Source organism: Spea bombifrons, chromosome 2 (assembly GCF_027358695.1).
Source record: "Spea bombifrons isolate aSpeBom1 chromosome 2, aSpeBom1.2.pri, whole genome shotgun sequence".
Taxonomy (NCBI): Eukaryota; Metazoa; Chordata; class Amphibia; order Anura; family Pelobatidae; genus Spea; species Spea bombifrons.
The window spans coordinates 58,459,507-58,531,595 of NC_071088.1; the positions used below are offsets into that span (position 1 = coordinate 58,459,507).

The 72,089-nt window shown below is 41.0% G+C and overlaps 2 protein-coding genes across 2 annotated transcripts; both read right to left on the reverse strand.

The window, feature by feature from the left end:
- Nucleotides 1-15,411: 15,411 nt before the first annotated feature.
- On the reverse strand, nucleotides 15,412-16,770 carry LOC128472495 (hemoglobin subunit alpha-3-like). Its single transcript, XM_053454370.1, has 3 exons — nucleotides 16,610-16,770; nucleotides 15,905-16,109; nucleotides 15,412-15,581 (listed from the first exon to the last, which is right to left on the reverse strand). The coding sequence occupies exons 1-3, from the start codon at nucleotides 16,702-16,704 to the stop codon at nucleotides 15,453-15,455; spliced, it is 429 nt and encodes a 142-aa protein (XP_053310345.1). The 5' UTR covers nucleotides 16,705-16,770; the 3' UTR covers nucleotides 15,412-15,452.
- A 22,891-nt stretch (nucleotides 16,771-39,661) lies between these two features.
- On the reverse strand, nucleotides 39,662-55,473 carry ZC3H11A (zinc finger CCCH-type containing 11A). Its single transcript, XM_053454379.1, has 19 exons — nucleotides 55,400-55,473; nucleotides 52,343-52,372; nucleotides 51,309-51,357; nucleotides 51,016-51,157; nucleotides 50,550-50,669; nucleotides 50,141-50,264; nucleotides 49,528-49,722; nucleotides 49,057-49,173; nucleotides 48,722-48,802; nucleotides 48,102-48,203; nucleotides 47,859-47,933; nucleotides 47,449-47,544; nucleotides 46,737-46,802; nucleotides 45,536-46,162; nucleotides 45,380-45,444; nucleotides 44,670-44,838; nucleotides 42,708-42,877; nucleotides 41,527-41,603; nucleotides 39,662-40,178 (listed from the first exon to the last, which is right to left on the reverse strand). Exons 4-19 carry the CDS (start codon nucleotides 51,067-51,069, stop codon nucleotides 39,947-39,949), a joined length of 2,370 nt encoding a protein of 789 aa, XP_053310354.1. The 5' UTR covers nucleotides 51,070-51,157; nucleotides 51,309-51,357; nucleotides 52,343-52,372; nucleotides 55,400-55,473; the 3' UTR covers nucleotides 39,662-39,946.
- Between the last annotated feature and the right edge of the window lie 16,616 nt (nucleotides 55,474-72,089).

Consider the following 72,089-nt stretch of genomic DNA (forward strand, 5'->3'; position numbering starts at 1 on the left):
GAGCCTCTTTTACCAGCTACACTTGTAAGTGCATATACTCATTACACATATTGATTATTCACAAACGTTATCACACTATCAGATATATTTTTTCTTTTTTCCTATATACACATGCGCCCCGATTGCTGTTTCTGTACGTTTTCTGAACACTGAGAGGATTGTTTAATTAATCCCATCAATAGGATTGCTGCCAGGGGGTTAAAGGTTGGGTTGTCTACATGCACCTATTTATCACTGTTAATGTATGTTAATGCAGTTCTGTGGATATATGAGTCTATGTTTTACAACAATAAACTGTTCATTCCTGCTGTACTCAATTCAAGGTAATTGTGTCTACTTATTGTGTACACATAGCAGAGTTACAAAGTGTACATGCTGGCTGGTGCTGGAAGTTATTCTGGGGACTACAGGAGGATACTGGGTGATCTCTGGGAGTTACTACAGCTCTCTTGGTGAACCCGTTACAGTCAGGTTCTATGTGGGCAGTGTGGACGCCAGGGCTGGCTTTGGGGTGTGCAACATGTGATCTATGCCTGTGACTTAGGGTTTTATCTATACCTTAAATGCTGAGAATTTATGTGAATTCCTATTGATTTATACCTGCAAAGCTGGGTTTGTGTTGATCTATATATGCTATGCTATGGTTCCATACTTTATTCATGTATACCTGCAAATAGAGGGTTTGCATGTCTTATTAAGGTGATCAATACCTGCAGTGCTGTTTCCATGTGTTGTTTGTTTGACCTATACCCTCAGTGCTGAGTTTACATGTGATTTCCAGTTGATCTATACCTGGAATGCTGGGTTTTTGTGTTCTGTTGATCTATACCTACAATGCGATGTTTCCGTGCATTATGATTGTATACCTGCAAATAAAGGGTTTGTATGTCTTATTCAGTTGATCTAAGTGCTGTTTCATGTGTTTATTTGATCTATACCTAAACTACAGGGATTAAGTAAAAGAGGTATGGCATAGTGAATGAGGAGACACTGGGATGATTACGGGCGAGAGGTCCTCTCCATGTCATAGTAGGGTTAGGAGGAGGGAAAACTTCACTGACTCTCACTGTCTTCCCCTAATCTGCAGTCAGTGTGGCAAATATTTATTTTGGCGCGGGAGCGGAGGGTGTGATTGCATGCTAGGGAATGTGGAGCAGGGCCCAAGGAAATGCTTGCCTAGGGTCCAACTTTTTCAATAGAAAATGTGTTGGCAGCAGGGTCTAATATTTATATATATTGACAGTTGGGGCTAATGTTAATAAATATCGTCAGCAGGGTCCAATATTGATGTATATCGGCAGCAGGGGCTAATATAAAAGGAACTGAGCAGGTCAGCTGTGTTATGATCTAGCTGCTTTTCTGCTGCATTGCTGGAGGCTAATACAGCCTGGCTGGGTTGCCATGGCTACTCTCCTGTCACTCCTGTGACCCATTGTCCAGCCCACAGCCAGACCCTTTTGGCTAGTTAAGCAGCTAAACCTCACTTCCTCCTTGCCCTTGTGTTGTTTCTGGCTGCAAGTGCTATTGCTGTGTTACTGTATTCCTGTGCATGACCTGGCTTTCTTTGACGTCCCTCCCGGCTCCCGATTCCTGGCTTGATCCTGACTTCGCTGATCTCCGTATTCCTGACCCCGGCTTGTCTGAGTACCCGTCTTTGTTCCTGACCCTGGCTTGTCTTTTGATATATGCTCTTGGATCACGATTTGGCTTTGTTCACTATTGTAATACAATAAAGGTGATTGCATTTTACGTTTCGTGTCCGTCTGGTTCCTGGTCCCTAACAAGCTGTTATTTTTGAAATCCACAACTACTTGATGTTACGCCTACCTTGTCAGCCGCGGTCCCACACTGGTCTGACACTGTTGGGCGGGGCTCATGTGGTGCCAGCGAGTCCCGTCCAAGGCCATTTGCACGAACCCATGCAAGCCGTCGTGGCACGCCTGACACTTGTTAAATATTTAAGTGTACATTGTGACGATGCTATTTGCGTGCGTCGGTCGCGATGACGTCATAGTGCACTCATTGGTCGTTTGCCGTTGTTTTCCCGCCCCTGGCCCTATTTAAACCTGCCTTTTTCCTTATTTATTGCCCGTTTTAAAGAGTCACGTTGCCTTTGTGCTCTGGGTTCCTGTGTATTGTGTTTCTTTATTCTTGACCTCTGTGTACCGACCTTTGGCTATTGTTATTTCGTCTTGGATCACGTTCTGCCTGCCCCGACCTCAGCTTATCCTGACTACGATTTCCTGCCTCTGGCACCTGCTACCTTGTGAGTCCGCTACCGTCTCTGCATCGTGGGTTCATCCACCGGTGCTATCCTGGGCCACTCATAACACTTGAACCCAGAGCCAGTCCACCTTTGCAATAACTGGGACAAGCACCGTCGGGCCTCCCGAGATGTTCCAGATGGGTCCAGCAGCTCTGCATAGCTCACCCCATTATGTTTCCTGAAGATAGGTCTCGGTGGAAAGACTAGGAAGCAATCCCATTGTCAGTCGGACCGACCATGGACCTCAGGTTGTCCCTCTCCACCAAGAGCAACTTCTCCCACTAGGACGACAAACCACTGCAATCCGTTGGCAATATCCCCAATCAAAGTAAAGAGATATCCGGTACCCAAATAACCAGGCAAGACTAGTCTTTAGGTACAACAAGAGGAGAACTGATTTATTTTAGACACAGACGGATATATCCAGCAAAACACACATTAACATAAAACAAGATACTGGGATACAAACCATCCCCTTAATCTGCATCCCAAAGACAACAGGGGCAGTACAGGGATTAACAATACAAAAGGACACAGACACCACTTAAATAAGGAATACAAGTTGTCTTGATTAGATTATCTCCCAGATCTTGTGTAAACGGTTAGGAAATAAGGCAATAATAAAATACATTTTTTATTAATAACACACAAAATGGCTTCATGTCACTGGATAACATTAACTGATGGGTAGGGTGACTCTAGGAACCGTCACAGTCCCAAAATGCAGGAACCCCAAATCTGTTTCCGAGCTCCACAGTCTTTAGAGTCTCTTATGATTTGGATAACGTGGCACTCCTTACCAGGGCCCATAGTCTGTAGGAAGGAGGCTGGCACTCAGTCCCCTCCAGGAGCCCATGGCACGGAGGCTTCTGTGACAATATATATATAAATGTGTGTATGTGATCTCATGGGCTTCATAGTGTATCCCTGAATGGCAGAAATAAAATGTGGTCACCCTAATATCCCGTGCAAAAAAACCTAAGCAACACAGAAGTGTTGGTGAAAAAAAGTGTAGGAAATAATTTCTGCGACCACCTTTGACAGTGATTGGTGGTCAAATAGCTGCACGAAGAGTGCCCAAATACCCCTGATAAGATAGTCTTGGTTGTCTGCTTTACAGAAATATATACGTTTGTGGGTATTTTTTTGTTTATTTGTTAAAAATTAGAGTAGCAATCCCATTATACCTAATTTGAAAATAGTACGGCTTTGAAAAGCAATAGTAATAGTATGTGCTGGGAAATAGTATCAGTGCTGGGAAAAGTATGTAAATTCTAAATAAATTAGGTATTTCTGAAATTAGGACACTTGAATTGATACATTTGGAGGGGTTTTTCCGTCACTTTTGTAATATATAAAACAAAAATTCACATTTTTCATTAGTTTTCACAAAATTTCTCATCTGAAATTTTCAGCTAATTATCTAACTATGGTGTCAAAAGAAAGCCCTCTCTCTCCTTGAAAAAAAACAATACATTGTTTACATGGGTACACTATTCGCAGAAAAGAGGAATAATGGCTGAACCATCATACCGTAACAACTGCAAAATTGCTACGGGACTTGAGATACAAGACCTGTGGTTCTGAAGGGGCTAAGTAGAGTGATAAAGGATGAGTATGTTGTCAGTTTATAGACAATAGGGGGTAGGTATGTTGTCAGTCTATAGACTAGGAGTATCTAGATATTGTAATATTCGATCAGAGTTATCACAGAATATTGTGGGAGCCAAAATAAGCGGTTTATGAGAGGTAGTGTGAATTTTGAGTTAACATAAAGTTGCATTTACAACTTTCAAATAAAAATCCGTTTTTTCATTGGCTTGCATTAGCTTGACTTTCAGCAGTAATTTTAGTTTTTGTCCTATCTAACCTTTAGTGATTTAAACCAAATGTTGCACAGCTGATATGATGTTGGACTGGATTACATAGAAAAGTATGGTTAAACCTCCAAGTCAATGATTTCTGGTGCATTTGAGGAGGGTGAGAGCAATGGGTACTTGGTCCGTTGATGTCACTGAAATGTGAGCAGTTGTAGTGCTCAGACCATATGCTGCACACTGAATCAAATTGGTCTGCATGGCTGTCGTCCCAGAAGAAAGCCTCTTCTGAAGATGATGCACAAGAAAGCCGGCAAACAGTTTGCTGAAGACAAGCAGACTAAGGACATGGATCACTGGAACCATGTCCTGTGGTTCGATGAGACCAAGATAACTGTATTTGGTTCAGATGGTGTCAAGTGTTTGTGGCGGCAATCAGCTGAGGAGTACAAAGACAAGTGTGTATTGCCTACAGTCAAGCATGGTGGTGGGAGTGTCATGGTCTGGGCCTGCATAAGTGCAGTCAGCACTGTGGAGCTACAGTTCATTGAGGGAACCATGAATGCCAACATGTACTGTGACATACTAAAGCAGAGCATGATCCCCTCCCTTTGGAGACTGGGCCACAGGGCGGTATTCCAACATTATAAAGACCCCAAGCACACCTGCAACATGACCACTGCCTTGCTAAAGAAGCTGAGGGTAAAGGTAATGGACTGGCCAAGCATGTCTCCAGACCTAAACCCTGTTGAGCATCTGTGGGGATGCTCCATGGAAGGTGGGGCAGCACAAGGTCTGTAACATCCACCAGCTTCGTGATGTGGTCATTGAGGAGTGGAAGAGGACTCCAGTGGCAACCTGTAAAGCTCTGGTAAACCCCATGCCCAAGAGGGTTAAGGCAGTGCTGGGAAATATTGGTGGCCACACAAAATATTGTCACTTTGGGCCCAATTTGGACATTTCCACTTAGAGGTGTACTCACTTTTGTTAATGGCTATGTGCTGAGTTATTTTGAGTGGACTGCAAATTTACACTGTTATACAGGCTGTACACTACTTTACTATTTACAGTGTAGTAGAGTGTAATTTCTTCAGTGTTGTCACATGAAAAGATATAATAAAATATTTACAGAAATGTGAGGGGTGTACTCACTTTTGTGAGATACTGTATATGCCAGACTATGATGAATACATTATTTTTTGAGTATATAAATTCAGAAATGTGTAGGGTTCACTTGCTAATGACATACAGATCAATGTGGGTACTCACTAAACCAAATATAATACCACACTAACAATATAGGAAAATAACTCCAAAACATAAGCTTAATATATCAAAAAGTAACACGAAAATACAATACACTCAAAAAAATGGTATTAGACATCGACAACCCACTGAAATGTGATCATTTCAAACACATAGTCCACATTCCTGTGTGTGTGTCACACAGTGCTGTGTAAAATGCATTCCAGTTTAATTGCTAGCTGTTTATATCCTACCAAAACACTTAAAGCAGTCCTAATAGTTAATGGACAGAATAGGTATATTGACTACAATTTTGCTAAATTGGAAAACTCTGTTATATGTAATTTACAGAACGATACAAACATAATTTTAAGGCAAGACAGGAGGCTTCATATTTCTTCCTTTACTCTCACCACAGCAGCAAAGAAAGAGTTAACGTGAAACAATGAACCAACCAATAGAACAACATACACAGGAGGTATATAAACCCCTAAACCTTCCCCCCTCTTCCTCTTTCTTTGCTGCTCACTGTGTTTACAAGGTCAGATCATTTGCTATATTTGCTCTTGATTTCTGATTTTTTTATTTGGTGTCAGTCATTTACTTTGCTTTAGCGATTTAATGTGATTTCTTATTATTCACTTATTGTACCTCGTTTTGTATTTTTGCCTTCTAGTATAAGGTTTTGTTCCTTCCAGGTTTATATTGTGCATTGGCTACCCTCCTGTGGTGGTCTTTTCCTCCTTTTCCTACCCTCTTGGGCTCCGTTCAGGTGGGGGGGGGACTTTGTTTCCTCGGGTCCTCTTTTCCCCGCTCCCTTCCCTCTTCTCTCCTCTACCTACCTGGGTCCGGTTCTCCCGGTACCCTTCCTCCCTCCTCGCTTCTCTCCGGGTCTCGCCCCTCCTTTTGGTCCTTACCTGTTCCCTCGGTCAAGTCTGTCTCAGCTCGCAGCACTTCCTCCTTCTCGGGCGGCGGCCATCTTCACTCTGGGCTTCGTTCGCTGTTCTCTCCCCCTTTGCGGTGGCCATCTTTGTTTTGGGCGGCGAGGTCCCGCATCGCGAGACTTCGCTGCCATCTTGTTTACTTCAGTTTTCTTTGCCGCGGCAGCCATATTTTCTGTACGAGAGTCACGTTTCCTGCGTGATTGTCGGCGGCCATTTTTGTTTAGGCTCCGGATCTCATGCGTCCGGGTTCCGGTCGCCATTTTGATTTGTTTCTCGTGTCCTCCGGCGGTTTTTCTCTCGGCTGACTTGCGTTTTCTCCTGTGGAGTGTCATCTAGGCTGTTTTCTACCGGCTCTTCGCTTAATAGGGTGAGCCCCCGCCACTATCTCATCTGGCATCCTCCTGGGTGTCCCTGGTCTCCATATCCCCAGGTTTAATCAGGCTGTTTGCCGGGGTGAGCCCCAGCTTTACCACACTTGCCACAATCTTATACCTCCGTATTCAATCAGGGTGAGCTCCTGTTATTCTCGTCTCAGGGTGTGCCTCTAGTATAATACTATGTCCCTAGAGAATACACCTTCCCAAGATGCCTTTATGGCCTGGCTGGAGTCGAAATTTTCTACCTCCATGGAGTCCTTCCTAACCAAAATGTCTGCTTCTATGCCTCAAGGGCAGCCTCCTGCCCCTAGTAGACCCTCTGCTGTTCCCTCAGATTCAGATTCTGAAAAGTCAGACGAGGAGGCTCAGGGCTCTAAGCGCCCCTGGAAAGGCAGCAGTGTGTCTGCCGGCAAAGGTAAAACCCCTGCCAAGCGGCCCAAGACCTATGACATGCCTCTCTATACAGGTCTAGCCTGCGATGAGGGCTCTTCCCAAGACCCACTTGCTATAGTGGATGAATGGCGGGCTAACTCCTCCAATGGCTCTGAAGCCTCAGTAAATCTGGTTTCATCCAGAGATTTTGACTCAAGCTTCGTTCGTGAGTGCTTGGTGGATGAGCCCCACCTGGCCGAATCCCAACAGGCTCTGGCAGCCTATACGGCCTCCACATCTACGGACCTCCCGGTCCTAGACCCTTCAGGCTCCGCCTTATTTGATCCTACTAACATGCGCCACCCTAGAGCTACTGAATGGGCCCCGCCTGAGCACATTGCTCTGTATTTGCACAAGTGGCTACGCAAACCCCTGCCTAAGGAGGTACGTAATAAACTCAGGGCTGAATGCCCGCGCCCAAACATTCCAGACAAGGTTGCGGTCACACCTGAATTCGACCCTAACGTGGTCGCACTGCTGGCCCTTAATAAAAGAGACCCCAGGAAGGGTCTAGAACAGGGACTTAAATCGGCCCAAGACAAACTCCTGGACCTAGTGGGTCCCGTCACACAAATTCTCTCCCTGGCCGACAGAGCTTTTCTGCAAGCGACCCCCCCCCCCTTGACCCCAAGCTCGTTCGCGACTGGGCTCTACGCGTGGTGTGTTTACTTGGCAACGCCAATGTGGCCATTGCGACCGAACGCCGCAGAGCGGCCCTATTCCGCATGGATGCACGTTTAGCCAATTTAGGCTCTAGGGATCTGGGGGCAGCCGCTAACGGCCTGCTTTTCAGTGACGCTTTCGTCAAAGAGTTGAATCGTCACGTGTCGCTCATGACGTCCTGGAATAAGGCGAAACTGTTGATGCGAAAAGTTTTTCAGACGGGCCCTCGTTTTTCAGCCAGGGCTGGACGACCGCGGGGCCGGGTCGCCAGCCGCTCATCTTTCAAAGGCTCCCGAGGATTCCCTCAGGCCCAGACATCCTACCGGGCCCAATTCCAGTCCCAACGCTCCTTCATTCCACGAGGTGGCAACAGAGGTCGAGGCGCTTCCGGATTCCCTAGAGGCCGCTCCGGATTCGGTAAGCCCACATGCTTTTTACCCTTCTTTCCCTCCTCGGGTTGGGGGCAGTATCTCTCGTTATTTCCGCAATAGGGCGTGGATTTCGTCAGACCCTTGGATCCTCCAAACGGTCCAGGGTTTTCAAATAGATTTTGTGTCTCCCCCCCTTCAGGTGCGCAGGCCCCCTCCCCCTCGCCGCTCCGCAGTCGATCGCGCTCTAGTGGATGCGGAACTTCGTTCCCTTCGCGACAAAGGAGCCATTCAGTGGGCCTCCAGCCCGATCGGTTTCCTCAGCTCCATCTTCTTGGTCCGGAAAAGGTCCGGGGAGTTTCGCCCGGTCATCAATCTCAGGGCCCTCAACGCCTTTGTGGTGTATCGCCACTTCAAGATGGAGGGCATCTATCTTCTTCGCGACCTTATGTCGGAGGGCGATTGGTTCACCAGACTGGACCTTACAGACGCGTACCTTTCCGTCCCCATTCACCCAGATCACAGGCGATTCCTGCAGTTTCGCTGGGGCAGAGAAATCTGGCAATTCAAGGCCCTGCCTTTCGGCCTCAGTTCTGCTCCCTGGTGCTTTACAAAGCTCCTAAAACCGGTCATGGCCCTCTTCCGCTCCAGGGGTATCAGGTGCATCGTCTACCTAGACGATATCCTGCTTTTTTCAGGTTCCAAGACGACTCTCCGAAGCCATACGGACTTCGTGGTCCAGTCCCTCCATCAGCTCGGTTTCCTGGTCAACTAGGCCAAATCAGAATTGTCCCCGAGTCAGCGGATCATCTTTCTCGGTTTCGAGATAGATTCCCGGGCGGCCATGCTTCGACTCCCGCGGTCCAAAATAGTCGCCATCCGCAAAGAGATCAGAGCCCTTCTTCGCGCGGATTCTTGCTCCCTCCGCCTCCTGCCCCGAGTGGTCTCCTCTCTTCGTCCATTCAGACGAGATTCCTGGGCCCTCTGCACTATCGCGCCGTGCAGCGCCTCAAGGCGCAACACCTCCGCAGGATCCCGTCCTACGACCAACCGGTTCAGTTGACCCCAGAGGTCCGCCAGGAGCTGCTCTGGTGGCTCCGGCATATGGAGGCGTGGAATGGTCGGGCGATCTTCGGATCCCGGCCGGACTTCGTCCTCGAGTCGGACGCCAGCATGCTGGGCTGGGGCCCGGCCTCCACTTCGGAGGCGACCGGGGGCCTCTGGTCCCCAGAGGAGCGCTCCCTCCACATCAATTGCCTGGAGTTGATTGCAGGGTCGTTCGCGATCAAGAGCCTGGCGAAGGACCGCACGGACTGCTGTCTCCTTCTCCGGATGGACAATGTCTCGGCGGTCCGCTACATCAACCGCCTCGGCGGCACGCGCTCAAAGCGGCTCACAGAGGTGACCAAGGACATTTTCGAGTTTTGCCTGGCCCGCAATATCACCCTGCAGGCCGAGTATCTTCCGGGCGCAGAGAACCTCCTGGCAGATTGGTTCTCGAGACATTGGCGGGACGCCAGCGACTGGAGGCTCCATTCCCAGGTCTTTCTAGCCATTCATCACCTGAGGGGTCCTCTGCATCTGGACCTTTTTGCGTCCAGGACGAACCGTCAGACGGAGGACTTCTTCAGCTGGCTTCCGGATCCGGAAGCCCGCGCGACACATGCTTTTTCCCAGGACTGGCCTGCGTCGGGCACTTACGCTTTTCCCCCGTTCGCCCTCATTCCCAGGGTCGTTCATCACCTGCGTCGGGCGGGGGGCTCCCTTGTCCTGGTGACCCCCTTTTGGCATTCTCAACCGTGGTTTCCGGCCCTACTGGAATTATCCTTTCAGGATCCTCTGGCTCTCCCTCTCCTGCCGTCTCTCTTATCCGGCCCAGAGGGTCAGCCTCACCCTCTCGTCCTGGAGGGCCGCCTGTCCCTGGTGGCTTGGACGGTTTCGGGGGATCCCGCCCGCTCCCGGGCCTATCGGAGGACGCTCAGTCGCTTCTCCGAGAGTCGTGGGCTCCAGGCACCAGAAAGTCGTACAGGTCTGCTTGGCGACGCTGGGCTGCTTGGTCCCCATTCGGCCCCTTTAGATTCCGTTCTGAATTTTCCGGCCGACCTTTTTTCTGCCAGCATGTCTTATCAGACGATTAATGTTTTTCGTTCCGCTATCTCGTTTGGGCATGTGGGGGTTGGTAAGGCTCCCTTGGTGTGTCGCCTGTTGCGGGGCATTCGCCTTTCTCGGCCCCCGGCCCCCCGCTACGACTCCCTTTGGGATGTGGAGGTGGTTCTGGATTTCCTCCAGGCCTGGCCCGATAACGATTCTCTTTCCCTTCGTCAGTTGTCGGCTAAGCTTACTTTGCTCCTGTGTCTTCTGTCTTTTCGCAGGATTTCAGATGTGCGGGCTTTCGATGCCTCCGCCATCTCTTTCTCTCCGGAGGGGGTACTATTTCGGGTCTACAGACGGACTAAGTCTCTGTCTTCCTCCGTGTCTTACCCGTACCTTCATGACGACCCTCGGCTTTGTGTAGCTCGGTGCGTTCGTTCCTACCTGTCTCGCTCTGCTGCGTTCCGTCCCCCTTCTGTCTCTCAACTACTTTTTTCCTACGTCAAACCGTTTAAGGCGGTTTCTTCCCCTACGTTAGCCAGGTGGGTCAGGTGGCTCTTGTCCCTGGCGGAGGTTGATGCGTCTTTTGGGGCCCACTCGGTTCGAGGGGCCGCGGCTTCAGGCCGGTGGGGCTCTGGGGGATATTCTCCAGGCGGCTGACTGGTCTCGTGCCTCCACTTTCCGCTCTTTTTATTTTCGCCCGGTTGCTTCGGCGGCGGTGGCTTTGGTTTCCAAGCGTTAAAAAATGCCCAGTAACTACCAAAATAAATACCAGCCATATGAGGTGTTTCCAAAATCAAGGCAAATACCTAAATACACTTTTTTCTTAATTGGCACTGGCTATGTATATTTTGTAATAGAATAAACTGTGCAAAATTGAATTTTCCCTATTTTTAGAATTTTTTTCATATTAAATAATGGTTTATGTATAAAATATTTTTTCAAATGAAGATCCTACTTGTCTTCTTAAAACACAATATATAATTTGTAGGGATGGACTGAATGAGTTGGTAGGAAATCATAGTTGAATAAAGATGGAAATTTTTCTGATATTTTTTTGGAAAGCGTTGAAAAAAAAACAAAAAAAAACCCTGGTCATTAACGAGTTAATCACAGCCTTAAATAAATGTTACCAATTTAATTATGTGTTATGCTGGGCTAATTTGGAAATGTTTTAACAGCAGAATAAGCCTAGTTTGGTCTAGTTTAACACGTCTAAATCAGCATATTGAAATATCCAGCTCTATTCAGTGGCTTAAATTAATCTATCTCAGCTCATTGAATACCAACGGAAATACAACCTATTTAGTCAAAAAAACAATAACTGATTTATCTCACATAATTGGATAGAACCCACTATCTCAGTTTATTTTAGTTAATAAATATCACTTTAAGCCTCATTATAACATTTAAACCATTTATCTAATTTACTAAGGCAATGTTTACTTTATTCGACGTTGCTTCCTATTGCCTGTAAGTATGAGATGGTTTACTTTAGTTAGTGGTGAGCAATGCAGAATTTGCTTTTGCAGCTCAGTTATACTGGCCACATAGTCATATAGCCATGATTGAGTTTGGTATTTACATCAAATCCTTGGGCCAACTGCCTAAACACTCCACACCAAGAGAAGAAGGGCATGAAATGAATGAACTTGTTGCATGGGACGACTTAGCCCCCTGGAACCTGCCACCAACAGATTCAGATAACAAATTGCTAGAAACAGTAAAAGAACAGATTTTGAAAACACTGGATCCTGGACAATGGCTTTGCGATGAAGCTATTGAAGAAGCCATAAGCAACTTCATCTGCCAGAGAAATCTTACAGAAAAGATTTTGATGTGCCCCACCTACATTTACCAAAGTCTGGTGCAAGGAAGAGCAGATATTTTCTACAGCTTCTTGGGGGAAATGCCTTAAACAAAGACATTTTGTTGGTTCCTTTTAACACGGATTCCTGGGGCTCTGGACAGCACTGGTGCCTTGGTGTAGTCCTTTTTAATACCAGGGAGGTGATAGTCATAGATTCCATGAAGGAAAAAGAAAGAGCAAAAGAAAATTGTGACATATTATTGTCTATTGCAGCTGCTTGTTACCAACTGGCAAACTTATGTTTTATCAGAAGAGTGGATGGCATACTTGTGTGAGGACTCAATAAAACAAAGTAACAGTTTTATCAACTTGATAAAGACCTCATTGTGAGGTTGAAACGTTGTTGCTGTCTTCCTTTAATAAATCTGCATGAGCTGGAACCCTTGACTGCCTGGAGCCTTTATTTATTTTGATCTACTGGGGAGCTGGCCCTTCCTGGCACAGTTAAGCACCAGAGTTCCTTTGGTGTGCGTGCATATTCCTCATTCTGGTGACCAACATATTACAAGTGTCACCAGTGTTCAAAATGACAAAAATCTATATGATATGTAGGATGGATTTCTCTGAAAAACAAGTTTGATTTTTCTCCCATTATATCCTATGGGCATTCACTCAATACTGTCATTCACCTGTCATTCCATAGAAAACAGCTATAATCCCACATAGTATGAGTTTTAGACCCTGTGTCTGTACTAGTGCAGTATATCTGCCAAAGATCTATATGATATGTCAGATGGTTTTCTCAAAAAAAAACAAGTTTGATTTTTCTCCCATTATACCCTATGGGCATTCACTCAATACTGTCATTCCATAGAAAACCACTATAATCGCACATAATCTGAGTTTTATATCATGTGTGTGTACTAGGGGGGTATACATGGCAAAGATCTATATGAAATGTCAGAGGGTTTTCTCTAAAAACCAGTTTAATTTTTCTCCTATAATATCCTATGGGCATTCTCTCAAAACTGTCATTCACCTGTCATTCCATAGCAAACAGCAATAATCCCACTTAATATAACTTTTAGAACCTGTGTCTGTACTAGGGGAGTATGTGTACCAAAGATCTATATGATATGTCAGATGGTTTTCTCTAAAAAACAAGATTATTTTTTCTCCCATTATATCCTATGGGCATTCACTCAAAACTGTCATTCACCTGTCATTCCATAGAAAACAGCTATAATCCCACATAATATGAGTTTTAGATCCTGTGTCTGTACTAGGGGAGTATATGTGCCAAAGATCTATATGATATTTCAGAGGGTTTTGTCTGAAAAACAGGTTTGATTTTTCTTCCATTATATCCTATGAGCATTCCATCAATACTGTCATTCACCTGTCATTCCATAGAACACAGCTATAATTCCACTTAATATGAGGTTTAGAACCTATAAATGTACTAGGGGAGTATACATGACAAAGATCTATATGATATTTCAGATGGTTTTGTCTGAAAAACAAGTTTAATTTTTCTCCCATTATATCCTATGGGCATTCCATCAATACTGTCATTCACCTGTCATTCCATAGAAAGCAGCTATAATCTCACATAATATGAGTTTTAGATCCTGTCTCTGTACTAGGCGAGTATATGTGCCAAAGATCTAAATGATATGTCAGATGGTTTTGTCAGAAAAATAGGTTTCATTTTTCTCCCATTATATCCTATGGGCATTCACTCAAAACTGTCATTCACCTGTCATTCCATAGAAAACAGCTATAATCCCACTTAATCTGAGTTTAAGATCACATGTGTGTACTAGGGGAGTATGTGTGTCAACGATCTAAATGCTATTTCTTAAGCTTTTATTTAAAAATCAATTATTCTTTTCCCTTCCATTATAGTCTATGGGCATTCCTCCCCATTATAGTCTATGGACATTCCTGCCCATTAAAGTCTATGGGCATTCCATTTTGTCATTCGTTTTAGTATGTCCCCTAATCCACTCCCTCGTAATCTCCTGTCTAGACTAATGCAACAACCTTCTTACCGGCCTCCCTCTCTCCCGACTATCCCCTCTTCAATCTGTGCTCAATGCATCTGCCAGGCTAATCTATCTCACCCGACGCTCTGCATCTGCCGCACCTCTCTGCGAGTCCCATTTATAGCAGAATTAAATTCAAAATATTCACTCTATCCTACAAAGCTCTCACTAACACCGCTCCCCTCTACCTATCCTCCTTCATCAGCAAACATACTCCAGCCCACCCTCTAAGATCCAACAAAGACCTGCTCCTTGCATCTTCACTCATCACCTCCTCCCATGCCCGCCTACAGGACTTCTCTCGCGCCGCACCAACCCTCTGGAACTCCCTTCCTCGTGCTGTCTGACTCTCACCAACTCTACCCTCCTTGAAACGCTCCCTAAAAACTTTTCTCTTCAGGGAAGCCTACCACTGACATAAACTCCCCCTACATTAACATCATTCACTACCACGCAATTCTCACCTCCTGTGTCTCACCCCTTATCCACCTAGAATGTAAATTCCTGCGGGAACAGGGTCAATTGTATGTCAATTTTGTACTTGCCGTTATCTGTAACATTTTTACCTTGTACAGCGCTGCGGAATCTGTTGACGCTTTATAAATAAAGTATAATAATAATAATAAAGTGATCAGGATTCTTTTCCAATATGCAAGCCTGCTAATGTCAAAATAGATTTTTACAGTTTGGAATTTTTAAAGTTGAATTTACTAGTCACACACATCTTCCTCTAATCATCCTTTAACAGTAAACACATTGTATCCATATTTAAAGCATATTTATGTGTATTCTTCAATATTCAAGACTTCTGCAGGTGGAGCTATAGGAATGCATGCAGTCCCACTATGTTACAGAAAATTGATCTGTTCGGTCCTGGAAAGCAGTGCAGGGCTCGGTGGGGCCATTTAGGAGATTAGGTGTTTGTCAGGCTGAGGCCACTTTACTTGCTATGTATCTCCCACATAACTGGTACTGTAGGGGTTAATACCTTTGCAATAGCTTTGGTATTGGGTGCTGAAAGGTACTATAGGCAAACATTGTATAAAAAGTGAAATATATAGCTTCAAATAGCATGTTGTTCAAAATTCCAGTTTCTATACTACAGGTACATGTGTAATTTTAACAGTAGATTCAGTAGATGAAGTGGTGATAGATGTGCATTGTAGGGTTATAAAGCAAACAATTAAATTATTTTCAGTTATTTTATTTTTCAGAATCACAATGGGACATACATGGAATGCATTATTATTATTATTATTATTATTATTACAATGTTACAGCTATAGTGGGATATTTAGAGTTCCCTAATCAAGGTGACAAATAGTTTCCGATAAACATCTCATATGTTGATTTGGTGTAATTACAGATGTATTCTTGTTTTCTTGGTGTATTTATCTGTACTTGGAGGTCAAGACAGCGGCTACTTCAGCAATAAATTTGTCCCAGGCAGCCTGGACTGAGGGTGTGAAGTCTTCAGGGAAGTGAGCAGCCAGAGTCACTTGGATAGTTTGAGACAGCAACTGTAGAGAGAACACAGTAAATACAATAACCGTTAATTGTATATACCTCACTTTAAATACAGAGTATTGTCTGTATGTCTTGTATAAATACTTCGATTTACTTTTAGTATTCAATGTTTTCATTTTTGTTTACTTTTTAAAGCATAAAAGTCAAAACCATTGAAAACGTTGGATGCACAATTTGACCACCAATCTTTCCTACCACGGTAATGTTAGTTAGATAACAGGTTAAAGCTAATGCTACTCTTTATTAATGGAATATAATTGAACAATATCCAATGATGTTAAGGATGGCGGTGTTAATACAAGATTGCTTGTCTCACCTTGAAGTTTCCTGGATCCACTCTCAGGTTGTAGGCATGCAGGTCACTGAGGGTTGACAGGGAGCCTGAAAGGTTGTCCAGGTGCTTGGCGGCCTCTCCGAGGGCATTGACAACTTTTCCTCCATGGTTAAGGAGGTCAGCAGAGCCATGGGTCAGGTCAAAATGGCTGAAGTATGTCTTGGTCTGAGGGAAGCTCAGGAAAAGTCTAGAAGACAGATGAACACACTATTACTTCCATTAGTTTTGTTTTGTATGTGTTATGATTTTTTTATTCTTTTCATTGTAGCTGCATGTATGTAAAAGTGACAGCCTTGACCTCCTCCCTCCTAGGAATGGATTCTCAATAACAATTCAAACTTTCTGTTTAGCTTTCATTAAAAAGGCTGCTTCACTTCCAAAATATCAGTTACAATATTTAGTACATTAAGCAAATAAATCAGAAAATGTTGTCACATGACAATTAACTTATAAATGGTAGAACGATTTACAGGATTAAAGAAACATTTCGTGGAAGGGCCTGGGCAATCCACAGTAATGCATTATGTTACAAATATCTACATTCAGCAGAGTAGCCCCTTTAAACCAATACCAGTTGATGAGAATCTGAATAAAATGCATCAGTTTATATTTTCACTGTTATATTAGTGTTTTATTTACATTGATAATATATCAGTTATGGGTCTGGTGGCAAATTAATATAATTACCTTTCCAAAGCCTCAGCTCCCAGAGCGCTGGCATTAGGAGCGATCTTGCCCCAAAGGGAAATAATTGCGGATCTCTCGCTGCTGCTCAGAGTCATTTTGGTGATTGGGGAGGTAGTGGGCTTCAGACTGACTTCAAATGGAGAGTGAAGACAAGTGCACACTGAATGAAAGCATCTGACACTCTTTTAAACTGTAAAAGGGACCCAAGGAAAATACTTGCTATTGGCTGAAAGGAAGTTACACCCTTTGGAATTATCTGTGTCTCAACAATATATGCCATTTTGTCTGACTTGGTACAAAAATCTTATCTTTGTTAATTGCAAAGACATCAATCCTTGCTTAGAGCAACTAATTCCGAACTAAAGTATAGGCACCCTCATCAAAAGTACAACCATTTTTTTGGTTAAAGCACCTAAAACTATGAGTATTGTTAAATATGTTTGAAACCATGGGACAAACTGTCTTTGAACTTTAGCAACTAGAACAACTTTTAATATAACCTTAACGCATGTCTTTGTTTTTTATTTTGTTCAGCAACAAGATACTTATTGTGTTATTCAATTCGCAAATTTGTTTAGAAAATTACTCTTATAATCTTTTTATATTTTAAAATTCATCTAATCTATTAAAATTTCTTGTCCTGTTTGGTTCATATTTAGGGTTAAATAACAGTAGCAGTAGTACCAGAATAGGCTCTGCTACACCAACATCCAGACACACACACCAGGACAGACTCTGCCACACCAACACCCAAACACACAGACCAGGACAGGCTCTGCCACACTGATACCCAAACACATACACTAGGGCAGGCTATGCCACACCGACACCCAGACACACACAACAGGACAGGCTCTGCCACACCGACAACCAAACACAAGGAGAGGCTCTGCCACACCAACACCCAAACACACGCACAGGACAGGCTCTGCCACACCAGAATAGGCTCTGCTACACCAACATCCAGACACACACACCAGGACAGACTCTGCCACACCAACACCCAAACACACAGACCAGGACAGGCTCTGCCACACTGATACCCAAACACATACACTAGGGCAGGCTATGCCACACCGACACCCAGACACACACAACAGGACAGGCTCTGCCACACCGACAACCAAACACAAGGAGAGGCTCTGCCACACCAACACCCAAACAAACACACAGGACAGGCACTGCCACACTGACACCCAAACACACAGGAGAGGCTCTGCCACACTGACACCCAAACATACAGGACAGGCTCTGCCACACGACACCCAAACACACAGGACAGGCTCTGCCACACTGACACCCAAACACACACACGCTAGGACAGGCTCTGCCACATGACACCCAAACACACACGCACCAGGACAGGCTCTGCCACACCGACACCCAAACACACAGGACATGCTCTGCCACACTGACACCCAAACACGCAGGACAGGCTCTGCCACACCGACCCCCAAACACACAGGACAGGCTCTGCCACACTGACACCCAAACACACACACACTAGGACAGGCTCTGCCACACTGACACCCAGACACACACACACACACACACACACACACACACACCAGGACAGGCTCTGCCACACCGACACTCAAACACACAGACACCAGGACAGGATCTGCCACACTGACACCCAAACACCTACACGAGGACAGGCGCTGCCACACCAACACCCATACACACACCAGTACAGGCTTTGTTACACTAATAACCAAAAACAAACAAAAAGCTGGACACTATCTATGCCACAGGCATCTACATCAGGATGGATTTTCCACACTGCATTGTTGTTTATACCCCCCTTAGTGTTTTTGCCCCTTGTGTATTGATGCCTCAACCAGCACCCTTTTAGTATTGATTAATGTGGTGCCCCCACACCCTTGTATGATCGCCTCCAGCCACCACTATTTGTATTAATGCCCCCAGCAAGTCGGGCATAACATAACAATTTGGATTTACAGAAAATAAAGGTAAAGAGGACCCTGTATAAATGAGCTTGCAGTCTAGAAGACATTTATTTGTGAGTCTGTGAGTGTCAAATGCCTTACTGAAATCTAGAAATGCTATCACTACTGCTTCTCCCTGGTCTATTTTTTTTTATTAAGTTAGTTAGACGTTCCTGATCTTGGAAACCATTTACATGGAGATTCCATTAATTGTCTTCCCTGCTACCTATTTTGTGAAGTGGTTTTACAACTGCCAATTTCCAACCTTCTGGAACTTCTGTCAATAGTTACTTCCTGGTTAAGTAAGCACAATACATTAGGCTTAAAAAAGAACTGCTGCTCCCTTGAGGTTAGATTGGGTTTCTGCATTTTTCATACTATACCTCCATTGTTTAATTATGCCTCACCGCACATGGAGTAGAGGATGGGGGCTTGTTGATGCCTCTCCCTTATTTTAGGGGTTCTGAAAACTTTTGTTTCTATTTATTGTTTAAATTATGTAATTATTATTTTTGCACCCCCCTAGGGCTTGGAACTTAGTTCCAACCCGCATTTTTAGCAAATAAGAGTTGCTTTTTTCAATTTACATCAACACTTTCCTGCAGTTGAGTGTATGTGAGTTGAGGTACTTTTTTCCTTGCACATTAAAGGGTGAAATGCTCCCACTGCTTGAGGATGAAGTAAATTAAACAGTGTGACTAATAATTCATTTTTCTCAATTACCCCATAACTTGATCCAAAATTAAAAATTCAAAAAAGTATAACAAAAAAAGGAAAAATAAATAATACAAAAAAAGAACATACCAACCGACAGAATAGAAAATGTAGTGATTATACGGTGCTTAGGATAGACCTCACTAATTGATCACCAAAACATGTTTGCAATGAAAGATTTAGGTACTGACTGTAATAAATGATAGTTTGCAGCATCAGTGGTTGTGTACTTTAGATATTATTTTATGTCCTCAGCCCCAAGTCTTTACTTGGTATGGTAGATGTTTTTTGAGGTGAGTGGGCCATTTATTATGTAGGTGCTCAATAAATTGTGACTAGGATACCGTCAGTATGTGCCATACCCTTATTAATGGTACTATGTCATAAGTTATTCCATGTGTAGGTTTATTTGTTGCAGGGTTGACTTTTATATATGTCACTCAGCAACACCTGAATTTTATATGTTCTGAAAAGAATGCCTTATGTGGTCATTCTGGCTGATACTAATTTTCTGTTGCTTAATGATTGCGCTTCATGTTACTCTTATGAATCAGTTGAAAAAGAAAAACATATAACACAACCACTAATTTCTGGTCTAGGAACCCTAGCGTGGATGTGTTCTACAATAACCATTTGTATATGATGCTGTCAGCTCATAAAGGGAATTAAATCCAGCAATAGTAACTTTAAAGGCAGTCCGATTACATTTGGCTGATATTTTTCAGAATATCAGCCTCATTCAGCAAAGATGCTATCAATATACTCATATGAAGTGTTGTACAGTACATGATTTAGTATTTATCAGTATATAGACACAACCTTGTACAGTGCAGCATATTTACTATCAGTATATGAACACAACCTTGTTAAGTACAGCATATTTACTATCAGTATATAGACACACAGCTTCTTGCAGTACATCATAGTTATTATCAGTATATAGATAGGCCTCACACAGCACAGTATAGTTGTTTGTACAGTGTAAACATATAATCGCATCAGTAATTGTTACTGTAAGCATTTACTGACACGACACATAATGTGTACAAATATATAACTGAACTATATATATATATATATATATATATATATATATATATATACCTATATATACACACCCTATACTGATATATATTTTCATTTATTTTACTAAAGTAGTAGTTTAAAAATCTAGAGTAACCCTGTATGTTATAATCAGCAGAAACATATAATCAAAGATATGTGTTTCAAATTAAGCACAAGAATTGATCTAGTTGTTAACGGACTTGGTTCCATTTAATTTTATCTCCATTGGTATAAGTGCAGTGTTGGTCAATATCTATTGTATGTATTATACAAATGATATAATAGTCAGTTTAGAATATACATACATATCTTAAACGCAGCATAGAAAAATGTAAGTGCTGAGTATAAAGTAAAATTATGTGAATATACAGCTGTATATAGTGCTCTTTTGCAGAGGCGTATCTACTGAAAATAGCTCCTATGGCAAGCACTGAAATTGCGCCCCTGTCCAAATATCTAAAACCCATTTACTAGCCCCTGCTGCCCATATATATATATATATATATATATATATATATATATATATATATATATATTAGTCCCTGCTGCCGATAGCACGTATAGATCAACACACAAACCCAGATCAATTGAAATTCACTTGTGATCTCAGCACTGAAGGAATATATACCTTCCCCCCCTACCCACTATATACCCTCTCCCCCCCTACCCACTATATACCCTCTCCCCCCACCCACTATATACCCTCTCCCCCCTACCCACTATATACCCTCTCCCCCCCTACCCACTATATATCCTCTCCCCCCCTACCCACTATATATCCTCTCCCCCCCTACCCGCTATATACCCCCCCCGTAGTTCTCTCACCTTGAAGTCCAGCGACGGGAGCACGATGCTGCTGTCATCCTGCACCGCTCGCTGGTGCCCGCTGCTTCACTGCTGAGCGCTGTAATATGAAATCATATTTCGGCGCCCGGTAGTGAAGCCGAGGGCACCAGCGAGCGGCTTTTAAACGCTGTTTTCTTTTTTTTATGCGGTTGCTAGGCGCCCCTCTCCTCCACATCAAAAAAAAGACAGCATTTAAAAGCCGCTCGCTGGTGCCCGCTGCTTCAATGTTGGGCGCCGAAATATGATGTCATATTACGGCGCTCAGCATGAAATGCCGGCACCGGGACGGAGGTAGAGACCTCGTGGAGGAGAATGAGGGGCGCCGAGCGGTTGCTAGGCGCCCCTCTCTCTCCTCCGCATCAAAAAAAAAAAGACGGCGTTTGAAAGCCGCTCACTGGCGCCCCCTTCAAATGGCGCCTATGGCACGAGCCATAGGTGCCATACCCTAGATACGCCTCTGCTCTTTTGTTCCATAATGAGAGAAGACCAATGTTCAAAACTGTCTACTGTCTGCAATTTCAATAGTGGATGCAAAGCATTACCACCATCGTGCTATATTGCTTTTGTATTTGGATAGTGGTACTTCTATCCCAACTGGAATCACATAACACCAGAAACAAATTGAGCAATACTACAAATACTTGAAAATGTATTATTTCAGAACTTACGGATATACGTTTAATATTGTTTTCTGTAGTAAAGTAAAGTACTCTTTTTCAACTTTATTTTCTTCTTTTGTTTAGAATAAAGAATACCAGTGTCTGTGGTGGGTCTGTAGGGTGTATTGAGCTATTTGCCAGAAGCAGGAGAAAGATTTTATGACTTTGGTATATTGTCATTTGCTTGCATACTGTGTACTTCTTTTACACAGAACACAAAAGATAAGAATATGCAAATTAATTCTCCTCCAGGTACACATACAGATAGCAATATAAACCAAACACATTTTAAAAGTAGTGATGTTTAGGGACGGCTTACCATTTATGTGACATTGCCACATCTCTTCCTATGTAAACTATTTAAAGCACTTGCCAATTAAATACACAATTTAAAAAAACAACAGAATTAGGACCCTTAGACAGAGGAGGCTACATTGTATTTTGAGTGTCTAACCTTTGTTGTAGAAACCTCAGCTTTACGGTTTTTATTTTATTTTACTAAAGTAGTAGCTTATTATAGAGTTTCTATTTGCAATGCACTTTATTTTCAATCTTGCAGGCTAGAGAATGCATTACAGTTTTTTCAGCCCAAAAATCTACCTAGGAGGATGCACTGCGCATACCTTTTGTAAAGGGTCAGGGTGGTTTAATATTTTCTGAATTATGGCAATTATAATAACAAACATTCTAAAAAAGGTTTATGATTCATCAAGGTTTTTAATTAAATGTTATATTTTAGATTGTATTAAATGTTGGAAACAGTTTAACCCTGTATGATGCTTGGAAGAACTAAAGTTGATGCAAGTGACCCACCTACTTTTTAATTAACTTTCAACGATCACAAACGCTGTTCCAAGTGTGCTGTTCAAATATGTAGACATTTATCATTTAAAGTTTATTTATAAAGCATTAATCACATGATGCCTCTGAATTAAATATAAGTCCCTCAAGATTGTAAGCTTGCGGGCAGGGCTCTCTCCACCTAATGTAACGGTTTGTCTTAGAAAGAGAGCGGACAAGATACTAGATGTTTTTCTATGGAGTGTTTGTTAGCAGAAAAAAAGTCTCCTAAATTATTTGTTTTTATCTAAAAAAACTTTTAAAGACATAATTTTCATTTTTTTACATTAAAAGCAAGCAAACTTACTGTGCACTAGTCCACATGCACACTTCATGTCTGCCTTGCAATATTAAACATATCTAGTTCTGAGATCATTAGCAATGATACAGGGAGTGAATTCTTTCTCCAAATTTTCAGTTGTCAGCTCAATATAGCAACAGTCAGCTTACTGAACCATGTCATGTGTGATGATAAGGCTCATTGTTGATAAGGTTCAGCACCGAAGTTTCCTTCACAACTCTTTTTTATAAGAACATGCTGTCCAATCACTCCAATGTCTACAAAGGGTACTTTTAACATAATGGAATTTCAAAAAAATCTCAACATAGTATAAATATATCTATATGTATTGTGAGCTGGGATCATGTAACCACACAGTCTTAAGGTTTGAAATACCACATAAGGCTAAATTATTTTTAGAATTGTAGTCCTTTTTATTAAAAGGTCTGTAAACAAACATAAATAAAACAAACAAAAAGAAAAGCCTTGCTCTCTGAGCACTTACTGACAAACAGCAACTAACTATCGTTGGACGGCTTACCCGCTACCAACAAAAAACATTTAGCACAGACCTTTTTCGTTTAGGAACCGTTCAGCAGATTTGTTCGGAGAAAATGCAGTCTCACTCACTGCTTGTATGTTTCTCACCTGAATAACTCACAGGGCTCCTTTTTGTAGCAGCCCCCTGCTGCTCATTGGTAACAGGTGAGTAACCAGAACTCCTGGACTGGCTTCATCACCTGCTGCAAGTAAACTGTGGAGTGGAGCACTGGCCCTCCCTTCTCTCCAAATGCTCCACCCCAGGGACCCAAACACAACTACAACATTACCATTATTTTGTTGGTAACAAAACATTCTCCCTGGGGTTATCGAATACATTGCACTGCAGTATTTTGTGAGAAATGTACATGTTATCCACCACCATGCCCTGTTCCCTGTCACACATCCTCCCCCCCAGCTCAAACCTTGTGGGGTGAGCGACCACGGTCATAAGTGAATGTTTACGTGAAAGACCATCAGCATTACCCTGTTTAGAGCCTGCCCTGTGCTCTAACGAGAAATGATAGGGTTGTAAACTAAGGAACCAGCGTGTAACTCTGCTATTTTTCTCCTTGTTTTGACTCATCCAAGTTAGTGGTGCGTGATCGGTCACTAGCTTAAACCTTCTGCCCAACAAATAGTATTTCAGAGTTTCAACAGCCCATTTAATAGCTAAACATTCCTTCTCCACTATGGAATAATTCTTTTCTCTGGGTTGAAGTTTCCTACTTAGGTATAAGATTGGGTGCTCTTCATCTTGAGTTACCTGGGAAAGCACTGCTCCCAATCCTACATCAGATGCATCGGTTTGTAGGATGAATTCCTTTGAAAAATTCGGTGTGACCAGTACAGGTTGAATGCAAATAGCTTCCTTGAGACTTTGAAATGCTTGTTCAGCTTCAGGGGACCACTTCACCATGACAGGGGCTTTAGCTTTTGTGAGATCAGTTAAGGGACCAGCAATAGTTGCAAAGTTGGAAATAAATCTCCTGTAATAGCCAATAAGACCAAGGAATGTTCTGACCTGTTTCTTAGTCAATGGCCGTGGCCAATTCCGTATGGCTTCAATTTTAGCAAGTTGTGGCTTGACTAACCCTCGCCCAATGGAATACCCTAGATACTTAGCCTCCTCTAGGCCAATAGTACACTTACTAGGGTTTGCCGTCAGGCCAGCATTTCGTATGGAATTAAGGACGGCCTGCACTTTTGGTAAGTGAGACTCCCAATCTTCACTGTGTATAACCACATCATCCAAGTAAGCCGCTGCGTAAAGGGTATGTGGTTTTAGGATTCGGTCCATCATTCTTTGAAATGTTGCTGGAGCCCCATGTAAACCAAAAGGTAATACTTTATATTGAAAAAGTCCATCTGGAGTAGAAAAAGCAGTTATTTCCTTTGCCCGGTCTGTGAGGGGCACTTGCCAATAGCCTTTGGTTAGATCCAGTGTGGTGAGATACCGGGCTTTCCCAAGTCTTTCCACAAGTTCGTCAACCCTCGGCATGGGATATGCATCAAACTTGGATATTGTGTTAAGTTTCCGGTAATCATTGCAAAATCTGATTGTACCATCAGGCTTTGGTACAAGCACAATTGGGCTACACCAGTCACTTTGGGATTCTTCGATTACCCCAAGGTCCAACATTTTCTTCACCTCTTCTTTGATTGCTTCTCTACGAGCTTCTGGTATTCTATACGGCTTAAGATGAATCCTTTTCCCTGGTTCGGTGACAATATCATGTTTTATTACAGCAGTTCTCCCTGGAACTGTGGAGAAAACATCTTTATTTAATCTAATAAAGTCTTTTACCTCCCTCTTCTGATGTATAGTCAGGGTTTCGGATATAATGACAGCAGGGTCATTATCCTTTGGAGGGTGGTTTGATGCTTCTATGGTCACAAGCACGTCTCTTTCTTTCCATGGCTTAAGTAGATTCACGTGGTAAATTTGTACCTCCTTTCGTCTTCCAGGCTGTCTTACTTTATAATTCACTACTCCCACTTTCTCAATGACTTCATAAGGTCCATGCCACGTTGCTAGGAATTTGTTCTCTACAGTAGGAACCAAAACTAGCACTCTATCTCCTGGTTTAAACGTGCGGACTCTGGCATTTTTATTGTAGCTAGTCTGCTGACGTTGTTGAGCATTCTTCATGTGTTCTCTAACAATGGGCATAATGGCTGTCATCCGTTCCTGCATCTGATTTACATGCTCTATGATGCTCTTGTGTGGTGTAGACTCATGTTCCCAAGTCTCTTTGGCTATATCTAGCAATCCTCTAGGGTGTCTACCATACAAGAGTTCAAAAGGAGAAAACCCAGTAGAGGCTTGAGGGACTTCTCTAATAGCAAACATTAAATAAGGCAAAAGGCAGTCCCAGTTTTTCCCATCTTTATCAATGGCCTTTCTAAGCATAGACTTTAGGGTTTTATTGAATCTTTCCACCAAACCATCAGTTTGTGGGTGATATACTGAAGTTTTCAATTGCTTTATACGAAGGAGATTACATAATTCTTTTGTAACTCGGGACATGAATGGAGTTCCCTGGTCTGTCAGTATTTCCTTGGGAATCCCAACTCGGCTGAACATGAACATTAGTTCCTTAGCAATAGCTTTTGCTGAAGTTGTACGCATAGGTATTGCTTCAGGGTAACGCGTAGCATAGTCTACTATTACCAATATGTACTGGTGTCCTCTGGCAGATTTTACAAGAGGGCCCACAAAGTCCATACCAATGCGTTCAAATGGAACCTCTATAATAGGTAAGGGCACTAATGGACTACGGTACGCTGTAAGAGGGGCAGTTAACTGGCAATCAGGACAGGAGGAACAATAATTTGTAATTGACGCCATTACACCTGGCCAATAAAATCTCCTGAGGATTCTCTCTTTTGTTTTTTCAACCCCTAGGTGCCCTCCCAGAATATGGCTGTGTGCAAGATTTAATACTGTGGGTCGGTATGCCTGGGGTACCAATAGTTGTTTAACCGACTCTAATTTCTCAACTCTATACAGTAAATCATTTTCTACCTCAAAGTATGGATAAGTCAGGGTTTTTCCAGGATTAACAGGGGTCCCATTCCTCATAGTGATCTGGTTTCTTGCCCCAGATAAAGTGGGGTCCTCCCACTGTGCAGCTCTGAAGTTACCCAGGTTACCTTCTAGGTCAGTCAATTCTACATCAGGCTCCGTGATATTAGAAGGACCTGCCTCACTCTGCTCAGTGTTATTCCCCACTAGGGTTTCAATAGGGTTTAAAGGCTTGTTCCTAGCAGCAGCTTCTCTGTCCAAGTCATCCCCCAATAAATCTGAAAAGGGAAAGTCACTAACAGCGCCCTCTACTGGTACTGAGTTAACCCTTTCAGCAGTTGTCCATAAAGTCAAAAAATAAGGAAAATCCCTGCCCACTATCATTTCATGGACTAATCCGTTGACTAGACCAACTCTATGATTTACAGTACCACTTTGCATTTCAATAATCACCTCAGCAGTGGGGTACTGGTGTATGTCCCCATGTATACAGGCAACCTCTAGATTCTGGGAGTCATCTATTGGAGTGTTTTTTAACAGACTCTGGTCTAGAAGTGTAACCATACTCCCCGAATCTAGTAAAGCATTTACTTCTTTTCCCTCTACCTTTAAAGTACACCAGGGATGGCCCTTCAGACACTCATTTTGTGTGACAGTATATACGGAGCGAGAGAAAAGTGAATAAGCACCCCACTGATCACCAACATTACATTCCATTGCAACAACATTCTCAGGACAGTCTTTTGCAATATGTCCATATTCTTTGCACTGAAAACACTTAATTGTATAATTAGGCATTATTCTTGAGGATGGTGTGGTCTCTTCCAGCCTCACAAAATTCCTGCCTTTTGCTGTAGTGTCCCTTGGGTTGTAAAACCCCATCTGCTCCTCCCGAGACCCCCTTTTCCCTGGATCAGTCTTACCAAACTTACTGGGACTCTGGATCTTCGGGGTCCTAAGTCTCTCCTGGTTAGGGAGTTGCAAAAATTCTCCAGCTGTCACATACCGTTCCACCAAGGCAACTAGTTCATCAGCAGTTTTAGGATCACTCTGGCTGACCCACCGCCTTAGGGAAACAGGCAATCCTCTCAGGAACCGGTCCATCACAAGCTGTTCCACGATGTGGCTAGATGAGTTAACCTCTGGCTGTAACCATTTCCTGGCCAGATGTATTAAATCAAACATTTGTGACCGTACCGCTTTGTCTTGATTATAAATCCAGGAGTGAAATCTCTGGGCCCGAACCGCTATCGTGACTCCCAGGCGGGCCAAAATTTCTGCTTTCAGTTTACCGTAGTCACAGGCTTCTGCAGGCTCCAAATCATAATATGCCTTTTGAGGCTCTCCACTCAGGAACGGTGCTAAAAGGCTTGCCCATTCAGATTCAGGCCAACGTTCTCTTTCAGCTGTCCTTTCAAAAGCCGTCAGGTAAGCCTCTACATCATCTGTAGCCACCATCTTTTGCAAATAGTTACTCACTCCCAGAGTCTTAGAACTATGTGGCACTTCTGCAGTATACCTGGCCAGCCTCTCAGATAGGCCCTGGATCTCCTGCTGCATGGCACGAGTAACATTTTGTTGCTCCTCTTTCTGTGCAAGCACCAGTTGCTGCAAGACTGTAATATTTTCTTGCTGGACAGTTGTAGCTTGTTGCTGGGCAGTTGTAGCTTGTTGCTGCGTGGCTGCTGCCTGTAGTAAAGCCTTAATAACATCCTCCATGTTTATGTTTTGTGGTATTGTTTCCTTTTCCAGACTATCAATGTGGTGCCCGCATTCTCCACCATATGTGAGCTGGGATCATGTAACCACACAGTCTTAAGGTTTGAAATACCACATAAGGCTAAATTATTTTTAGAATTGTAGTCCTTTTTATTAAAAGGTCTGTAAACAAACATAAATAAAACAAACAAAAAGAAAAGCCTTGCTCTCTGAGCACTTACTGACAAACAGCAACTAACTATCGTTGGACGGCTTACCCGCTACCAACAAAAAACATTTAGCACAGACCTTTTTCGTTTAGGAACCGTTCAGCAGATTTGTTAGGAGAAAATGCAGTCTCACTCACTGCTTGTATGTTTCTCACCTGAATAACTCACAGGGCTCCTTTTTGTAGCAGCCCCCTGCTGCTCATTGGTAACAGGTGAGTAACCAGAACTCCTGGACTGGCTTCATCACCTGCTGCAAGTAAACTGTGGAGTGGAGCACTGGCCCTCCCTTCTCTCCAAATGCTCCACCCCAGGGACCCAAACACAACTACAACATTACCATTATTTTGTTGGTAACAAAACATTCTCCCTGGGGTTATCGAATACATTGCACTGCAGTATTTTGTGAGAAATGTACATGTTATCCACCACCATGCCCTGTTCCCTGTCACAGTATATACACAAACACAGGCATTTGCTAGTGATTTTGCTATCACGGGTAAGTGTCACATTTACATATAATGGATACATACAACGATCAGCCATAATATTATGACTACTGACAGGTGAAGTGAATAACACTGATTATCTTGTTATCATGGCACCGGTCAGTAGGTGGGGTATATTAGGAAGCAAGTAAACACATTGATGTGTTAGAAGCAGGAAAAATGGGCAAGTTTAAGGATCTGAGTGATTTTCACAAGGGCCAAATTGTGATGGCTAGATGGCTGGGTCAGAACATTTCCAAATCTCTAATCTCCTGGTCTGCAATGGCCAGTACTCATCAAAGGTGGTCCCAGGAAGGAAAAGCAGTGACACAGCGACAGGATTAAGGGTGGCCAAGGTTCATTGATGCACATAGGGGGCGAAGGCTGGGCCATGTGGTCAAATCAACAGACAAGCTACTGTAGCTCCAACTGGTAAAAAGTTAATGATGGTTCTGATAGAAAGGTGTCAGAACACACAGTGCATCACAGTTTGTTGCCTATGGGGCTGCGTAGCCACAGACCAGCCCATGCTGACCCCTGTCCACTGAGCATAAGAACTGGACCACGGAGCAATGGAAGAAGGTGGCCTGGTCTGATGAATCATGTTCTCTTTTACATCTCGTTGATGGCTGGGTGTGTGTGCGTCCCTTACCTGGAGAACGTATTATTATTTATTATCTTTTATTTATATAACGCCAACAATTAACGCAGCGCTTAATACAATATATATATTCAAGGGGTATGACAAGACAAGAATTGACAGATTAAGACAAACCGATACATTAAGTGGAGAGAGCCCTGCTCAAAAGCTTACAATCTTCAGGGAATGGGGTGACAAACATAAGGCACAGAGAAAGGGTGAGAGGTAGTGTGGTGGTTGTATCAATGACAAGGAGGTTCTACCAGCTAAAATGGTATGCTTCTATGAAGAAGTGGGTTTTCAGATGTTTCTTGAATGTTGGGAGGGAGGGTGAATGCTGAAAGTTCGGTGGAAGTAGATTCCAGAGATGAAGATCATGCTGCTTGCAGTGGAGATAGAAGGAGGGAAGATAATGAGTTCATGTTTTAGAATGATTAAGTTTCAGGTAGCGTTGTGACATACGGGACATGAGAGATGGAGAGAGATCAAGAGAAGACAGGTAAATTTGGGTATCATCTGCATATAGATGATACTGGAGGCCAAATGAGTTGATTAGTTTGCCAAGAGATGAAGTATAGAGAGAGAACAGCAGAGGGCCAAAGACTGAACCTTGGGGGACACCAACCGATAGTGGAAGGGGTGATGATGTCTTGCCAGAGAAGCGGACAGAGAAGGAACGGCTAGACAGATATGAGGAGATCCAGGAGAGAGCTGTATCTCGAATGCCTATAGAAGAAAGTGAGTCAAGAAGAAGGTGGTGGTCAACAGTATCAAAAGAAGCAGAGAGATCCAATAGTATTAGAATGGAGAAGTGAAATTTTGCTTTGGCAGAGAGCAAGTTATTGGAGACTTTTTTAGAGCAGTTTCAGTAGAGTAAAGGGGTTTGAAACCAGACTGTAGTGGGTCAAGGAGGGAATTAGAGGAGAGGAAGTTAGTAAGGCGTTCAAGCAGCTTAGAGGTAAAAGGAAGCAGATAGATAGGGCGGTGGTTAGTCAGACAGATGGGATCTGAGGAAGGATTTTTTAGAATGGGTGTGATTGGCGCATGCTTGAAGGCTGTTGGTACAGTTCCAGATGATAGAGAAAGATTAAATAGGTGGGAAAGTGATGGACCAAGAGGTGGACATAGAGACTTTGTGAGATGTGATGGGGTCAAGAGGACAGGTTGTTGGGTGAGAGGAAGAAAGAAGAGTGGCTATCTCTTCTTCAGTTGTAGGGGAAAAGGCAGTTAGTATGGGATGAGTGGAGAGAGTGGTGGTGGGTGGTGTAGGAAGGGGTTGTAAAGAAAAGAGGTCTTGTCTAATAGTCTCGATCTTGTCTTTGAAGTGGGTAGCAAGATCTTGGGCAATGAGAGAGGTTTGTGGTGTGGTTATGGAGGGACAGAGAGGGGAGTTGAAGGAAGAAAAAAGGCATCGCGGGTTGGAAGAAAGGGAGGATATGAGAGTGGAGAAGTAGAGCTGTTTGGCGAGAGAGAGCGCAGAGTTATAGGTGCAAAGCATGAATTTATAGTGAGTAAAGGCATGGCACCAGGATGCATCCATGGAGGCTCCAACTCGCAACTTACAGGACTTAAAGGACCTGGTGCTAACATCTTGGTGCCAGATACCACAGCACACCTTGAGAGGTCTAGTGGAGTCCATGCTTCGACAGGTCCTGTCTCACAACCCTAAACGACTCTTTAATACTTTCAATTCCCTGCTTCAACCGATCCCTACTACCCCTTCAACTAGCCTTAATGCTTCTGACTTTGCCACATTCTTCAATAACAAAATTCAAACTATCAGAGATGACTCTTCTCCCCTCACTACACTAACTCATTTCTCTACTGTCACTGAAGAGGATGTACATGCTCTTCTTCTTTCATCTTGTCCAACCACATACCCCCTTGACCCCCATCCCTTCCCATCTCACCCAGTCTCTTTCATCTACCTTGTCCCTACTCTTGTCATATCTTCAACCTTTCCCTCACTACTGGATCTGTCCCATCGTCCTTCAAGCATGCTACCATTACTCCTATCTTGAAAAAGTCCTCCCTCAACCCGACTGATCTCTCCAATTACCGTCCCATCTCTCTGCTACCTTTCACCTCCAAGCTTCTTGAAATAATTGTTTATATACAATTAACTAAGTTTCTAGACTCCAACTTCCAGCTTGACCCTGTTCAATCCTCGACACTTTACTGAGACCGTCCTTACTAAAGTTACTAATGACTTACTCACTGCTAAATCCAAGGGCCACTACTCAATGCTAATCCTACTGGACCTTTCTGCTGCTTTTGATACTGTGGACCACCCTCTTCTCCTTCAAATGCTTCATGATCTTGGCCTCCGTGATACTGCTCTCTCATGGCTCACTTCCTACCTCTCTGATCGTACCTTCAGCGTCTCTGTTTCCAGTAAGACTTCCCCTCCACTCCCTCTCTCAGTTGGGCTACCCTAAGGCTCAGTTTTAGGACCCCTTCTGTTCTCTCTTTACATTTGGCAAACTGATCTCATCCTTTGGCTTTCAATACCACCTGTACGCTGATGACACCCAGATCTATCTATCCTCCCCTTGATCTCTGCCTTGCATCTGTCTCTACCTGGATGTCTGCACGTTTATTGAAACTTAACCTCTCCAAAACGGAACTCCTCATCTTCCCTCCAATGCTAAGATTCCCCATCTATCTCCCTCAATGTTAATGGTGCTATCATCTCCCCATCTACTCATGCACGCAATCTTGGTGTCACCCTTGACTCCGACCTTTCGTTCACACCCCATATTCAGTCTGTCTCTAAAAACTATTGCCTCCATCTTAAAAACATTGGCTGCATCCGTCCCTTCCTAACACAGAATGCCACTAAGGCTCTTGTCCATGCCCTGATTATCTCCTGTCTTGACTACTGTAACTCTGTCTTAGCCGGTCTCCCTCTTAACCGTCTCACCCCTCTACAATCCACCATGAATGCTACTGCCAGACTTATCTTCCTCTCCCATCGCTTTACTAACGTCTCTCCACTCATCCAATGATCTCCTTCTATCCTCTCCTCTGATTTCTAGCTCTCATACCCGCTTACAAGATTTCTCAAGGGCTGCCCCTATCCTCTGGAATGCTCTCCCCCAGTCTGTCCGTCTCTCCCCCTGCCTTTATTCCTTCAAAAAATCCCTCAAGACCCACTTCTTGAAGGATGCCTACCACATAGCACATTAACGCCCCCCATATTCCTTTAGCTCACCTTTCTTAGTCCCTCTCCTGCAATACTTTTACTAGTGTGGCTGGTCTATCCCTAACAACGGCACTTTTACCTATTGTGTAATACACCCTAAATCCCTCTAGACTGTAAGCTCGTTTGAGCAGGGCCCTCCTCCCCTGTTGTCTCTGTAAGTCAAATTGTTATGTTGCATACTACTTATGTCCTGTCTACAAATTGTACAGGGCAACGGAATTTGATGGCGCTATATAAGACAATAAATAATAATAATAATAATAAATGTAATAATGCACAGATATATGGAGAGCTGTTTCACAGAAACAATAATCAATATGGATTTTTTAGATTACAAATGTTTAGAACATTATAAAGCTTTATACTATTGAACTAAGCAATGGATAAAATAAGAAAAGCAACTTAGCAGAAAAATTAATAAAAGGGAAGAAAACCATTTTTGGAGATGGTGGTAGATAAATGGAACATCAGAAGTGGTAGAGGCTAATACAGTAAGGGAATTTAAACACACGTGAGATAGACATAAAGCTATCCTAAATCTAAGAATAAGACCAATGACTGATTAAGACATAATTCTTAATGACCAGAGTAGATGGACCAAATGTTTCTTATCTGCTGTCAAAGTCTATGTTTTTTGTTACATTTTATGTTATAGCATACTCTTGTCTGAAAATTTGTCATGCAGCTGCAGATTGAGGCATTTTCTTACATAATAGTAAACTATTTGAGGTTTATTTAAAATGGCTGTTTATAATCATTATAGAACAGTTGGTTTATGTACTTAATAGTCCTCCACAGATCTGTTTCAGTGCTCATAAGCCCAGCTGTGATTTGTTCAAGGCAATGAATACTCCTTGAATCGTATGGTCTAACTACCTTAGGAAGAATGCCAACCCCTCATATTTCGTGTGCATAAGCTTAATGCACAATACCGTTTTTATCCTAACATACGTTCCATAGGGTACCCAATTATTAATAATTTTGTTTATATTTATTTAAATAATAAATATTACTCAGACTTTAAAATTAATAGTGATATTCTTCTAAATGTTATTTTAATAAAATAAAACAGGTTTTCGTCACTGGAAATATGAAATATGGTCAAGTGATTCATTTCAAATGCTGGTCGGCATGAGCTATGGTCAAGTGACTGTTATATACCGGATTTTTAAACCTGTGTGCGTAGCCTTCTAAATAAAACTATAATAATTATAAAAATAAATAAAGGTGGCTTACCTACCTAACATCCCTAACTGAACCACTTGTATTCAAGCAGTAATTCCATTGTAAAGTTCAGACGCCATCAAATGAAGTAGTGATTTCAAACACCAGGGTTTTAAGGCCTCAAAAGACCAGGAGTTTTGTATAGCCATATATTGCAACCAGTTTTAATGTGCTTTTTGTACCCAGGCTGGAATATCCAGCACTCCTAGCATGTTTGCAGGAAGGTGACAACATTGTTAATCTTCACCATGGATGCTGGCCTGCTGCCCTGGATGCATACTGCACTTTAGGGTGACCACATTGGCCATGTTTTCCAGGAAATATATAATTTCTACATATTGCTGAACAGCCCAGATACAATACATCAAGTGGGATGAATAGACTTGTGGAAGCGAGCCAATTAGTCAGTTATACATCTCCATACTGAAGGGCAGCACTTTATCTGGGCTGGTCAGCAATATGTAAAAATGATTTGTCTTGGAAAACATGGTGGGTGTGGTCACCCATTCTTACCCATTCCACCCAGCTCCCCCTTATTCCTCTATTCCCATCTCCCATTGCTCTCATGCCTCCTCCAGAAGCATTTTGCTTGGACTGACCCTCTCCGTTCTGACACTGGCCTTCCTTCCCCATCTTCTCTAACTCCCCCCCTTAAAGCACCCCTATACTCTCACCTGCCCCTCCTGTTCCTGTATCCTCTTCTCTGACTTGCCTACTACTTTCTGGGACAGGGTATTTTAGAAATGCACACAGGGCGTTTAAGAAATTCAGACCTTAGATATTAAGTCATGCACTTTTGCCCAAGGAACTGTAAAATCAATGGAAGCCTGTAGCTGTTGAAGCACAAACCTCCATTGTACCCCCCATGTGGCCAACTTGCAACACTCTGTTTAAGCAGGGAGGGTGAGCTCTACTGCCAATGTCGCTTCCATACCCACCTAAGAAGTGTCCCTTCTTAGACACCTGAAATGTTGGGAAGCATGATGTACAACATATTTTTGCCCAGTGCCCAATTACACTTAAAGATGACCCTGACTTTACAGAGAGGTTAGTGGAACAGCCTTTAAGCAGAAGGTTAGTACAAGTTAGTACAATGAAGGAAATTATACATTCATAGGATAGGCATCCTGACCATAAGATAAGGACAATGTGGTAAAAATGGTAAGATTAGAAGTGCTTATTAGTTATCAGTCATCAAAGTTTTATTTGTGTCTAGTTATGAGGGGGTTTTGAAATGATGTGATATAATTATGTCACAGTCTAATTCACACACATAAGCAGGGGTTGGATATTTATATCTTCATGCTGAGAACCAGATCTATAGATTAGCTGCCAGCATGTAGCACTACTTAATTTACAGAATAGATGAGATCAGGCGTATTCAGGGTGGTATGGCCCTTTTTATTGGGATGGAGCTGAGGCACACCATGTTTTGCAGGGTTAACTGAGAAGAGATGCAATAGAGAGGCAGGAGAGACCGGAGAAAAGGAGACGATTGTCCTCGGAAAGGTGTTACTTTCTTCAATGGAGGCGACTGAAGCAAATGGCCGATGGGATCATCTGAAATTAGGGTAGATGAAGGTGAAGCTGAATTCTGTGGATGGCAGAGGTGGCTTTCTGAGGTTGTGAGAACAGCAAGCAGACTGGCAGTTGTAATAAAGGAGTCAGACTATTTACTTAAATAAAAGAAATGGACATACTCAATATGTAGGTGTTGTATACATTTCACATCTTGTTATATAACTGTTAATTGGCTGATGAAGGAATTGTTTCATAGCAATTATGAAATGAAGCAGGAGCGAAGCAATCTAATTGATTTTTTTTAAACTAAACTTAAATCAATTTCTCCACGGTGATTGGTGATTAGGGAGCATGAAAGCTGAGGTCTGAAGTGACAGACCTCACGCTCCCCAACCAGTCCTGCAGTGCCTCTCTCGCCTCACCCTTCCTATGCCCTTGGGCTTAGGCCCAAGAGAGATGGACGAGGCCAGGGGAGTACCTAGAGTATTTGACACCAGCGGCAGACCATGTATATATGTTTTATATTTTATTAATGGTGATTTACATTAGGATATGGATATATAAGGCTTGGTGCCTTACATTTAACACTGTGAAACACCTTTTCACATATAGTTTTCATTTTTATGCTGTATTATATAAGCACCCTTATGAGTCACATTTTATAAAAGAGATCATTCCAAGGATATTATTATTATAGGGGTCAGCTATAGAATACTTGTTGTGAGAGTTGTTATATATATATATATATATATATATAATTTACTCTCTCTTTGTTACTAAAATAATTTGTTTTATCGATAAGTTTTATCTTGGTAATAACCGTTTGTTACAGTAACTGGTACGAGTTATGCCTAAAATTAGGTGTACCTTAACCTGTCTGGAGAGGTGGATTTTTATCATCAAGACAGGATGTACAATTTATGTAATGTGTTTAACCAGTATGGGAAATTTTGATTATTGTATTGTCTGGCTGTCAGGACCGAAAGAATGGTGTTGAGATACACATAGTTTCTTTCAATGTTTGGGAAATAAATAGATCGATCAGCTGGGATTTTCTTTAAAAAAAAAAAAAAAAATTCAAGAAACTTATTGGAAGGAGAGGGATGGAGATCCCATCACAATCTTGTCAATGGATGCTGAAAAGGCTTTTGACAGAGTTGGGAGAGGATTTCTATTTGGAGTATTGAGGAAATTTGGATTTAAAGGCAGGATATTAAATATTGAGGCAATTAAAATTCTCCACTCTTCCCTTTCAGCTCAGGTGATTGGCCCTGGTATTTGTTCTGATTTAATAAATATAATTGAACTAGACAGGGGGGCCCAGTGTCACCCCGATTTATATTTTAACTTTGGAGCCCTTGGGCATTAGAATTCATGAAAATATTATGATAAATCAGTATTTGAGGCAAAATAAGACTCTAAATATCATTAAAGAAGTAGAAATTTTTTTTTGATATGATGTACAAATGAGTATATAAACAACTTATGAATTCAAATACCAATAAAGTTATCTATGCTGATGGTTTTTTTTTGTTTTTTTTTTACCTCTTATGATGACACAAACTAACAAGGATTTAAAAGAATGGAGAAATCTGGGCTTTTCCTGCTGGGGCAGGATAAATATAATTAAGGCCTATGTACTACCAAAATAGTCTTTCTTATTTAGAATGATGCACATATAGCTGGCTTAGCTTATCACGTAATTATTTCACAAATTTTATTTGGTTAGGGAAACCATCTAGAATACATAGAACTATTTCACCATTTTTTTAAATTTATGAAACAATAGAGTAGAGTAGAATTAAGAACTACCTTGGGAAAGAATTAACCATCAGAAAAGAAGAGATACTGAATAAATGTATAAAATTAATTTCTCACAGTTAGTTTAAAAGAAATTATTTGTAGCCTAACAAAGTATGTCCCCCTGGGAAAAATATAAAATATTAAAATAAAAATATATCCTCAAATGTGTAATAAAATCTTAAATGATATATATATATATATATATAAACATATTGAGTTTGAATCAAAGAGAAATAGAATATAAACCTGCCAATAGATGGTACATGGATCCATCAAAGCTTGCTAGAGTGTTTTCATGGTGAGGCAGGTCTCTGCGGGAGATGTCGGAGTAAACTGGGAGACTCCCCCCTCTCCCAAAAAAAGATACAACCACTATGGAAACAGATTTTATGTTCTTCATTTAAATTAGATACAAAAAAAGCAGTTTCATTGATTTTACATATATTGGTGGCGACTATACAGTTTCATTGAAAAAAAACTGGAGATCAGATAAGATTCCAGTATGGAATACTACATTGGAACAAATTATATGGCAATGCAGAATAGAGAGGGGTGGGGGCTACAGTCATAATCTAAAAAAGTATGATTACAATTATTGGGCGAAGACCCTGGCCCAGTATCTAGAGTAAAAAATAAGATGATGGAAACTGTAGTAGCTAGGTGTCGCTTGGCTAATTTGCCCTAAAAGTCATGTTATGTTTTGTTGATTGGAAACGCTCTCTTTTCTTAATCTATGTTTAGAGCAGAAAGGCCCGGATTGAGAGGAAAGCACGATCAGTTATTGATCTGCAGCATTGCTACATATTTTCTTTAGCATCTTATGCACACCACATAGTTGACATACACCAACTAATCTGAGCTTGCATGTAAATTCAACATTTCAGATTTTAATCCACTTTGCAGCATGACGAGCTGGCTTATCTCACCTACAAATCTTGGCTCACCTTCAAATTCAGTTTTACATACTCACACTTCATATTAAGATTTGTTAAATGCCTTTCAAGAGAATTCATAGAAAGGTCTTTTTTTTTGTACCCCTTTTGGATAACATTTTCTTCTTTTTAATGATATTCAGCTATTCACTCCAGTATAAAATATGACAAACTATGCTACCCATTTTTTAAATAAACAATTAACAGTATCCCTTCCTTACACACAATATGAGAAAAGTATACAAATGATCTAAGCATGGTGTGAATCTGCAGCATGTGTGCATACATATGAATTTGTCCTTTAATGAATCGACTTTCCTTATGGATATCAGTTAGCTCATTGGCTACCATGACAACCAATTGTGCAAACAATTTTAATAATCTGTACCTACCTGTTCAGGAAATTGAGCAGCCAAGTTGTACAGTGGGTACAGCACGCATTAGCAAAACAATCTTTATGTTAGGGAGGTGAGTTACAATCTGAGCTCAACCAGGGGTCTTCTTTAGTGTTACAATTGACTAAAAAAAGGAAAAGAAAATTTGGAAACAGATGTACATATAACCTATATAGTATCCACATTCAGATTCCATTAGGTGTAGGCTGCCAAGGTTTTTTGTTTTTTTTATTTGGTACAAACATTCACATAACATCCTTTCGTCCATTCAAACTAATACAATAATTTTCTCAACTACTCTCCAAAGAGAAACAGAAACAATTGAAGATAAATTCCAAGATATATGTCCAATCTCAGGCTTCCACCAAATTTGTTGGCAATCAAATTGTATGAACTTCCTTCAGACGATAAAGCCCAAGTGGCAAATGGTTAGTTGGTTTCTGAGGGCAAAGTATTTTTGCAAAATGGAAAGTAATTGTTATTACGTAATTAATATCTTGCAGTTAAATAAAAAGCCTCTTTTTTTTTTTTTTTAAATCGGGTTCCTTTTAAAGATTTTGTAACCTTGGAGCCAAAAGTTAACTTTATTTTGACCTTTATAGCCGTGCTCCACTATTAGCAATTATATATATATAAAAAAACCTAAATAAAATTCAGCAGGAGGAAAATATTTTAAAATAAAAAGTAAAAATAACTAATAACATGTAACAATGTAGCAATAGCCCACTCAGCTTTTAACCAAGGGCAGTATGGTTCAGAGAGGAAAATCATTCTAGTGAAGCGGACGGTGGCAGAATATCCATTCAAATGAATAATAAAAAAAAAAAAAAAAAACTGAGATCTGTTGGCTACTGTTGTGATGTCTAGAAGAAAATATCATACAAAAAAACAAAAACAAACACTACATCTCGCATTAACAGATAAAAAAAAAAAAAAAAAAAAAATCACATAAAAACTACTGTTATGTTGACTTAACCCCAAAATAACAGAGACTGGCTTATATAACATCAATATTTCAGTTTATGGGTTGTAAGAATGACAGCTCCAATCAGAAAGCATACAGATTTTCCCAGTGAGTTGGGGGGTCACATAATCAGTTCTATAAAAGTGCTGGATGCCAGTTGGATAAGATCTGGCAGATGAGAGTTTGCACCCAGAGTTGTGACAGGGTGATAAAAACAATAATCACAGTGCCCCCTATTGTGGGGAGTCAGTCACTGATGAGTCTAGGTTATCCCTGAAGAAAATAGTTTTGGGTGTTGCTTGTTTTGCCCTGCTTCTGCTCAGCTATCAATCATTTCTGACAATTCTAATAAGAGGTCATCTTCATCTTTGCCAGGGTCCAGGTCAATTTCTGCCTCCAATTTCCCATCGGAGATCTCCCAGATGAGACTGTCAAACTCATCCTCTGCGGACAGTGACGGTTTGGCTGTGGAAGTGCTGCTGGCTCTGCGGATTTTTCCTACAACTTGTGGAGTGGTGGCGCAACTCGCCTCCGGAACAGGAAGATCCAAACTAGAGGAGACAAGAGGGAGATGTTTATTTCCACACTTTATACGTGTATAATGTTCTCAAGGCCTCGAGTGCTGCAAATATGCCAGAGATTATCACTTTATCTTTGCCTGAAAACAAGTAGTTTAATGAATAATTGAGATGCCTGTGTTTATGGTGGGATACTTCAAGACTGTGGACTGTTTGCTCTCTTCAAGGACTGGGATAGATTATTCTTGCTTTATCATTTATATGTATTGAGAACAATACATTGTCATTCAAATGGCTGGAATAATGTAATAGTTGGGGCGTAGAATTGTATACATTGTTACACTGGAAGCTACAAATCTATACCGTATTTGCTCAATTATAAGACAAGGTATTTTCAGAGCAAATGCTCTGAAAAAGACCCCTCGTCTTATAATCGAGGTCATCTTATAATCAGACCGCAGCGCTGCAGGGGACCTGGATCCTCCTGTTTTGTGTGTGTGTTTAGCCGGGGCAGCGTGTAGACTTGTACGTGATTCGCGTAGACAACTTCCGCTGCAGCCGGAAGGAGGTGCGGTTAGCAGTGGAGGTTGTCTGCGTCCATCGCGCAGACCGTCCCCGACTGTCAGTTAGGAGAGTTCCCTGCACCGGTGTAAAAGATCAGAGTTCCCCGCACCGGTGGTCTCAGACAACCCCCGCTGCTAACCGCACCTCCTTCCGGCTGCAGCGGAAGTTGACGTTTGCGAACTGCGTAGGGGGGGGCAGGTTGGAAAATAAAAGGAAATAAAAATATTTTTCTCAATCATAGCCTTTATTTTAAAAACAGTTTACATGAATTAACATTTACTGGTAAAACTGTTTTCCTATAGGGTCGTCTTATAATCAGACTTTTTCCCTAAATTAATATTCAGATTGGGGGGGTCATCTTATAATCAGGGTTATAAATACGGTATATAAATAAAAAACAAACTGAAATTGTATGTCTCCGGGCTAACCCCATCTAGCATTCCTGTTGATCAAATATCCTAGCATTTGAGTGGTCAGATTAAAGTATATGAAGCTCTAATACATTTCTTACAGCGAAATTTCATTTTTTTTGCTTAAATAAAAACTACGAAGTGAAAACTTTTATACATTTTCTTCTTGCTTTATTTTCTGCCAACAAACTGACATCAGACAAAGATATAGGGAAGAAAGATATGCCCATACATTTTTCTACCATATTGGCAGCCTCTTATGTACATAGAAACAAAACTTGTTTTCAGGCTAACATGGTACATAAGTTATTCTGTGTTGGCAAAAATATTACTTAAAAAATACAGCTATCAAGGTTTAACAATACTTTTAATTTTATTTAAGATTTATGAACTGAGGTCCGTTTTACCTTTCTTTATGTTGTTTGGGTGACAACTTGCTGCCAGAGGATTCTTCCCTAGGTGAGGCGTCTGTCGCAATCTGTTGCTGCAATATATGAAATACATGAGCGATAAGCACTAAGCAGACGTAGGGATTTATATCTATAGCTCTTCATAATTCTTTGTTTTTATTAAACAGTTAATTCAAGTATTGTTTTAAGTATGTGACAATTAACACAGCACTTTACACAATATGGGGGATGAAACAGAAGTTATGGTGCTCCATTATCTCAATGAAAAACACACAAACTAATGTACAACAACTTCCATTTTCCTGAGCAGGCTTTCCACATGATTTTGGAGTATTTTTTGTGGGAAAATTTATCCAGTAGATTATTTGTGAGGTCAGGCACCATTGTTAGACAAGAAGGACTGGCTCGCAATCTCCATTCCAGTTCATCCCAAAGGTGTTTGATGGAGTTGAGGTCAGAGCTCTGTCATCCAACCATGTCTTTATGGACCTTGCTTTGTGCACTGGGGCACAGTCATGCTGCAATAGAAAAGGGTCTTCCCTAAACTGTTCCCACATAGCATTGTCTAAAATGTCTTGGTATGCTGAAGCATTAAGATTTGTCTTTACTTTGCACAAAGCAAGGTCTGTAAAGGCATTGTTGGATGACTTCGGTGTGGAAGAACTTGGCTGGCCCACTCTGAGCCCTGACCTCAACATTGAACACCTCTGGGATGAACTGTAACAGAGATTGCAATCCAAGCCTTCTCATCCAACATTAGTACCTGGCCTCATAAATGCTCTACTGGATGAATGGGCAAAACATTCCCACGGAAACACTCCAAGATCTTGTGGAAAGCGTCCCCAGAAGAGTGGAAGCTGTTATAGCTGTGGCAGGGGGGTGGGGGGACAACATATTAATGTCAGACAAATTCCCAAGCTGGTGTATTGCTCAGTCATTCCAATACTTTTGTTCACATAGTGTATAAACTAGCATCCATGAAGTTATACATCCCTTTGAAGAAAATGCCACCGGAGTCTAAAAAATATGTAACTTTACACTTTTCCTATATGGCCTGAGTCAACCAATGACCTTCTAGTTTACTACAGACACAGACAGAAACGAATTCAGTCTCCAGAGGATAAGGCAATCGAAACAGGTTAAGAAAACGTATAATTTATCATGAGATATTGACTTACTATAGAGGCTTTATTAGTATTTTCTTCTACGGTTACAGGTACACCATTAGTTGTGCTCAGGGGTCTCACAGAAGCCAATGACAGGCTCTCTTGTGCTTTCCTTTTCACTGCACTTTTGACTGGCGAGTGATTTTTCATCATAAGCGGCTCCACATTAACCTTTGCTTTTCCTGAAAACAGAAAATGAAATCCAATTGTGGCATCATTAAAACAAGTATTGTTGACTTTAATTCAAACTTTATTAGAATGGAATATAATAAAAAAAAGAATAGGTTTACATAATAAAGTCATAAAAACAGTACACATAAAAACTTTACATTACATTATTGAGGACTTTACATTGGATCGATGTTCAATTCTAAATACTTTAACCTTCTCTGATATAATGACAAATAATGAGATCTGTCTATTTTCAGACTTGGTTGAAAAGATACAACTCTCTAATAAAGACATGTTCCAATATCTACGTATTATAAGTTTTCTGAGAAAACACTTACTGTCTACTAGCCCTCTGAACAATTCTCTTGAGGTTATCTTTTCCCATAAAAAAATAAATAAACTGGTGACTAAATGTAATGAATTAATGAGATTAAGCAACAAAACTTCTACACCTACAAGTTTAAGATCCTGGGAAAATGATTTAAATTTAAAAATACCTCTAAAAGAATGGAATACAGCTGCCTACCAAATAAATAAGGTAGTTCATTGTCTAAACTTAGTAGAAAATCAATATAAATTATTATATAGATGGTATTTAACCCCCAAAAAATTAAATAAAATGTATCCTCATGTGGCCCCTAATTGTTGGAGATGCGGTGATCAAGACGGCTCTTTTCTACATATGTGGTGGCTTTGCAAATTAGTCTCTCCAATTTGGAAATATGCCTTTGAATCGTTTTATCAATTATCGAATATAAAAGTTGATAGGGACCCCAAGACTGCGTTGCTCCTTTTAAATATAGCACATATACCAAAAGAAAAAAGACCGCTAGTGATACACTGCCTAGCAGCTGCAAAAATAATAATAGCTAGAAATTGGAAATCTACTGAGTTGTTTCATATGGACCACTACTTATCTCAGCTGATCCATCAACTCAATATGGAAAAGGACATTAGCTGGTCTTTCGATATAACGGGTAGAACTACATGGACTTACCTTAATTGGCTAAAAAAAGCCCAGGACATTGCGAGACAAAAATAAAAAAATAAAAACCCAATAATTAATATAATGGAAATAATTTTCTTCTCTCCTCTGAGGTTCCTCCCCAATGTTTATTTGAAACAATATATTTATATGTTTATATTTGTGTCTGTCTATATGTATGCTGATTATATATTAGACTCCGAATGTCTTTAAAATAGTCGTATATTTATGAATTTTCTGTCTGTATACTTTATACTTTTCTAATAAAAAAAAAAAAAAAAAAAAAAAAAAAAAAAAAAATAAAACAAGTATTGTCTCCCTGTTTACACAATTGTACCCAACGACTGATGTGCTGTGACTGATGGCAAAAGCCACACAACAACGCATAAACAAATGTGAAAATAGTTGAACCATTTTGTCAAAGTTTTTAAAAATTTGAAAACTGTCAATATTTAAAAGTAACACAAACTTTGGATATCTAACACTGATAGCAATTGAATCCACATAAAAATAAGGCAACTGGGGTCATGTAATTAATTGCAGGTGTCTGGCTATTGGCCACCACACACAGGAACAGGACCTACTATGTGGAGAAAGAACAAATTTGTTTGATTTTCAAAGTGCGTGCTTGGAGTTTACTTAGAAATAGTTTTCTAGCGTTAGACTAGTTCAATATGTAACAGTAAAGCAATGTCCTCCTGACATTCTGACATTGGATGTGACACTTAAGGCCATTTAAAATGTTTATGTATATCACAGGTTTTACATTGGTTTCTAAACGAAAGATGAAATTCTGTTTCCTTTCCCTTGTACTTTACCTTTTATTTTTTTCTTGGGGGTCTTTAAATTGGGTTTCCTGGACTGTACCAAGTCATCACCAGTAGGCATCTCGACAACGGGAGGCGTAGTTGAATGGTCTATAGGATGCATTTCGACATCGACTTTTTCTGCCGGACTCTTCTCCCTCTGCTGTTCTTCTGGCAATGGCTGGATAGGTACATAGATAGGTGTATTAGCATTCAAGTGACAAAATTCAACAGTATACAGCCAAAAACATGATGAAAGTAAAGACGCGCAAACCGGAGAGCAGCACCTAATATACCTAAAAACGAGATCCCACAAGTGTCAAACATTGAAAACCTTTAAGCATCACAAGCTCTAGCAGTTGCACACATGTTAAACAAAATATGATATGCACCTTCTGCCTGCATCGTTTAACAAGGGCAGGTAAAACAGAGGGGTCAAGTAAATAAACTATTTTGAACAAAGGTATTTTAAATCTAAAAAAACAAGAACCGATTTTGGTCCGAGTCTCAATGTCAGGAAAAACTGTCAATTTCTGTGTTTGAGCCCATTTATGTTATAAGTGTGAGTGGAGGTAGAGTGTATTTCATGTTAACTGGCAGTCTGCATGCAAACGTAACATTCCTGACCTTGCCAAACATTATACATATATAAGAAGCTTGAAAAGTAAATATTAAGTAAAAGATACAGCAAAGTAAAAAAAAAAGTTTCAAAAAGTTCTCACCATAACAGGCTCTTTTTCTTGAGTTTTAGTGGTTCTTGGTTCTGTTCTTTGGTCAAGGTTTGTATCTATAGTCACAACAAAAGGAAAAATTATTTCTTTCGTGGGGTTAAAACAGATCTACGACAAATAATTTCATAGGCAGAGATCTTTGCTCACCAGCTGGTTTTGAGATGCGTAATATTCTTCTGTGGATGGATGGAGTAGATTTGACAGTATTTTCTTCTTTTTGTGATTTTACACCTTGTTGGAGTCTAAGAGCTTTCTCTCTTCTGATTTCTTCTAAGGTTTTTACTTTGATTTCCTCGGCAGCCTTGGATGTTTCTTTTATCTCCTTAACACTGACTGGGACCCGTGAAATTTTTGTGGATTGATTTTTTTCCTCACTGTTGCTAGTGTTCTCATCTCTGATAATCTGCGCCTTCTCCTTGTGAGCTCTGATGCTCTGCTTCACTTTATCCTGGACGTCTGGCTTTTGTTTTGTCTTATGTACATCTAAACTTTTATGTGCTTCATCCTCTTGAAGGCCAACCTTCGACGTGTCCTCTAACCAATCACCAGCTGTTTTTCTGTCAACCTTTTGGATTTCCTCTTTAAGTTGCCTCTTTCTCTTTTCTGCTTGTATTTCAGAAAAAGTTTTAACGTGAACAGGAGAGCGACTGGGCGCCAAACTCTGCTTTACATTTGTGGGATTATCTGGGTGGTCCTTTTTAATGTTAGCTTTTTCTTGACGAATCTCTTCAAGTGTCTTAATATGGAACTTAGCAGCTGGGTTGGCAGCTCTCTCTGCAAGATGCAGACAGGTAGTTAGCTACGTGCAGTTACTATACTCAGTAAATTACAGGACATCAAAGAGTTACTCCCAAGTGTTTAAGTCAAGTCAAAAGTAGACCAATAGAGAATCTATGTGTAAAATTATACTGCTTTCTTCTTTCCAAAACATACTGTGTGGGTGTGCATGGTTACGGTTCTGTAGGTAGGTAGCAGATCATAAGTTTATCAATGGGAACTTTAATGCATTTAGAGGATATCTGGGCTGTTGTGGTAGCCTGTGTTAAAAGAATTTCTAGTACATTTTGCGCAGATATGATAAGTTTTAGGCAGGAGTGGAAAAAAAACCAGACATGACATGCCTGTCTGTGGTGCTCAGTCTTGCCATTACCTTGATGGGCACATATATACGTTCAGTGTAATAGACAGACATACTGTATGTGCAAATACTGCGTAGGTAATGGTCCCAACAGAGGCTTACAGGAGAACAACCCTTAGCTGATCATAGTACTGAATAATTAAATCTTGCATGAATGTATTAATAAAAAACAGTAGAAACCACCTCATAAGTTCAACTTCATGACAATACCTGTTTCTGCACTGTTCTGCTCTGCAGGTAACCCCAGCCGATCCTTTACAAAACGGGGAAACTGAACTGCAAAGGGAAAGATGTTAGAGAATTTATAAAATGTACATCAATGTTTCTCAGATTAAGGCTCTTGATTTTTACATATTCCTGGATGGATCATAAGTGCTTTGCAAGAGTTGGCGCACTTCAACCTCTATTAAACATTATTAGGAGGTATAATTTTACATACTTGCCTGATGCCTACTCTCGGCATAAAAGAGTAAAAAGCAAACCAACATTGTACTCTCTTTCATCACAGAATCAAGTGGGAAGAAGCTATACTGGGTCACAAGAGGTGGTTTTAATCTGGACACTGACAGCTGTAACTGCTTTTTACAGTACCAGACAACTATTAAATGAGTAAATTAATTTAATTTGAGATTTCTAAGTGCTTAATGTATAGATTATATTCCCTACCTTGAGTGGACATGGTCATTTAAACATAGTTGGTGACAGATAAATGCTAAGTTGCACAAATAGGAGAGATGCATACAGAAATAGTATTTAAAATACAATATAAGCAAACAACCTAATGAAAAACCAGGTTAGCGATTACATAGCCGGAAAAATTCTCGATATATCTAAAGTAAAGCAAACATATTATTATGGATAATGTTCCCAAATGCTGCTCTGGCAAAGAGATCAACTAAAGACTACAGAAGCAGTTAAGTACCTTTTTTTGATAGACTTTCGGGGCCACTTTGAGCAGGCATGACCTTCTTTCCGAGTCTCTCAGAGAGATTTTTCTTCACAGGAGGAAGACGATCTCCTTCAGTGACGATTGTTAAAATGAAGAAAGCAAAAAATAAAATAAACTATGCTATCAAAAGTTTAAAATCTTACATAAGTCAAAATTAATGGAGTGTCATACACAATGCATACTACTTAATCAAGAGACTAACAGATTACAGCCGATAATATAAAAATCATGAGCCCATGCCCATTTGAAAACAATCTGCTGTTCACCTAATGAGACGAGAATTGTAGAAGCCAAAATGGGTGCAAAAATGTATAAAAAGTATCAAAAAAAGATATCCAGCCTGAGATAGACAAAGCAGAGCAAATATTTGAAAAAAAAGTTACCCAGTGGGCTATCGGGTCCAGATAATTTACGCTTCCCCAATCTCTGGGACAAACTCAGACGTACATTGGATGGGTCTGTTTAAAGAGGAATGCAGAAAATTAGTCACTCGTAACGAACACCTGGATTCAAAACCTAAAGTATCTTTAAAGAGACGACGGAATCGATTGCCCTGTGACAGTGTAATATTCCAGACTAAAATAAAGAAATGGCAATGTGGAAAGCACCGATTAAAACTTAGTTACCTTTCTTTTTTGAGAAAGTGACAGTTCGGACTATTGGTACAACCATTTCAGAAACCTGAGTATCAGAGGGGCCCGTGTTTTGAGCAACCGAGGCGGCTACATCTGCAGGATATAAACGCAGAGAGTCTTTAGCTACATTTAAACCACACCATCTATTAGGTCAACGTATTCATTCTCCATTTGCGAAGTATGTGGCGACAACTCTAGATCTAAAGATCACTATGATAAAGGTATTTGGATCAAGGTATTTGAGAAAGTTAGGCATAGCCTTTTCACCGAGGATCAAATCGTTTTTATCTTTTATTTATATAGCGGCAACAATTTACACAGCAGCTCTTACAGTATATACATGTAAAAAAGGGTAAGACAAAACTGCCGTTAAGCTTACAAATAATATAATGATCAGACTATTATCAAAACAGTGAAGAGGTGGGGTAAAAAAAAACAAATTCATGTTGGTAGGTACTCTAAATGATAAAGGTGAAAATTTCTAGCCTAAAACATCTAGGTGACACCCACTTTTTTATTTATTAATACTGTACATATCCCATGGTCAATGTGCAATAAATATATTTAAAAAAAAAAAATAAAAAAAGGCTTTTTTTCGTAATTAAACTTACGTTCTTGGGCACATTCCCTCACTTTGTGTTTTTTTAACTTTATTTCCTCTAGTGTTTTAATGCCAAAATTCAAACTGTCACCTGCAGAAAAAAAGCTTAATTTCAACCTCTCAAGAAAACGCAAATTCAGAAAGGTATAGATACTATTTGAATTGCCCTTAAAACACAGAAATTAGTTTGTTTATAAAAAGATACGTAAATTATGAACAAAAAATATTACAAAAACGTTTGGAAAATAAGTTCTTCAAGTACATGTTGTAATAAGAACTGATTTTCTTTGTCTTACATTTCTGTTGTTGGCATAAATTATTTGTGATTGTTTCATATTTAATTACCTTTCTTAGGTGTTGCTGCTTTTTTTGTAGAGATGCCACGCACACCTTGTTGATTGCCAGGTGACAGATGCTGCTGACTGGAATTTTTTAAATCTTCTCCTTCTTCAGAAAATTGGTCTGCAAAAAAGGAGCAAGAATTTTTACACTACAGCACAGTATGGTGCCATTCAGTACATTTGTTTTAAACTTGATTAATCTAACCTGTGCTGCAATAATGAAGAATATATTTATGTTCGCCAAGGAGAAGAATTTCACACAAAAAACATTAAATGAAATCATATAATAGCACACAGCATAAATAGCGGTATCATTGGAAGTGTAATTACCCATTTCTTTGTACTAAGTAAGATCAAAACACTATTTACCACCATCCTCTACATCATCATCCGTAGCGTTGATTACGAATGCTGTATTATTTGGAGCTGTAATCACCAATTTCTTTGTAACATAGAATAAAACACCACTACTCACCATCATCATCTTCATCATCATCCGCAGCATTGATCACCACAGGCGGATGTGTTGGGCTCGGAACATTTTCATTTGCCTCCATTTTTTTTACCCCACGTAACTGTGGTGTGGGAGCCACAGAAATCTTGTTTTGTGCCACTTGTAACTGAGACACTGTGGGTTCAGCCTCTGGGGGTTCAGGCATGGGCATGAGGGCTGTGGATAAAGTAAAAATCTAAATTATACTTTATTTGAGAACTCAATATTTAGTTTTATTACAAAACGTAATTTGTTTTTTTTTTTAAGTAAGCAGACTAGTTTATTTTACTATATTCACTAGACAAGACCTACACAACTGGTGCACACTGGGGTGTCCCCTTAGGAACAGGCAACACAATATACTGTGTCTCCAACACAGACCATTGTTTCCTACTTATTTGCCGCTCTTTTAAAGCTCCTGCTATGGACCAGCTACCGCATACCCGCTGCTTCGCAATCATCGCGTTTCCTGGTAAGACATTTCTACTTAGCATTTCTTGAATGCTAAAATACACTACTTTATAAAGTACTGAATTTAAGGCTCAAAGAAAAAAAAAAAGTCCATCAGAATTCTCCTTTTACAACTCTTACTTACTCTTGCTGGGAGGTAGAAAGGCCCCGTCCACAAAACGCCCTTTGTAATGATAAAAGGCACAGTTAGCTTTCTGGCAGCCGGACATCTGATTTTCCCAGTAGCATGGTATTTCACTTCGTTTCTTCTGCAAAGATTGAAATCCAAATAATTATTTGTAGATGTAATATAATTAACAGTACTTTTAAACTGTATGCTGATGCACCAAACTAGCACAGCTGACAAGAAGAAATGTCTGTTTTACAGGGTACATAAAAAGAAACAGCAGGGCATGATTACGCAACGATGATGCAATGCTGCATTAGATAATTGTCCTTCCAACAGCTTTAGTTTTGGACAGATTTTAACAGATATGGTAGATACTGGCACCTCTATTATGAGGTAAAAGCCTGCAGAGTGCTGGGAAACTTACATCAATAGCCATGTGCCGGAATTTGCAGACCTGACGATAACAGCGTCCTTCTTGCCATAAAGTACAAACAGTTTCACTTCCGATTGCAGCCTCACAGTGGCGGAACGGACAGCTGTCCCCCTGCGGGCAAGAACACCACAAATGACTTAATGCTTACCTCTGTGAACGGGGCAGAGGATATAACGGCAAACTAATCTCGACACATTTACTATGTCGTACTTGTTTTATACTACCACGTACTAAAATAAGAATTATTCACTAAATGAACCATTCAACATGTTTATTTTTCTTTTTACGAAAAATATTTGATGTGTATTATGGTGAATAATTATGGAATGTATAGATTTTAAACTAGTACATTTTTTTTAATGCTTGCACCCCAAGTATATGGGCAATGTTGCTTTAGCCTTACTGCCATCATCAATAGCCACCCACAGTTCCCCTTTATGAAATGCAAGATCAGTACCTTGGTGCAGGTGGAGTAGAAGAAAAAGTAACAGTCGTCTCCCTGGCCGGACATGTTCGCTAAGATTTCTGTAGATATCAGATAGGGTATTTTTTTTTTTTTTTTTCGCCAGAGGTGATCAGGATGTGTACACCTCAATGTGCTAAAATTAAAAAAAAAATGCTCACAAATTAATGTTCCATTGTACAAACAATTAGCAAATAAGCACATTACTAATGTCATTTTATTTTGGAAGACACCTGCTCTGTATTTGTTTATATAAATACTATTTATTCCCACATTTAAATAATTACCTCTATAATTTCAATGGAGCTCTCAGTCCTCAATTTCAAATCCTTTCTCCTGTAGGCCGAACGAACCAGCAATTGAAGAGTTAATTTGGGTAAGCAGGCATGGAAAAAAGGGTGTAGTGGCACAAGGCTGATTTTATAAAGGCCTAACAGAACAAGGGGCAGTCCAGTTGAAAATGAAGGTGGAGAGGATGGGGGGGGCACATATATAATGGGTGGAAAATCCCCAATGTGCTATTAGCAGCTTCTCTACAAACGAAGAGATGACTCTGTGGCAGCCAGTACAAAAAAAAATCTAGAGAAAAATCTTCAGATGAGCAAAACAGAAAAGGTGTAGCTCAAAATATTTGTATATTAAAAAAAACAAAAAAAAAATGTCCAGTTCTGATTCTTCAAATTCTTCACCTGGGTAGGAAAAAACTCCCCCTCTCTTAAAAACAATAGAGGTAGATAACAAGCAAGTGTTATACAGACTGATTGAAAAACAAAACATAAATCAGAAATTAAAACTGAATGAAACGCCTATAGCTTTTCATTTCCCCAATTGTCAGGTTTAACATGTTGAGTTGTCCTATAAAAAAAACAGATATTTGTTTCTATGCAAATCAATTGTAAAAAGTGGACATTACACAACCCTAATAATTCTCATACTCAGAATATCTGATCAAATAAGGATTCAGAACATTTTAAGCATTTGCTTTCCTTTAATAGGCACGTTAGCATTCAGTATGCGATTATAAATGAATCACATTGCTAATTTAAAACGTTAGTGGAACTACCTTATTGTTACTCTACATTTGCCGTGCCACAGTGCACTTACTGCCAGTGCTAAACATTAAGGCCATAGTTGTGTCAACCTGGTGATGGGGTATTCTGTGTAGACCAGCGCTGTTCTTGGGAGCACGATAAGGCAAACTGCTCATTTGGGACACAGAAGTCAGGAAAAGCAGACTGCTGCTTCCAACGTGGCTCCCAATCTGCTTTCATCTTACCAATGTTACGGTCCCTTCTAAGACAAGCACTAATCCTGTACTCACACTGAATGACTCCCACGATGTCTGTGGTTTCTGGAAGATATAATATAAGAAAAAAATACGGTAACATTGAAAATAGCTTAATGGTTTTTTTTGTTTTTCTTTTTAAGTACCATATTTACTGATTTTTAAAGTTGTTTCTAAAGAAAATAAAATACATTCATTAAAGGCAAGTGGAGAAAACTTTTTTTTTTCCCTTAAGACTTCACTTTTAACGTAGGAGACAGTGTCCACATTATGTTTCATTTTTCATATATTTAAAAAGTCCCATTATATATGTTTGTATCATAAGAAATATGCCTCATTCTAAAGATAATAAAAACATCACAAAAATATATGTAATAAATAGAAAGGTTTTAATATAGTATTCATCATTTAAATATCAGGCAAATATATTAACTTTATTGATGAATAAATTACCAAAAACATTACTCCATTTTATAAGCCGATAAATGAACACATTAAAATATTAGTATATAAAGTTAATTGATAAATGGTAACTAATATACACTTACACACTCTATCATACGGTAAGAGACACACAAGCTATCATATGCTTAGTCAGACGCGCCAACACCATACACTAATACATGACCATACATTAACACACAAAGCACCATACACTCACACGCCAACAACACTTTTTTTTTTAATTAGACATTTAATTAAAAAAAAAATTTTATTTCCTCAGAATAAAATTATATAAAAGCGCCCTCCACTAATATTGACACCCTTGGTAAATATAAGCAAAGAATGCTGTGAAAAATTCTATTGTTTAACCTTATGTTAAAAAAACATACACAAAAATATTCTGTTATCACATGGATATCAAACAATTGCGAACACAAAAGAGGTTTAGCCAAAAAAAAAAGATGTATAAATGTGTGGTACAATTATTGGCATGCTTTTAGTCCATACCCAGAGCTTTTATCATGGCAAAGGGAGGTAAGCACAGAATATTCTCATATGATGTCTGATGAGGTTAGAGAATACATGGCAAGGCATCTGAGACCATTCCTCCATACAGAATGTCTCCAGACCCTTTAAATTTCAAGGGTGATGCTGGTGGACTCTCCTCCTCAGTTCACCCCTCAGGTTTTCTATGGGAGTTCAAGTCAGGGGACTGGGATGGCCATGGTAGGACATTAATGTGGTCAGTAAACCACTTGTGTTAATTTTGATGTATGTTTTGGACCATTGCTGGAAGATCCCAAACCATGAGCAATTTTAAGATGTAGCTGGAGGCAGGTTGGAGGTCCTCTGGCAGAAAAAAAGCCCCAAAACATTGAAGAGCCACTATCATATTGATCCGTGGGCATGAGGTACTGTACGTGTGTACATGTGTACGTGTGTGCGTGTGTGCGTGTGTACCAAAGCCACCTTTGGTGTTTATTGCCAAAAAGCTCTATTTTAGTTTCATCTGATCATAGAACCCGATCCCATTTGAAGGTCCAATAGTTTCTGGCAAACCAAAGATGGTTGAGTTCGTTTTTGGATTAGAGTAAAGGCTATTGAAACCCTCCCAAACAACTTGTGGTGACGTCGGACTGTAGTTTTGGAGACATTCTGACCCCAAGACGCAACTAAGTTCTGCAATTCTCCAGCTGTGACCAATTTTTGACCACTCAAACTGTCCTCTTCACTGTGCGTTGAGATAATCCGCTTCCAGGTTGATTCATAACATTTCCAATTGACTGGAACTTTTTAATTGCCCTGATGGTGGAAATGGGCATTTTCAATGCTTTTGCTGTTTTCTAATAGCCAGTTGCAACCTTTTGCCACACATCACAGCTATATCCCTTGGTCTCACCCATTGCGATGAAAGACAAGGGGAATTTGGCCTATGTAGTACCTAATATGTACACCCCTGTGAACCAGGAAGTCACAATTTAACAATGTCCTGTTCCTAGTCACCCAGGTGCACTAATATATTTTTCTCATATGAGTTCATAGGGGTGCTTATATCTGTAGCACACATTTATTCAACTTTTTGGGGGGAGGAGACAAACCTTTTTTGAATTTGCAATTGCTTGATATTCATGAGGGCTTAATATTTTGATGTATTTTTGGAAGGAAAAATGGTTAAACAATAAAGACATTTTCACAACACTCTTTTGCTCATATTTACCAAGGGCACTAATGTAAAGAAAAATAAACACTATACAACAGATAACTAGGAACCACAGATTCAAAAAATATATTTAGGTTTTTTTACCAATACAAGAACCAAAGAGAGTGGGTGTTAATTTTGACCACTAACCTAATGAACAGCAATTATGATTTGTACCCTAAGAGGGTCACAAGGAAGTATCCATTCCCGATACATAGCACTTTGAGAGCTCTGATATAATACAGAGGAATACAAAAGTTAAATACCTAAATAACTATATGGAACATACATTTAGGAAGCAGATCAATATAAGATGGCACAGCCATGGGAAGCCCAGAAACTCTCACCCCAACCAGCAAGAGCAGCCCAGTAACAGTATGGTGACCATGCACACCATTCAGTGCTGACCAGCACACATTTATCAAAAAAGAGACTACAACGAAAGCCTATAGAGCAGAAAAAGGACCCACAGAAGCTCTGAAGGTGTAAACACTTAATTCACCATACTAGTGGCCTGGATTCGAATTGCAAATAAAAAAAAACACCAAGAAAACCCCTGATAGTGTCTCATAAGATTTAATAAATGCAGCTCCCCCCACCACCACGAGAAGTTAGATGCTAAATGTTTAAAATAAAGAGTAAAAAAAGAATTCAAACTACATTGTACATCAGGTAAACAAACCACTGAGCTGCAACCTTCAAAACGCGTCAATCGCGGACCAACAACCCCTATGAAAAGTTATTACAAACGGCTCAAGATACTTTGGCTACACATGGTACGCAAACGTAAACAAATGAGGCCTAACCAAATCTAGGGTGCCTCGGCCTTAACAGATCCTGCACGCCGGATTAGGCCGCAAATTACGACTCCTGACATCGACCTGCCCAAAAACCCTAAATAGGAGGCCGAAATATATTTCTAAAATAAGCTTCTTCACAACATTCCATACCAAGCTTCTCGTAGCCCGAAGTTTCCTTTACCTCTTCTCACACCGACTTCCGCAATGCCCGCCTCAAACATGACGTATATCCGGTAAACAAATTAGGAAGGGGAGTCGAAATGGCAGGAGTGTACGGTTTGCCAGTACTCGACATGGCCGATTAGGCGTCATTTGGTTAAACATGTTGAGAAATGTAAAGATATTAGTATGTTGTGTTTTTATAATGAAAAAGTCAGGTTTCCGGCTATTAGTTCCCGGGGCAATTTTTAAGATTGCGTCTAAGTATATTTGATCACGGATATAGTGTTATTGCTGCTTAGTCACATGGCCATCGCTTTATGGGTTATCTTAATATTTTCAGTACGTCGTGTGCTGAAGTCGTCTAGAGACTTCCTAACAATTTGAATATGCATGCATTTACTTACTGTTAAATTAGAAGACAGAATTTACTTATGTAATTTAAGTCTCATCATTCTCTTTTAGTGCACACTCAAATTCTATACTTTTTTTTAAAGGACAAGTAGTTCTTCCTTTCATAATTATAAACATCACCCCTCACCAAGTCCATCATCAACACCTGAAGGACCAGGGTGTTTTTTTTATTTTTGTACCCTTCGCAACCTTTGCTGGTGTTTAGCTGTAATTTTCTTCTCTCCTATTTAGTCTACCCATACAACATATATATATATATATATATATATATATATATATATATATATATATATATATATATTGGGTTTTCTTTTCAGAAGAAGGGCTTTCTTCAGATACCATTTTTGATCATATCATATAACTTCCTATTAAATATAATGGTGAAAATGTTAATTTTTATTCTCACTTTTATTTGAAAAATAGTTTACTCATCTACAAATGCTAATAAAAAACCTGCTACATATATTATACTATGTGTCCTGAGTTTAGAAATACCAAGCTTTTTATGTTTTTTGCAAGTTATAGGGTTATAACTAAGTACAACTAGCATTTTGCTATTTCAAAACCATTTTCTGGTCATTCTGCCCCATGTGCTATTTGGGACATCTTTGAAGCCGGCCAATGCAATTTACCCCATCAAACCATAGATTTCTGAAAACTAGACACTCCAAGGTATTTAAAAATGCTTATATTTTAACACTTCCCATCGACTAAGTCTACTACCACCCTTTGTCACACTTTGTGGTAGTAATTTATTTTGTGTTTTTCATCACACAATTTGTAATACAGGTGTGAATTTGCAGAAGTCACAGACAAACAACACTTCAATATGTCTTCAGCAACATCTCCCAAATTCAGTGAAACCCCCATGCACTGGTTTGTCTGGATGTTTGGGGGTAAGAGGCCACATTTGGGAGGTGCGCTTTTCCCATTTTTACATTAGACCAGTTTGCGTCTATGCCTTATTTGAGACATCTTTGAACCTGGCCAATTCAGTTTACCCTAAAAAAATTTGAAATTGTAATATTTAAATTCTTTACATGTAAAATATTTGGGAAGGTATTGCTCTATTTTTTTATATATATATATATTTTGTCTTTTTGTTACATTGTGTTGGAACTGGAAAGTTCCCTGATGGCGGCATCACTGCATAATTATTTTAAAATGTTACCACATTTTTATTATTTTTTTAAAACTATTTTGTATCTTTTTCCCCACTTTTTAATTTCTTTTTTTTTAATTTTACTAATCACATTGTGGTTGGAAATCTTGGCTCCATTGACTTGCATGGTTGAATGATGAATATATCTGAGATTACTTTGTTATGATGTTTGGTATAAAATAAAATGGATTCTTGTAGATTTTCCTGGGTATTTTATGATACTGAAAAGCAAAGTGTTGCGCAGGAAAATAAATTTTAAACTTATAAAGTGACAATTAGTTGATTTCACCACCAACAACACAAAATATGCGCCACAAAAATGTTAAATAATACTTATGCTTATCTCAGTTGTTTCATCCATTGTTTCACAAAGGCATATCAACATGTGAAAAGTAAAAAAACAGAAATCATAGTGCTTTCCGTATTCAAATAAATATATATCAAGTGTTTTCCCCTGGGTAGTATTGCACTCACATAAACTTGAGCAATACTGTTTGCTCTGACTTTTTCGAGCACACACGGCAAGAGATTCCGGCTCTGTAATCACCTATCGAGTTTCTTTGGAAGGTCTTCCCTCTGAATCTCTGTCCCAAACGGTTATCCGTCCACACGGCAGTATATCAAAAAGGAGGATACAAATGGAGAGGCAAAAGGTAAGGTATACAAAAGATTTATTGTTTAAAATAAAGTGTGGTATGCTCACATTAAAAATTTGTGAATACCGCCTCCTGCGTGATAGATCTAATGAAAAAAAAACAGTTGATCTTACCGGATCTAACGAATATCTACCAAAATCCATTTTAAAAAATCCAAATTTCAGTTGAGTTAAAATCACAAAGAATTCTGAGATTTTACTAGTGACATGACGTAAGGTCATGATTTATAAAGACACGGAGGCGAGTATTATGCATAACTCTTTTCTTTAATCCCTCAGCAGCAAAGAGAGAAAATAAAACAAATACAAATAGTAAACTCCTCCCTTTCTCCATATCACAGTGTACATCCCAAAACTCCTCCTCTTTTCTTTGACATGGCTCAGATAACATAACCAACAGTCATAAACATAGATCCAGCAGCAGAATCTTCGTCCAAGGAACTCCAACGAACACGGAGTACCGCCACGTGATCATCCACGAACAAAAAAGCCCAACGAGACTTTAGTCAAACATTCTCTTAGCAGACGTATACTTGTCAAGCTAAAAAGGGAAAAACAACCTGGTAAAATCACGCCTTCAGAATTGTATTACCACAGGATATTAAACGACCCCTGTCTTTTAAAACATAAGATATTATTAGTCATAAACATTCATTTAACCAATGGGAGGGCAAATAAAAGAATAAATCATAATCAAGCCCTAAGGCATCGGGTGGGAATAATACTCGCCTTACGTCATGTAACTAGTAAAATCTTAGAATTTATAAAGACACGGAGGCTCATATTATGCATCTTCAAAGCTGAGCAATAACATTAGAGGTAAAATGAATAGCAGGTCTAAAATAAAATTCCTTAAAAGGTAGAATCCCTAGACCAGTCGGCCGCTTTAAGTAAATCTTCAAGTCTGCAACCAGAGGTAAATGCCTTAGAGGCCATAGCACTCCTGATAGAGTGGGGCCCAAATATAGAAGTATCAACCCCTGCATCAGTTAAAACCCACTTAACCCATCTAGCTAGTGAAGGTGTTCGAACAGGTAAATGCGGTCTGCGTAATGCCAAAAATAGATCAGGACGAGAGATGTCTCGAAAATCTTTAGTCCTAGATTCATATTCTTTTAGACAGGAGACGGGGCACAGGCGTGAATTATGTGGGAAAGAAGGATAAGAAACTGAGGTAATAGATGTTTTAGTTCTCCTTGAGATATCAAATGTGACTCCGTCGGGGGTAAAAGTTCTACCGGAGATATCCAAAGCCCTGACATCCGACACCCTCTTGCATGAGGTGAGGCAACAGAGGGCTACCAACTTAGCCGATAATTGGCGTAAGGACAGTTCGTCATTGGGTGGCCACCGAGTAAACAGACGTAACAACAAGGTAACGTCCCAGACCGCATTATTTCTAGGACCAGGAGGCCGAGAAAGTCTAATGCCTTTTACCAACCGGGGTACCCTCGACTCTCACGTGTCCCGCCGAGATTGCGGACCGATATGTATTGATTGTATGGTAGGCTCTACCATCCTCAAACATTTGAGTAAGAAAACGCAATACCATACTTAAAGGGGCAGATACGGGATCCACGTGTCGTCCCACGCACCAATTAACCCAGTATTTCCAGGCACCTCTATAGACCTGTCTGGTACCAGGTGCCCATGCTCCTTCCAGGAGATCAAGAGTTGCCTGCGGAACGTCCGCGACAACCCAAGGTCCCCGGGGAGTAGCCAGGCTATTAGGGGAATGCTTCTGAACTAACAATGGATGAGGTTGACCGTCTATGTTCGTTAGAAGGTCCGGGTAGTGGGGAAGTAACCGTGGGGAATCTATGGCCATTTCCAATAGAGTCGGGAACCAAGGGGTGATCAAGACTAGTTCCGATCTGTGTCTGCAGAGGTGCAGCAGTGTGCGGGGAATGAGGCAGAATGGTGGGAACGCGTAGTGTCTGCCCATCGGCCAAGATTGCAGGAAGGCATCCGTGCCTATCGGTCTGGGTCCGGCTTCCAACTGAAGAAACGCGGACGCTGTGTGTTCAGACGGGACGCAAAGAGGTCCAGGTCTAGTGGGCCCCAGAGAGTGAAGAGACATTGAAAAATGTCTTGCCGTAAGTGCCAATCGCTCGGGTCCCGCAGAAAACGAGAGTTCCAATCCGCCTCTGTATTGGAGATGCCCGGTATGTGGGTCGCTTGTACCGATATATTGGAGGCCAGGCAGAAATGCCAGAACTCCGACGCGAGGCGGGTCAGGTCTTGAGACTTCGTGCCGCCCAGGTGATTGATGTACCTGACTGGGGACACGTTGTCCATACGTAGCAATACAGAACATTTTGATGAATGTTGTGCGAAACTGCGAATGGCGAATGAGCCCGCTAGCAGTTCCAAGCAGTTTACGTGGAGGTTCTGTTCCTGTCTGGACCATTTCCCTCCCGTGGAGCGGTCTCCGCATTGAGCCCCCCAACCCCGGGGGCTGGCATCCGAGTCTATCATTAAATCCGGGGCCGTCCCGAAAATTGCCCTGCCGTTCCAGCCATCTATGTGTTGAAGCCACCACGAAAGCTCCTCGGCAGCCTCGCAATCCACTGGAATGGCGTGATCGTATGACATGCCCTGTCGGAGAGACCGAATCCTCAAACGTTGAAGAGCACGGTAATGAAGTGGGCCGGGAAAGATCGCCTGAATGGAGGCGGATAGAAGGCCAATGACCCTTGCAAGATGACGAATCGTAATCAGTGGTCGACGGAGGACCTTCCTGATCTCTTTTTTGATCGTCCTGACCTTGGCTACCGGGAGGTGAAGGGATGTTTGCACCGAGTCTATCATGAAGCCCAGGAATTTCATCTTTTGAGACGGGATCAGGATAGACTTGTCCCAGTTGATAAGGAAACCCAGATCCCGAAGGAGACTCGTGGTCCAACGTAAGTGGCGTTCTAGGGAGTGTTTGTCCTGCGACATAATTAATAAGTCGTCTAAATATATAATTAGATGCACTCCTTTCCGGCACAGATGGCCGATTACGGGTTTTAACAGTTTGGTGAAACACCAAGGGGCGGAAGATAGGCCGAATGGCAGGCATGTGAAGTGCCATTTCCGATTGTCCCATACAAATTGAAGTTATTCACGGTGGTAGTGATCCACTGGGATGGTGAGGTACGCGTCCTGTAAATCTAACTTCGCCATCCAATCCCCTGTGCGTAGTAGATCCCTCAGGGAATGAATACCTTCCATTTTGAAGTGTTGGTAAAAGATGAAGGCATTCAGGGGTCGGAGGGTTTATGACGGGCCTGATGCCTCCACCCTTCTTGGGAACCATGAAAAGGTTGCTTACGAAACCGGGGGAGTTCATGGGAATGGGAGCGATAGCCCCTTTGTTGAAGAGGGATTGAACCTCTTGAGTGACTAACAGTCTGTCTGACGGGGAAAAATGAATCGCGTGAGGAAATATGGACTGAACAGGGGAAGTAAGGAAGTCTATCTGGTACCCCCTTACAGTCTGCAGAACCCAAGGGTCTGTAGTCAATCTGTGCCAATTGTGAGTAAAGTGACGCAGTCTGCCCCCGACCCTGGGAGGGTAGAGGGGTGCATGGGTACTCATCATAAGGGCGTCTGGATTGGTATGATCCTCTTGAGCCGCGATTTTGCCAAGGGCGGCTCCTCTGCGAGAAGAATGGGGCAGCTGCGGGCCTGTATCCCTGGTGGGAGTACTTTATACTTTGCATAAAGTTGAGACTAGATCCATTATAAGATCCAAAGCCAAACATAACGTTTGTTGAAACAAGGGGGAAAAGAAATAGGAACTTAAATGCCCCACTGTAGTATGATCAATACAACAAATGGTGCATTGTTACAAAACATGAAGAATCACTATTGCTTTGTTAGCTGGAGGTTCTCGTCTGTGGCTAGCAAGACTGGAAGAAAATCTTATGAGTAAAAAAACTAGATACCAGATCCTTAAGAACATCTCTGCCACAGAGATAACAGTGCACTATATGTATGATGCCTCACCTAAAAAAACATACTTATGACAGCAAGGTCATCTTAATGTAACTTTGGAAGATGACACGGAATTTTAGATGCCATTTGAAGTATGCCATTTGTTTGCAGCCAAATTCAACATCCCGGTAGTCAAGTTGACAAAATCTTAATAGGACTGTTCCTGATAAGAATTGTTTCTTTGGTACAGGAAGCAGCACTTTAAGGATTTCAGATTATTGACTACATTTTCCACTGGTAGGGGTTTCAGGGACACTGATGAGTCCATCTCGTGCGAGAATATTACCGAGTGCAGCACGGGAGCGAGGTCAGAAAACAATCCAAGTTCTGGTACACAATGTATGCAAACAAACAATGCAGATCAGAGAACGAGCACCCACGGTCCCAACGCGGGACCGCGGCAGACACTCAATTTGTCATGTTCAGTTTGCTGCCCCTCCTTTTGTCCTCCATTTTTCTTCCACTGTATTTACAAAGGTTACAAACCTTAATGCAATATATAATCTATATATTATCATAAACCTATAACACTACACAGTGAGGCTGTATTGTCTGCACCTGGAACCTATGCTCATTGGCTGTGGGGCAAAGCTGCAGTGGATCTGGCAAGACTGCTGGTTTAAGCCACGAGGGACCAGGACTAACAGAGTGGTGTCCACATAGCCACGGGGGACCTGGTGGTGTGTAATAGTTTCCCAGGAGGCTGGGTTTTTGACCTTGCATAGACACCACTACAATTCAGCAAGAAAGGCTCACTGCGTTTTTCGTTTGTTTCATTCATTGATATATATATTTTTTTCCCTCTCATTTACCCCAAGTCAAGACAGACGATATAGGGTGTTGAGACAAACTTTTGAACACAGTCCTGGACACGGACACATGGCCCAGGGAAGAGGGCTGCCCACTCAGAGCATTAGGAGATTAAACTCCTCAGCATTACCCCTTTTTGTGGAGACTGTAGGCCGTAGAGCCAGAAAAGTGTGGTTCATTACAGGAGACATTAACCTGCCAGCTTATTGTTTACACCCGCCAGATCTCTGGAGAAAAAGAGACTGTACAGATGGGTCCTATAGGCACCAGACTACCTCAACATAACAAGTTCAACACCTTGAAATCTTTACTGTGGATTCTATCACTGCTGCTACTCAGCATGTTTGTGTGCATTTGCCTGTTTAGAGCCCTCATTCAGGTTTACACTGTGCACTGTGTTATCCATTAATCCCTAGTTTGTCAACTGCTGATTACAGGACTATTCCTGACAGCATAGAGCCATCTTGTGGCTGTCATGCTTCATTACAAGCTTCCTTGGCTACGGCTTTAGAGCTGCTGGCATCGGATACTACAAGGCTTACTGAGTTGGAGCAACGTCATTGCGACTTAAAAGATACGGTCTCAAAATTACAACTCTTCTCTCCGTTGAACACAACTTGATTGAGAATTTGGAAAATAGAGGTAGATGGACCAACTTAAAACTTCTCAATTTACCAGAATCCATAAAAAGCACCAGCTGCTAAAGTATATTGGCAATCAATTGATCCAATGGGATGCTTCAGAAGTGGCTTCCAGAAGCTTTGGGATTGGACTATTCTGAAACAAAGCCTTTATTGATTGAGAGAGAGCACAGACTGGGCCCGGAAAGAGCCGATTACAATTACAAGGCCAGTCATCTTCAGTGTCCTCAATTTCAATGACAGAAACCCCTTGCGTCTTATTGATCTAAAGAGACATTGATTTATAAGCACAAACTGCTGCCTTTTCAGGACTATTCCCAGCATGTATCTACTGGGACAAAAGAATTCTCACCAATTTGTAAAACTTTACTTGTGAATCGCATACGTTTTGTTCTTCTTTATCCAGCGAAATTGAAGGTTCAGCGGGATGCTCAAAAGTATGTTTTTGAGAATTCAAAAGAGGCATATTTTTTGACTTGCCTGTTGCTACGGCGAGTTAGGAGTCCCCCAACGTTCTAGGAGAGAGGACAGGGAGTTTAATTATAGACTTTGTAAATGCTGGAATTTGCTCCCTTAATGTTTACGATGATCTTGCCGTTTACAGGTTGTATTGGTTTTATATGTCTTTCTTTGCTGATATTTTTTCTTTATCCTCGCAATTTAGGGATCTTTCCCCGGCGTTGTGACAGGAGATTTCCCCACTCATTAGTCCTGCTTTTTAGATCAGGTGTTGGGCGACTATGGTCTTGTACCTGTTTTCATTAATCAGTTGTGTCCTGCAATAGTATTAAAATAGTTACATGGAATGTCAATGGTTTAAACCCTACTATAAAATATAAAGTAGTCAGTAACAAGTAAAAGCAGCTTAATCCATCAATTTTGTTTCTACAGGAAACACATTAAAAGTGCGTGGCATTGGGTAGGTTGAAGGGAAATTAGGTGGGCCAATGTTTGTCAGCCTTGTATAGATCCAATGGGAGAGGACCAAGTTCTGGTGTCCTTTACAGAACAATAGTCCTTATTGGCTTTCACAGTCTTATCTTCCTCTCATTTTCTTTCATTCCTGAGCAGTAGGTGAAACGCAGTGAGAGTGAAAAATCATCACTACTTTAACTGCATATTAAGGGCCAACTCTGTTATGTTTCTGCTGTGTGATGTGATGCCCTTGAAAACGCATATTGAATGTAACTTGTGTTCAGAGGTGGCACTGCCATATTGAGGAGATTAAGTAACTGTTCAAGACCCTATCGGTATTAAGCCCCGAGTTGGAATAACAGTGGTGAGATACAGTTATAGATATTAATAGATATAGAAATAGATATTTGAGATTCCCAAAAACCTAAAGGCACCATTGTATGCCATGTTTAACCATTAAGACCCAGGGCTATTTTATATTATAAGACCAAAGCATTTATTATGTTTTTACTATGTCTTTTTTTCAAGCGTTATTTCTCATTTAATGAATCCACAAATAGAATTTAAATATATATATTTAAATCATATTGATATATGCAAGATATTTTTTATAAATTAACAAATGCTTACAAGCACTGCTTTTGTCATTTTATTGTGTATGTGCCTGTGATTGGCTGTAGGAGCAATCACACTCATTGAATCTGCTGACTGCTCCTGTCACGATTCATTAACTCATGGCGTATCAGGTATGTCATTGTTCCTGAAGGGACATCTTTTTCATGACGTACCTTGTACGTCATTTGTCACAAAGGGGTTAATTAACTGTTTAATAATATAATAATGGCTCACATAGAACAATGTAAGGTTTACCAAACAATACACTTTTATGTAAGCCCCCCCCCCAAAAAACTGCAACTGTTATGTTCAATAAGAGCAGTGCATGACGTGGATATAGTTTCTCAATTATCCCTTTTGGCAGGCTACTTCTGAACTAATTATCTGCAGTTTGTAGTTTTGGGAATGTTACACATTAAAAACCCTCAAGAAGGATTCAGTCTCCTAATTTAATCTCCGAAACATGATTATAGACAGCCACTGTACGAATCCTTCCCATTAGCCTTCAAATGTACTTATCTGAAGTGTCAGCTCAAACTAATTTAACTAATTGGAATTTCATCTTCTAAGAGCAAAGCTCCAGTACAGCTTTTAGTAGCTGGAAAACCACTTGCCCTTTGCAAATGACCTTTTTAATAAGCCAAAAAAATTGTCGTTGTACTTTGTACTGTATCTTTCAAAGTCCTCATTCCGAAATATGTCTACTGGTAAAGCAAACTGTGAAAAAGACAAGATATGTAATCATACACGGTAAGTAAACAATAAAAAGTGGAATTCCAGGCATCATTTGCATATTAGATTTTCATGTTGTCCGTTCTGTAAATGCATGCAGAATGGCCCCATATGCATTGGTCCCTTTCCCCACCCCGCACCTAAATGCCGTGCAGGATATGTTTTTGGCTTAGCGCATCTACCTGCACGTGATATATTCATCTCATATCAGCCTAAGCACTGCCTTGAGAATGGCAGGAGTCTCTTCAGACCCTTGTGTACATGTGTTCAAAGTGCTCCCATTGGATCAATTGATTGCCAATATACTGCATATTAGTACTAACATAGCGTATGTCTAATTGTATTGATAAGAAGTTCATAAAGTGCTCATAACGTCTCATAACTGGTTCACAAAATAAGAAATAGGAGTATGGTCATAAATCCGCCACTTACCCGTCACCGCCATTAGAGCTCTTACTCAAGTCCGGCGACCAGTGGAGGAGTATATTACCAAACTCAACAGCGGCTCGTCCCAATGAACGTCCGCATCCACCAACGCATTCGCCTATAACAGTGGTCGAACCTATGCAAATAATATTGTTGAGATCCTCCCTATCTGTCCAAGAAAAGAATCGACACAATAGCAATAATTTATGCTTACATTGCGGTGGAGATTCTTATCTTGTGGCTTTCTACTGTATCTCTTCTATCGTGTCTGAGACATCTACTCACCTGTCTATTCCTCCCTATCTACAGTGGGGAACTCATTGCCTCAACCTGTGGGCGATCATTGACCCTGGAGCCAGTAACAATATCATAGACAGTGGTTACCTCACAATACATCATATCCCTACCTGTCCCTAGAAACATGAAGTATTTATCCAAACTATAGAAGGTTCTCCCGTATCGTCGGGGCCTGTAGAGACAGAGACTTTTCGTCTATCCTGCTCGGTGGGAGAAAGGCATACTGAGAAATTATCTTTTGACGTCATCAGCTCACTACAGGATGTATCACATTTTCATCCTCGTTTTGTACCTTGCACTTCCTAGGTATAGCACATTCAACTCTACTCACCCTACTGTGAGCTCTTCTGTACCTGGATTACCATCCTCCTAGCTGGAATATAAAGACATATTCAATGAAAAGGGTATTGACCCCCTTCTGCCTCACGACTATATGATTGCCCTATAGACCTCCTTCCTGGATCAAAAAATATACTTAAAGTATTGAGAGAATACCCCGATGAACATTTGGCCAAATGATTTATTCGTCCCTCTACCTCACCAGCCGGGGCAGGGATCTTCTTTATGGGTAAGAAGGATGGAGGCTTACGTCCCTGCGTTGACTATAGGGAATTTAACACTATAACCGTGAAGAACCGATATCCTCTCCCACTCATCCCCAAGCAGTTTGAATGTCTTAAACAGGCCACTGTATTCACTCAATTGGATCTTCGAAGGGCCTATAAGAGGGACATGAATGGAAAACAGCGTTCCGCACTCAAAATGGCCATTTTGAATATATGGTTATGCCATACGGACTTTGCAACGCTCCAGCAACTTTCCAGAACTTTGTCAATGTTATCTTCTGGGATTAACTGGATACGTTCGTGGTGGTTTATTTAGATTACATCTTGATCTTCTCATCCACGCTTCAAGAACATTGCTGTCATGTATGTTGGGTCCTTACCCATCTTCGCACTCATTATTTGATAGAGAAATGCCAATTTGAGACTGTTGTCTACTACTCTTCATCACATATCCATAATACCTTACTTTATCCTAACAAAAGTTGGAAGCATATAACTGTCTAAAGTGTATTTGTATCGCTGTAGCATTAACACCACCCTACACTGGATGTTGCATCCATATGCAATTTTGAACTTTGTTGCCTCAGTAAGTTGACACAATATGCACTAAAGCACTTGGCAGCCCTACTCTGTGAGCTTCTTATAGGGCACTGGGGCAGAACCAGCAGGGCAAAATTGTCACAAATTGACTCGTGGCAAATGTGGCATTCTATGTGCCAGGTTTTAAGTTACTGCCTGGCCCGTTCTACTACCAATCTTTGCCGATGTGCATGATTTTATACTTATTATAACATAGGTGTGTCTGAAACACCATAACTAAATAATTAGGAGAGTGTCCACAACTTATATATATGGTATATATTGGTGTGTATATACCGTATTTGCTCTATTATAAAAGAGGATCCCCCCAAAATTTGAACATTAATTTAGGGGGAAAAAAGCCCCAATATAAGACTACCCTTTTACTAGTAAATATTAATTGACATGTAAACTATTTTTTCATATTTAATAAAAACTATGATTGAGAAAAATGCCTTTGTTTTTATTCCCTTGTATTTGCCAACCTGCCCCCAGTTATGCACATCTGCCCCCACATATACCCCCCTATATGCCATTCTGCCTCCTTGATATTCCTTTTGACCCCCTATATGCCACTCTGCCTCCAGAAAGCCCTTATACTCCCCACATGCCACTCTTACCCTCCTCCAACTTACCAGTGCCTAGACTTCTACACCTGCTTCAGAGTCCTTGGTATCTCGTGGGGTGAAGATCTGCACGATGCACGAAGACAAGCTCCGCTGCTGCCGGCACTTCTATGAACGAGCACAGGAATGTCATGTGACGCTGGCGCTCCGTCATAGAAGTGCCGGCATCAGCAGGGTTGTTTGCGCGCATCACACAGACCTCCACCGGCTGCCAGAGAGGAGGATCCAGGTCCCCTGCAGCGCCGCTCAGTGGATGTGCCGGCACCGGAAGTTGTATACGCGTATTGCGTAGATGTCCCCCGCCGCCCCCGCAAGACACCCGGGAGTCTGCTCTGGTAAGTCTTGGGGGCAGAGGTAAAACGCATCGTGCGGACGCTCACCGGTGTGCCGGCACGTCTGCACGATGTGCTTTAACAATCTCCCTTGCCGGGACTCCCCCCGTGGGAATTCCCGGCAAGGGAGATTGTTAAAGCACATCGTGCAGACGTGCCGGCAGCGGAGGCTGTTTACGCGCATCGCTGCTGCCGGTGAACGTCTGCACGATGCGCTTAGACAATCTCCTGTGCCGGCACTCCCCCCGTGGGAAGTGCTGGCAGGGGAGGCTGTCTGAGCGTATCAGAGAGTAGGATGCAGGTCCCCTGCACCGCTGCGGGGGATCTGTATCCTAACCCTTCCGCCTGCCCGGCGTCCCGTGCGTCGGGCGCTAGACCCCGAATATAAGCCGCACCCCCACTTTAAAGACTTAAAGTGGGGGAAAAAAGTGCGGCCTATATTTGGGCCAATACGGTATATATGTATTAGACACGTGTAAATGGGCCAAAAACCATTTAGACATTTTATTGTTTTTGGCTTTTCATTTTCGAGCAACAAAATTTGTTCCCTGCCCATTTGGCTTGGCTAAAAATTAGAGGGGGCATTTTTGCTTCGGAAAGGAAATTCATTGCCCAGTGCCCACATTCACTCTCACCTTCTCACTCATTCTCTCACGCTATCATTTACATTCACACTCTCTCATGCTGTCTGTTTGCACATCTTCTCTTCTCTCTCTTATCATGGCGTTCTGCCTTAATGGCGGTGCTTGCTGTGACATACTCTCCCCGATACGCCAAAGTTACATAGATAAGGATTAAGATCTAGTTAACGACCTAAATAAATACTTCTATTCAGTTTTTACAGAGGAAAGTGAAGGGATGGGACCTCAGTTAGGAAAGAAGCTCTACTTGAACTCTACAAAACGAAAACAGGCAAATCCACAATAAGATACATAAATACTATTCTTGCTCGATTATAAGACAACCCCGATTATAAGATGACCCCCCCCCAAAATTTGAATATTAATTTAGGAAAAAAGAAAAAGCCTGAATATAAGATTACCCTATCAGAAAAATGTTTTACTAGTAAATAAATCAATAAAAACTATGAGAAAAATGATTTTTGTTGTTTTTATTTGCCAACCTGCCCCCCAGTTATGCACATCTGCCCCCAGGCTTGCCCCTCTGTCCCCCAGATATGCCTTATACCTCCCTGATATGCCTTTGAACCCCCCTATTATGTCACTTTACGCCCCCCCCAACTTACCAATGCTTCCACAGACTTGTCCCCCGTACCTCAGACTCCCTAGTGTCTAGTGGGGGCAGCCGGTGGACGTCTGCACTCTGCATGTAGACAACCTCTGCTGCCTGTTAGTTCCGTTGGGGCTTCAATGACAGAGCACCAGGTCATGTCACACAGTGCGTCATAGAAGCCCCGGCAGCAGTGGAGATTGTCTGCGTACATCACGGAGATGTTCACCGGCTGCCAGGGAGAAGGAAGCAGATGCAAGCAGACAACGGCACTTCTGTTGGGGCTTCTATGATGGAGCACCAGAAGGTCATTTCACACCGGCTTTCCCTCATAGAAGCCCCCAGAGGAAGTGCCAGCAGCAGCAGAGGCTGCCAGAGAGGATCCAAGTCTCCTGCAGCGCTGTGGGAGATCTGGATCTTAGTCTTGTAGTCTGAGTTTTGATTAGAAGATGACCTCGAATATAAGACGAGGGGTGTTTTTTTTTTAGAGCAAATGCTTGTATTATAATGAACTTCTGGGCTCCGGCTACCTGAAGCCTTCCCTTGTGGGATGTGACCACTGACGGGGACGTTCCCACTGACGTCAGGGGCGTTCCCGCACTAAACACCACCATTTAAAGGGATGTGTCTGTGTCAAGACCCTGCTCCTGCGACCCGGAGGATTTGGGTCTTGAGCAAATACGGTAGTTTTTAGAAGAGCTTTGAAGGCATTCTCAGACCTCAGGATCCATACCAGGTTTCATACCTCAGGATCTGTCTGACATACCACAATGTTAATGCATACTGTTAACATGGAGTTGGTGTGTCCCTAGGCAAGGAAGTGACAACAAGGCTGATTGAGGGACGCAGCGTGATGCAGGTTTTCAAAGCTTTGCTGCACTAACTGCTGTATGTAATAACATCCGTATTTATACACATTGAGTTACATACTTGTATAAATGTGATTTAGAAACAAAAATAGCTCAGTTTGCTTCTAATGCCACTTTAGTGTGAATCAGAAATTGTGGTAGTGACCCTCATGAATTTCAGAGAGCTAACACGTAGGCCCAAGGAACAGACATATGCGGTTATGTAGCTTTTGATGACAGCAATATTATTCACAAAAATAAAAACATTTCTAATCACTACATCCCTTGCAAAACAGGATTCTTTGGTGCTTGAGTTAGGCGGGATACAACTCACCAGTCTTTTTGCAAGGGTAAGCAGTTGTTCTCTTTTAAATAAACTACATCTGCGGACTCCACACCGCCACAATTATGTTGACAGGCACAATCTGCTAACATATTAAGAAAACTAGGGACACTCATTTATTTTGCTTAAAAAGGTCCCAGTCGAAGGAATATTAACATAAAATTCCCTATTTAGCAATGCCAGAATAAACATAATTTCGTTCATGACATTTGACTTTCTTCTGCCTCTGACTGCTAGGAAAGCAATATGTTCTTGGGAAGTATATTATACAGTTGTTTCCGTTGTGTACAACCCCATAGGTCACAGTGACTCTGTTTTACTGCCAATGGGAAGGGGTACTAGATCTGTGTCATAATGACTCCCACCATAATAATGATGCAAGGAAACATTGAAGTGAGCTCATCTTTCTTCACACTAGACTTCGTTACTTTTAAATATGGAATGGAGACATGAATACTTCACCCTGTAACACTACTTGGTTAGGAAATATGATATTTAAACTTACTTTTAACTGCATTGGAACGAAACATTATAACTATACAGTGATTGCAGATTTTTTTTTCTGCAGGTCCAACTCTGGAGAAGCTCACTGGTGTTTGCTCTTCACAATATAGAACAAGTAGTTGAAAAGTTTTACTCTCCAGCCAACTCTTCCTTTAGTGAAGACTCCAATGTAATAGCGGGAGTTTAGTATAATGCACAGCTCAATGTATCCCAGTTAACCTCATGAGTTAACATGCAAACCAAAACGTTCTTGGAAAAAGCAGACACACAGTAATTAACTGCATTAGGGTATTCTACTACCTTGGTATCCGAAGGGTTTTGTTAAAATCTCTCCACGTCCCTAGGTGGCAGCATCACACAATCCAATCCCAATTCCTTGGTTTGTTTTTATTTTATTTTTCTTCTCCAGGGATCCAAGACGCATGCACAGGCTCTTTATGGCGCGGGGAGACAATGTTTACATTGCGCAATGCAGATACACAACAGAATACAGTATTAGCCCTGTATTCAGAGCTTTGCTTGTGTCCAGTACAAAAAAATACACCGATATCATGCACACCATAAACCCTTTGATTTCAGTTTTATACAAATGAACACTGCTTAATTAAATCAGTTACTGGTAGAAAAAAAATAAAACAAGTTTGGAAACCCAAGTTTAATAAGGCATGCTCTCTCTGGGGTACATGAAAAGGTTTACAAGATTTGTGAATTATGTTTTAGAGACTATTGAGGGTTACAGAGATTATAGGGAAGATGGTAGATGCTCCATTAGCCGTGTGTATGCTCCATTAGCCATGTATATTCAGGCAAGAGACAGTCAGTTTCTCACAAACATCCTTTAAAAATTCTGTTCATTTATCTCATTTCTCTCACACCTTCTCTAGGTTTGTCAGAGGCGTTAATGTCTAAGACAGACCTGGAGCCTGCTCATAGATGACATATTTTGTGATAACAGGATAACAGAAGGGCCGTTACCATAAAGTGAATGTAAAACCAACCAATATT

What these genes read in the sequence shown, in the direction of transcription:
- LOC128472495 (XM_053454370.1), bottom strand. Translation starts at nt 16,704, where the DNA reads ATGACTCTGAGCAGCAGCGAGAGATCCGCAATTATTTCCCTTTGGGGC. An exon ending in GGAGCTGAGGCTTTGGAAAG is followed by an intron (nt 16,110 to 16,609) that starts GTAATTATATTA and finishes TCTGTCTTCTAG; the next exon opens with ACTTTTCCTGAGCTTCCCTC. An exon ending in TGGATCCAGGAAACTTCAAG is followed by an intron (nt 15,582 to 15,904) that starts GTGAGACAAGCA and finishes TTCTCTCTACAG; the next exon opens with TTGCTGTCTCAAACTATCCA.
- ZC3H11A (XM_053454379.1), bottom strand. Translation starts at nt 51,069, where the DNA reads ATGTCCGGCCAGGGAGACGACTGTTACTTTTTCTTCTACTCCACCTGC. An exon ending in GAGGGAATGTGCCCAAGAAC is followed by an intron (nt 48,204 to 48,721) that starts GTAAGTTTAATT and finishes TATATCCTGCAG; the next exon opens with ATGTAGCCGCCTCGGTTGCT. An exon ending in CGAAAGTCTATCAAAAAAAG is followed by an intron (nt 46,803 to 47,448) that starts GTACTTAACTGC and finishes TTCCCTTTGCAG; the next exon opens with TTCAGTTTCCCCGTTTTGTA.